Genomic DNA, 72,089 nt, shown 5'->3' on the forward strand with positions numbered 1-72,089 from the left:
TTGGAGAGCTTCTCAGGGAAGAACAACGACTCATTACACAAGCTGTCATGGAGCAGAAAGCTCAAAATTCTATTCTGATACCAGTTGCATACGTTGCTCAAGGGAAGTCTAAAGGAAGCAAAAATATGACTAATGTTCAATGCTATAGTTGCAAAGTATTTGGGCACATTGCCACCCATTATACTGAGAAATTCTGCAATTACGGTAAGAAACCAGGGCATATCATCAAAGATTGTCCCACTCGGCCTCCAAAGAAAGTTAAAACTGCCTACAATGCCTCAGTTGGTTCCTCAGATGCTCCTCGTCCTAGTCAGCCTTCTCTTACTTCTGAAATGGTCCTGCAGATGATAGTTTCTGCCTTGACTGCTTTAGGCATTTCACGTAACAAATTGACCACTCCTAAACCTTGGTATTTTGATTCTGATGCTTCCAATCACATGACCAACACTGTCTTACCTCTCAATAATGTTCAAGAATATAAAGGAGACCTTCAGATTCATACTGCCGATGGTAATACTTTATATATAATAGATGTTGGTGATATTTAAGAATCTTTGAATAATGTTTTTGTGTCTCCAAAGCTGTCCACTAATCGTATATCTGTCGGGCAATTATTTTACAACCATTGAACTGTTCAATTTTCAAATTCTGGTTGTCTTGTGTAGGATCAAGTGTCCGGGAAGATGATCGCAAAGGGGCATAAAGTGGGACGTCTCTTTCCTTTACTTTTTTCTTCCTCTACAGTGTCAAATTATGTTTAGTGTAATGTTGTTCATTGTGATAGTGAAGTGTGGCATATGCGTTTAGGACACCCTAATTCTCATGTACTTCATGTCTTTCTCAAATCTGGTTTACTTGGGAATAAAAGTTCAAGCTTTAATAATGATATTGTCAACTGTGCATCTTACAAACTTGGTAAAAGCAAAACGCTTCCTTTTCCATTACATACAACTCGCACTATCAAACTTTTTGAACTTGTATACACTGATGTATGGGGTATTGCACCAGTGATCTCTCATGAACATTACAAATATTTTGTTACATTTATCGATGATTTCACTCTCTTTACATGGATATATTTACTTCGATCTAAAAGTGAGGTTTTCTCCATGTTTAAAGTCTTCGTTGATTTAATTGAAGCACAATTTTCTGCCATAGTCAAAGTCTTGCAATCTGATTCAGGTGTTGAGTACATGTCAAATGAATTTCAACATTTTCTTCAATGTCATGGGATCATTTCACAGCGTTCTTGTCCCTTCACGCCACAACAAAATGGTGTGGCTGAAAGGTAGAATCGTCATCTTCTTGATATTGTTCGAACTCTTCTAATTGAGTCTTGTGTTCCTTCTCGTTTTTGGTATGAAGCTCTTTCTACTGCTGTTTATTTGATCAATAGATTACCATCTCCCAATTTGAATAATGATTCTCCCTACTTTCTCTTGTATAGGCATGCACCCGATTATTCCAATCTTCGTAGTTTTGGATGTGTTTGCTTTGTTCACCTTCCTGCACATGAGAGAAATAAATTTGCTGCTCAATCTATCAAGTGTGCTTTCTTAGGATATGCTGGAACTCAAAAAAGGTTCCTTTGCTATGATCTTCATGCCCAACGAATTCGTGTCTCTAGGAATGTAATATTTTTTTTGAAAATCAGCCTTTTTTTAGCACACCACAGGCTTTAGAGTCTCCCTCTCTATCTTTTTTGCCTCAATTTCTTGAGTTGGCAACAACAGTACAATGATTTTAACCTGGTTATGTTTATCGTCAGCGTAATTCTGCTGTATATGATCATCTTGCAGGTCCCACTGAATTTCTTCCCAATCTTCCTGCGACATCTGATCCTGTTCCACCCATTTCCAATGATCCAGCGCCCCTACGAAGAAGCTCTAGACCTCACAAACCTCCTGATTGGTATGGTTTTTCAACCCCTGTTTCTATGACTACTACTTTGTCATTTATTTCTATTCCCACTTGTTATAGACATGCTATAGAACATGAGTGTTGGCAGCAAGCAATGGAAGCAGAACTTATAACACTTGAGGAAAATCATAGTTGGGATATTTTTTCTTGTCCTCCAAATGTTAAGGCCATTGGTACTATACTGTGAAACTCAAGTCTGATGGCTCCTTAGATAGATACAAAGCTCAATTGGTTGCTCTTGGCAATAAATAGGAATATGGTCTCAGCCATGACAAAACATTTGCACCAGTTGCTAAGATGACCACTGTGAGAACCATTCTCGCTATTGCATCTTCTAAATTTTGGCCTTTACATCAGCTGGATGTAAAAAAAATGCATTCTTTCATGGAGACCTTAAAGAAGAGATTTACATAAAAATTCCATCCGGTATGTAAATAACAGCTCCTCATGAAGTTTGCAAGCTTAGAAGTTCTTTGTACGGGTTGAAGCAGACCCCTAGAGCTTGGTTTGAGAAGTTTCGCAGCACTCTTCTCCACTTCTCTTTCACACAAAGTCAATATGATTCATCTCTCTTCTTTCATCAGACAACCACAAGTATGGTCTTTCTCTTTGTCTATGTTGATGATATTATCATCACTGGTAATGACAATGGACTGATCACTAAGCTTCAAAATATGTTGCATAGTAATTTTCAAATGAAAGATCTTGGGCATCTCACATATTTTCTAGGCCTAGAATTTCACTCTCATTCTCATGATTTGTTCTTAAATCAGCATAAATATATCCAAGATCTCATTGAGTTAGATGATTTAAAGGATGCTACTGTTGTTGATACACCAATGGAGGTGAATGTGAAATACCAAAAATATGAAGGCGAGCTTTTATCTGATCTTTTTTATATAGGCAACTTGTTGGTAGTCTTATCTACCTAACCATTACAAGGCCTGATATCTCCTATGATGTCCATATTGTTAGCAAATTTATGCAATCGCCTCGACATCTTCATATGGTTGTAGTTCGTCGCATTATTCGATACTTAATTGGGTCACCTGCTCGTGCGTTGATTTTTTCTGCCCAATCAGTTGTTCATTTGACTGCATACAGTGATGCATATTGGGCTGGATGCCCGGATACTAGGAAGTCTACCATAGGCTGGTGCATTTTTCTTGGAGATGCCTTGATTTATTGGAAGTGCAAGAAGCAAGATTGTGTTTCTAAATCTTCCACGGAGGCTGAGTATAGGGCCATGTTTGCAGTTTGTTCTGAAATTGTGTGGTTACGTGGTCTTCTTTTTGAACTTGGATTTACTCAAACTGCTCTTACTCCACTTCATGGTGTTAATACCAGTGCCATTCAAATAGCTGCGAATCCAGTCTACCACGAACGCACAAAGCACATAGAGGTGGACTGTCATTATATCAGGTAGGCCTCCACACATGGTGTTATCACTCTTCCTCATCTCACTACTGATCTTCAAATAGCTGATGTCTTTACAAAAGCTTTGACGCGCCAACGACACAAGTTTCTCAGTGGCAAATTGATGCTGATAGACTTACCCGCATCAATTTGAGAGGGGATGTAAATATATTCTTTCCTTATTTGATCCCTTGAATATATCTTTAAGATTTCCATTATATTATTGTATATATTCTTGCTGTAATTATGCTATATTTATTCTAATAATAGGGCTAGGATCAAGGGATTTGATTATGTTTGATGTCTATATATTGTAATCCTTTTTGTAAATAAAGGGAACAGTTTTTTCCAGAAAACTCTCGCTTAAATTTGTCATTTACATCGTTCGATCGTGAGAAGGCTAGAATCGCATTTCCGAAGTCCGGATTTCCATACCAACAAAGAAAAGACAAGTCTTATTCAATTTTTGAACCACTATCCAAGAAATATTATGTATTTTGATATTGATGTGTGTATCCTAATGTATATGTAGTGACCCGTCCTGGATCACCTACTAATCAAAAACTTAAGCATGCAATTAAACTTAGACATAAAATAATCAGAGTGAACGCAGAAACTTAAACCAAAGACTAACCCAACAGAATAGAATCGGAAAACAATTGGAAACCCAAAGTAAAATATTGGGATAAGTTTTGGTATTTGACAAAACATGAAGAAATATTTGCAAGCAATCGAGATGCAAGCAGTCCAATCAAAAATTATATTGATACAGTTTAAGACTAATTCACATATCTAGTCCAAATATCAAGAATCCTGAGGAAACGAATTATCCAAGACATATTTCAAATTAATGACCGTTGCAAGATCTAGACACTTTTATTGAAGAACGAGCAACATCATTAAAATTCTCATAAAGACTTATTGAAGATTTAGAGGCAAAAGAGACATGTATTTATGACAAAGATGAACGTTGCAAATATGCATATATAAATGCATGTGAAAGCTTCAGAAAAGAATAGAGTTAGTCGTTTAACAACCACTGTTTTCATATAAGAAGTTTTTCAAGAGAACTGCTCACAAAAGTTGCATAGGAGCAGTCCAAATCGACCTTAACAAGTGGTATCAGAGCGGGTTTCTTTTTGTATCTGAACAAGTTCATATGGATGCTTTTGGAGAAATTGCTAAGAGTTTCTGGAATACTATCATGGATAATTGCTCAATCAAAACCATGGAAGCATATTCAACTGCTGAGAATATGTGGCAAAAATTTATTAAGCATGTCAAGAGTGAAAATACTGAAGAGGCCGAGATTTTTTCTGCAAAAGATGTTGAAGAATTATGTTGTTCATCAAGTTCAAATTAAGGGGTAGATAGTTGTTTCATGGCTCATGAAGATCAGCCTTCTACAAGAAAACAAGTGATTACTCCTTCATCTACAAGTGAACAGGTAACCTACTGATTTTACTCAAAAATAATTAGCTAATGCATTGCATGATATGGCTAATGAATATCAAATATTATGTTTAGCATTTGAAGAAATTATGGAAAATCAATTTGAACTATCAAACAAAGTTGAGTTAGAGGCAAAAAATTTTAAACTCCGAACCATAGATCGGTAGTTCCGAACGGTTTTCGGCAGCTAAGTTGTCCAATCAAAGACACATGGTTGGTGGAGAACAATCGAAAGCATGATCAGAAGCTCTGAAGGGAGATCGGAAGCTCCGATCACGAGTTCGTTAGTTCCGATTGTCGCCTATATATAGAGGGCCGAGAGCTCATTTTCAAATGCTCATTCCTCTCTTTTCTCTCTCGTCCCTAGGTGTTTCTATTGGGCTTTTAGGCCATTTAAGAGTCGCTTCGAAGTCCGAACGATAGCGAGGTGCTACCAGGATCTTAGTGGAGTTGTGCCTATGTTTTGAGGTCATCATCATCAAAGGGCTAATGAAGAATGTAGGTATATTTCTAGACTTTGAAAAGCTTTTGTGAGTAGCTATTAGTCTAGTTGACTTTTAGAACACTATAAGTGATATAGTGATTATATGCTTATAGGCTTGGACTCGAGTACCCGGGTGGCTAGGTTGCTTGAGTTACATGTTTTGAGGTACGGACGTACTATCCGAGATATCTTAGTTGAGTATGCATATTCTATGTTTGCATGTTTTATGTGGCATTACTGATATGTGCATTGATTATGTCATGGATATTATGTTGCATGCATTATCTTGTTGGGCCTTTTGACCATTGATATTACCTGTAAATGGGTCGCTCAGCTCGATGATATTTTGTGGATGGATGTCATGGTTTTTGATCCTGATAGTCCACGGTTTATGGTATGGGAGTGCCTCCTGATGCAAAGGCTCAGCGTACTACATACCATAATGCCTTTGACTAAGCAGTATTCTATTAATGATAGGTTCCCGGTACCTTTCACTTGCATTATGCATTCATAGCATGCGTATACTCATACATCTGTACTGAGCGTTTTTAGCTCACGTACGTCCGTGTATTTTTATTGGACATTCCATTCGACGGGGCAGTTGCAGGTTTCCCAAGTTAGGGAACCAGTTTGTAGTTGGTGACCAGGGAGTTATGGACTCAATTGGTGCCAGCAGAGTTAGTTAAGATTGACCTTCTTATTTTTGGATTTTTTGATTGGGTTGTACATTTATTGAGGTTGCAGTTATTTATCGGTTGTATTCTGCTGGGTTAGTATTCGATTTAAGTTTCCGCATTTTTCCCTTATTAATTGTTATTTAAGTTTTAATTGCATACTTAAGACTCTGTTAGTATGTTCAGGGGCGGAGCCACCCTAGGGGCTAAGGAGGGCTCCAGCCCCACCTAAAATAAAAAATATATATTTTTTATTATTTATAATATATGTGTAGCCCCACACCCATCCTTATATTTCCTCTTTCCTTCTCCCGTATTCCCTGAGAAAAGTGTTCTGGAAAAAAAAATTCTCAAACACTCCTATATCTTTAATCAATTGATACATCATATTTGGTTGCCAAAATTTATAATCGATCACATAGTTGGAAAGCTCTCATTGCAAGTTATCTTCTGACACTACTTTTGTGAAAAATTATTTTCTGCCTTAACACGAGATTTAAAAGAGGTGACCCAGATTTTGGTTTGATTGTTTTATTTTGGTTCTTCAATTAAAAGAATTTATTGTTTTTAGATTATTTGATAGTAATTAATAAATTAAATCTCTTGAAAAAAAAATTTAGACGGAACTCGGAAGTTAGCCGATAGAACAGAAGGGTTGGGTTGGGGATGAAATATTTGTTGTTTTATCTTGTTTTTTTTTCTTTTGTTATGAATTTGTATATATTCGTATAAATTAAATGAAATATTTTTTATCTTGTTTTTTTTTTTTGTTTTAAAATTAAGGTAGTTTTTTGGTGGAATCTCTTTATTAGGATTTTTTAAATGCTCAGTTAAATGTTTTTTCTAAGATTTGTTTGTGCTAATTGAATATTGTATAATCATGTATTAAATTAATTCTCATTGTTTACTTTTTTTGTTATTTTAATAGATTATAAAGGAACTCAAATAAAGAAAATAAAAACTATCGATTTATTTTTTAAACCAAAAGAGCAGACATCGACAAATCAGGAGCATTCTCCATCCAGTATTGTCATCTCAAATCCCAGTGATCAACAACCGAACAAATCTCCTAGAATTGATATTGATGTGAGTACTCTTGAACCTGATCCGGCATTACGCACTCCGATATGGAAATATCCTGTTAATCAAATGGATGAAATCAGACGAGCTTATATCAAGATGGGGTCATATCAACCTTTTAAGAATGAGTATCCATCGACCAAATTTGGAAGTCTAAATCAACGGTTCCAAAGTCATTGGTTTAAGAAATTTACTTGGTTAGAGTATTCTCCTTTGAAAGATGCAGCATTTTGTTTTCCGTGTTTCTTGTTTGAACATAAAAAACCTCGCAATTCTACGTTTACGATAGATGGATTCAAATATTGAAAGAGAGTTAATGATGGGGATAGATGCATATTTTTGATGCATATAGGATGCAATACTTCACCACATAACAAGTCTGCGGAATATATTAATAATTTGATGAATATACCTTGTCATATTGACAAAGTGATAAATGCACAATCTTCATAAGAAAAGTAGAAGAACAGATTGCGTCTTACAGCAACTATTGAAAGCATTCGATGGCTCACTTTGCAAGTATGTGCACTTAGAGGACATGACGAATCTCGAGCTTCTAAAAATTGTGAAAATTTTATCGAGATGATAAAATTTATGGGAAAAATGAATGAGATTATTGGAGAGATCGTCTTGGAGAAAGCTCCAAAGAATGCAAAGTATACTTCACCAGATATTCAGAAAGATATTTTGAATATTATTTCCAACCAAGTGAGAACCAAGATTCGTAAAGAAATCGGGGATGCAAAATTCTGCATTTTAGTTGATGAAGCAAGAGATGCATCTAACAAGGAGCAGATGGCAATTGTATTAAGATTTGTAGATAGTGATGGATTTTTAAGAGAGCGATTCTTTCCCATTGTACATGTAACAGATACAACTGCTACAATACTTAAGAAAGAAATATCTGATGCTCTTGGTCGTTATGACTTGCATATCCACTACATGCGAGGACAGGGATATGATGGAACTAGAAATATGCGCGGTTCTTGGAATGGATTACAAGCTCTTTTCTTGAGAGATTGTTCATGTGCATATTATGTACATTGTTTCGCTCATCGGCTCTAACTAGCATTAACTGCAGCTGCTGAAAAAGAGGTATCCATTTGGTTATTCTTTTCAAAATTGAATTCCATTTGTAATCTCATCAATGCATCTCCTAAACGCCACGCCGAGTTACATTCTGCTCAAAGAATTGAAGTTGCGCATATGGTAGCTACTGGTGAATGTGATAATGGTAGAGGATGTAATCAAATTGGAAATTTATTACGGCCTGGAAAGACTCGTTGGAGTTCTAATTTTGACTCACTTTGTATCATGATTGATATGTATAGATCTGTCACTACTGTGTTAGAAAACATGGTGAATGATGGGGCTTCTAATTCTATCTGTGGTGAAGCTAGTTGTATTTTTATTGCGATGAAGTCTTTTGATTTCGTATTCATATTACACTTGATGCAGAAGATAATGGGGCAAACAAATCTGCTTTGTCGATCATTGAGAGAAATCTCTGTATATTTTAAGTGCAATGGATTGTGTTTCAACTACTAAAACTTTACTGCATAGTTTGAGAGAAGAAGGATTTGTTATCCTACTTAGTTATGTGAAATAAGTTTGTGTCAATCATGATATTGAGATACCACACATGGAAGCTCGTAATAAATCTGGTACGGGTCGTTCTTGTCAACAAAAAGATTCAATCACAGTTCAGCACCACTATCAATTTGATGTATTTACAACTGCAATAGATTTTCAAGTTGAGAGCTTAATAATAGATTCAATGATGGGACAGTTGAACTTCTTAAACTTAATTGTGCTTTGGAACCTAAAGAAAACTTTAAGTTTCTTAATTTTGATCATGTTTATCGACTTGCTGAGAAATTCTACTCCCTTGATTTCGATGCACAAGATTTGCATCACTTGAGATTGCAATTGGATCACTATACACTTGATGTTGTTGGCCATGAAAGATTTCAGAATTTATCATCTATTTCTGAATTGTGTCGAAGATTGGTTGAGACAAATAAGTCAGAAACCTAAAATTTGATTGACAGTTTATTTTTTCATGTGTTATACTTTATATTTGCATCATAAATACATTGTTTACTTATATATTAATCTAATATGTTTATTTAATTGATAGGTTGATTCGTCTTATTTTAACTCTCCCAGTTTCTACCGCAAAAACAGAACGAGCATTTTCAGCCATGAAGCTTGTTAAAACAGCTCTTCGAAATAAGATGGAAGCAGAGCTACATTGAACGGGATTTGGTCGAAAAAATTGATAACGATTTAATCATTTTTGAGTTTGATTCTAAGAAGAATCGAAGATCGCAACTCTAGTAGTGTTTTAGCTCTGTGTTTTTTAAGGTATTAAATATTAAATACTTTTGTTGCATGTTTTCATGAAGTTAATATTTACATATTTTTTAATTAATTATTTATTTTGTCAATACATTCCAGTACGGGGCGGAGCCAGCCCCAGGTATTTTTGAATCCTGGATCCGCCCCTGAGTATGTTATTTCGAGACGGATCACTACATGAGTAGTACTCGTCAAGTGAGATCTATCGAAATGTGTTCAATAAAAATGTGATATTAGAAAAGAGAGGATAGTTTTATTCAAGTCTTGTTTGATTGTAACGTTCTTTGGGTTTAGTGGATTCGCTTGATATTTGGGTGTGTCCCATGGATGTAAGTCTATTGAATCGAACCATGGTAATTCTAGTATCTTTGTGTTCTTTATTTTACTATTCAGGCACGTAATAAACAACATAAAGAACAGGTCACCAACATTGCAAAATAACACGCTTTCACTTGACATCAGGAATGTTTTGTTTTATTTGCAGGAATATACTTGGACGAGAAGGTGATTTGATAAGTTCAAGTTATTGCACTTCTATTGCATGTGTTTGACTTTATTAGATTTTGTTATTTATTGAGCGTTACTATGTGTTTTGTTGTCATTTTTGTCGTTTGCATGGAATTTTATAAAATAATAATAATAATTTTTTAGGCATAAAATGTAATGAAAATAGACTGAAAGATAGGAGGAAAAGAGTGAAAGACAAAAATTTAAAGAGAAAAAGAAATCAGAACCAATGGTGCTCCCGTGCCAAATTCCGCGGCCCCCGACGCTTAGACAGGCGTCCCCGTGTCAATCAAACATCGCGAAAAACATAAAATCAAGTTGAGGAGCACCCGTGCCCATCGGAGTCCATATTTTTGCACTAAATCATCTTAAAATTTTGGTATCTTTGTGTTCTTTAACAATTAATATAAAGAACAAGTCACCGAAAAACGTAAAATCACGTTGAGGAGCACCCGTGCCCGTCGGCTATTACATATATAAATATGTGAGTTTATTTGTAAATTTATATGACTAATTTTTTTCATTAATACTACATAATTAATTTTTTTTCAATTATTTATGTGACTCTTCAACTAATTAAGTAATTTATTTAAAAAATTATATCATGCATTATTTCAAATAAAAAATTAAAATTTTATCCATATACTATTTATTATTTGATTTTTTTCTTATTTGATATGCACTCTTTCTCATAAAAAATTAAAATTTTGTGCATCTACTATTTATTATTTAATTTTTTAATTATTTGATTTAATTTTTCTATTATATATATCTAATATCTAATCTAATACTTTATTCTATTATATATATATATATATGTATGTATGTGTTGAGAATTAAATTTTGGTGTTTATAAGAGATAAACTGATGAGATAAACTGATGATGTGTTTTCTGCTAAACTGATTGGATTCAGTCTGGTAGTGAGACGTCAAATTGGCACGAGCTAAACTGTAGTGAGCTAAATTGAAGATAAATTATATGTCTAAACTATCTCAAAAATATTTTATGAGTAAAATCGCCTAAACAAGTCTTCAGGAAAAAGAGCGATTTTATTAAGAAAAACGTTAAACTGAAAAGCACGATTTTAAGCTAGCTAAACTGAATCCTTCGAAGATCAACTAAACTGAAGATACTAAGTTGGGTCATCAACTGTTAACGCAAAGACTTTATCAAGGTAGTAAACTGGTCTTTCGAACGCCTCACACTACATCAATCTATCATCAGTTTACCATCGCGATTTGAATTGGATAAGGTTTTCCGTACTCTGACACCCTCTGCAACGTAGTACCGCGATCCAAAATAATGTCAACCTCAGAGTATGTCGGTGAAAGAGACGAAGCAACGGGTAAATTTCAAATTCTATCAGAGACATTTTAAATTAATGACCGTTGAAATCCGAAGCCTATAAATAGGCATCTTGATCAGATGAAGAATAACTTTTGGCCAAACTCTTGCTTCTGTGAATATTTCAACATTCAAGCCTTCAAGTCTGTGAAGTGTTTTGATCAAGAAACTCGAAGCACAACACTTCAATTGTTACTCTGATCATTCAAGGATAATTTTTGTGCAAGATTAAATTTGTAGCATTTGTATCTTATCGGTGTAGGAATGAAATTGAGTTGTAACTATGAGTTCTGAGATAGGTTGTCGTGTATAAGTCTTAGTCTTGGATCGAGCTTTTGCAAATTGCTTGTCACAGTCAAAGTCTTCTAGTGATATCCTTCTGAGAAGGAAAAAAAGTTACTTATGAGTGATTGAAATCTTTGAACATCCATAAACATCTCACTGTGTTTTCCATCAGTTTACATACATACTATCAATCTTGCATACACATTTACATCAAGTGTTTAGAATATGCATATTGACATATTTTCGCACATATATTGTTTGTCAACCTGCATTAGACACCAAGATAAATCTAGAATTCAATGACCAAACCGATTGAATTCGTTATCAATTCATCGAAACAATTTTTAGAGTATATTCACCACTTGCTCCCCCCCCCCCCCCACACCAACACACACACACACACACACACTAAACTGATCCTAACATTATGTATATATTATATTTATTTATTTTATTTTATAACTATAAATATATGAGTTTGATTTGTGAGATTATAATTTTACCCTCTTATTTATTTGTGGTTCATAAAGTTGTTTATGTCATTTTTTTGCACCAACTTAATAGTGTCATTTTTTCCTAAAACACATATTGCATTTTTTATCTTTAAAATATGTGTTTTATTGCACATTTATTTAATTCTTATTATTTGAGAAATTTTATTTCCCATAAAATTAACATTCATCAATATTAATTTACAGAAGAATCATTGTGATGTAAAATTAATTATTTATATTATGTAACTCTAAAAAATAGAGAAAGATTTTAAATGGTTAAGATTTTAGCACAAACATGAGTGATATTGAATTTAATAACAATTTTAGGGTTTTTATTTTAACATTAATATGATCATTTTTTAATTCAGAAACTTTTTCGAAACATGGAGCTTGAGTTGTTGTGTATTTTAAAATATTTGAGTTGCACCGTCACCACCATCTATAGCTATTGGTAAGCGTCATACATTCGGTCCTACATTATTTTTATTGTTTTTCTTTATGATTAGTATTTGGATGGAAAAAAATACTCATTTACTAATATACCGCTATTAACTACATCTTGAAACTTGTTCTATAATTTTTTGAATACAGTAAATGAGGATAAAATAGGAAGTTTGTACAAAATTTGTTTCCCAGTGATTTTTTCTTATTCCGTGTGAAAAAAAGTAGGTCTATATAATTGAGACGAATGAAGTATATATCTTTTTTCACTTGAAGAGAGTTGTCTTTATATCAAAATCACGCAAAAATATCGATTAAAGAGTTTCACATATGGATAGATGAATATATATGATTTATTGTCATGCACATAGTTTTTTTATCTATTGTGTTTTTCTCTATTTAGATTGATAAATACTTCTAAAAATAGTATTATTAAACGAATTTAAACATTATCTAAATTTCGTAATCATGTTTTCAACGGTTAGTCATCCACGTGCAGCACACGTGCACTTTTCTTTTTTTTTTTTGAAACCCAAACCAGAAATCAATATTATTAATAATGATTGGGGTTATTACAAAGCTGATTCAAATAAGATGAAATGAAATTCGGAGGCTCTCTCCAAGTCATAGGACTAGCATAGGAACAAGAGGCTTTTTCTAAAACATGAACACACTCGTTCGCTTGTCGCCGAGCAAAACTAATTGAGAAATCGTGCTCATTACTGATTATATCTTTGCATTGTTGCACGATCAAGATTCTGATACGCCAACATGCGCTGATTTGATTGTGTCCACAACTCCCTTCGCATCTAGTTCAAAACGTACCTTCTTCCAACCCAAACTTCAAACTCATGATAGCTCTTTAAGAAGACCCATTGCTTTTCCTTCCTTTACGTCAACGACTCCATTTATAATGCGAGTTCTCAGGGGCGGATCCAGAAAATTTGTTATGGGGGGCAACCAAGAGAAGAACCAAAATTATCACAAATATATATATAAAAATCATCATGTAACATAAGTTAAAATATAATATTTAAATTTAAACAATATATTTAAATTTCAAACTTAAATTACAATTGACCTCTACGATTTGACATTTTTTGAAAATAATTCATAATAAATTCATTCGACAAGCTACGAAATATATCTTTTTCAATATAAGTAATTAAACTATCATTCAAATATTCATCTCTCATTCGATTACGAAGGCGATTCTTAATAATCTTCATAGCAGAAAATTCTCTCTCGACTGTAGTGGTTGCGACTGGTAAAATCAGAGCCTAAGTCACAAGCTAGTATACTTGTGGATATGCCACATCTCTTCTTGTTTGAACCCTCTTTCTAGAAATATCACCAAGACCTTGTAATTCATAAGCTTCAATATTCACACGCATATCCATCACAAAATTCTCAAGTTGATCCGGAAGTGACAAAAGCTGAATGGGTGAAAATATTTTGGGTAGAATTGAGCCAATTTAACCAGTCGTTGTTTGTCAAAAGCAGCAAATGAATTTGATGGATTTAGGCATGCCACACAAAGCAACAATTCTATATTTACCTCATTGAATCTGAAATTCAGCTCTTGCAATTGCATATCAATAATTGTGTTAAACAATTCAACTTGATAATGATGTAAGTTTGTCACTTTTTTAGCTTTTCGTCGTGATCTTATCTCACCAACATATAAATCATTCATATCCAAAGTGTCGACATGAAACTTCTCACAAAAATTGAAAACTTGTTCAAGTAATGTATTCCATCCATCATCCCGCATTCCTTGAATTCTTTTCTTACATATACCAACTAATAACATGGCTTGCCCAATATCTTGGTTTTTTATTTATAGTGCTAGGGACAAATAATTTGTTATTCCTAATATTGAATTCATCAAGTGTAAATTAAACACAAACTCAAATGATTACATATCTTTTACCAAACGCAATGCTTCGGCTCTTTGATCTGAATGCGATCCATCTTCCACAATCTCATCAAGAACATCAATTGCAGACCCAAACATTTGAATCAAACTAAGCATAGTATTATATTGTGATCCCAAACATGTATCACTTGGCCGAACGAGTGTGCTCTCTTGATTCAAACCTCGACCCTTGGTGATTTCTTCATTTTCCAAGGCTTGTATGATTTTAGCAGCCTTTTTATCTCGCGAAGCATCATGGCATTTACAGGGGCCTCCAACCACATTAACAATATTACAAAGCACGTGAAAAAGTGAGGCGATATTAATATGATTCTTTGTCACGGCTACAAGAGCAAGTTGGAGTTGATGAGCAAAACAATGAACATAATACACACATTCATTTTCCTTTAAGATAAGAGTTTTTAGTCCATTAATTTCACCTTGAATATTACTTGCCCCATCATATCCTTGTCCACTTATCCTAGATACGCTTAATCCATGTGCAGATAATAAATCTAGAAGGGCACATTTAAGTGCTTGAGCAGTTGTGCTAGCGACATGCTTAAAGCCCAAAAGACGTTCAACAACACATCCTTTGCTATCTACAAATCTCAAAACAACGGCAAGTTGCTCCTTTACTGAAACATCACGAGACTCATCCAGTAAAAGGGATAAAAAAATATATAACCAAGATCTTTCAATATCACATTGGTTGTTTCCAATGCACAAGCTCTAACAATATCTTTTTGAATGTTGTGACAAATTAACTTATCATTACCAGGAGCATTATCAAATGAAACTGTAGTAACCCAGATTCCATTTTAAGATAATAATATGTTAAACATGATTTAGGATTGGTAATTAACCAATTCCAGTGTTTAATCGGACTTCAAAATCAAGAATTAAATTTTCATTTTCTGAGCCAGTTCGGACGGTCCGAAGAGGACTTCGGACGGCCCGAGCTCAGCACACCGGGGGCTCCGAAGGTGAGCTTATTGACTTCGGAGTTAACGCAAGTTCGGACGATCCGAAGTAGGATTGGACGACCTGAACTTCACCTGTGCCAAGTAGGCAGGATTACTCAGCCATGGTTGTTGACAAGTGTCGAATTTAGGACACTTCGGACGACCCGAAGTGGTGATCGGATGGTCCGAACTCGACGTGTCTCGCATGCAGGTAGTGAGTTGGATCGGACGATCCGAACCCCAGTTTGGAGGGCCCGAACTCGACCAGAAATTTTCATATAAATAGGATTTGTTCGATTTTAGTTTGATTTACAAATTTCCGATTTTCCTTCTCCAGTTATATAGTGTGAATTATACACTTGAGGGCTCTATCGGTTATAATCGAGGTTCTGGAATAACCAAGGTGTGGTTATAGTCATCCGGGACCAGCGACTCCAAAGGGCTATCTACGGACGAAGGTATGGTCTGGGAATCTATTTAAGTTTTGGGAGTACTTATTAGCTTAGTTAAGGCTTATAGAACTTATGTATTGATACGGTGAACTTTTGAATATAGGCCTGGAACCTAGGATCTACTATAATTGAACTAGCTTAGAAGTATGTACACATTGACTGAGATTGCCAACGAGTATACATGTTTATATGTTGCATTTATTTGGCATTATTATATGGCATGATATATGATTTACCGTTTTCCATATTCACATGTCATGTGCATATACACGTTGAGCCTATACCTTGTTATACCTGATTATAGAGTCGCTCAGCTCTATACTCGATAGTCTGTCACTGAAAGTACCGCGACGGCGGGGACATGTATGTCTGACTACTCTGGTATACTAGACGAGTGTGGTTGCACCCAGAGGTTGATCCGTGCGGTGGCAGCACTCATGTGGCACCGGTACTGAGCATGACTTTTCAGATGACCTTTTACCAGTCATCATGTTGCATGCATTATATACATATGTTTACTCATGTTTATGTACTGGGCGTTAACGCTCACGTCCTAGTTGTTATCTTGGACACCCTATTCCATGGGGTAGGTCGCAGGATGGACAGAGCTGGTAGTTCAAGGCATGACTAGGGAGCAGGAGCCTTGAGGAGTTTATTATACAGCAGGATTCGATATAGCTGTATAATGTTTACTTTTAAGTTTTTCGATATGGTTGTATCACTACAGTATTAAGCCTGGATATATTTTACTAAGCTGATATGTAATTTATGGATTATGTTTCCGCACGTTTTACTCTGTTAAGTATTTTGCTGTATTAAGTTTAATGCATGCTATTAGTTGCCAGTTAGTAGGTGATTCCTTGCAGGGTCACTACATTTTTAGTATCAGAGCATGCATAGATTTTGGGAATTAGTACTTGGGATTTAGTTTAGTCTTGATTAATTCTTGCGCATTTGGGATTTTAATGTGCAATTCTTTTCAGGATATGACTGACGAGAGTCACGATAGTGTTGGCCAGGGAGGTGGTCATCATCGTCATCATCGCCATCATGATGATCGATATCGTTCTTATGAGGGTAGAAGTCGTTACTCTATCAATAAGTTCATGCAAGTAGGACCGAAACCCTTGTTGGGAGGTGAGAATCCTGAACAGGCAAGAGGTTGGATATCTAAACTCGAGAGTGCGTTTCGAGCTTTTGATTGCACTGAGGAGCAGAAACTGGAAGTTCTAGAATTCGTTCTAGAGGATCGAGCACGCTTATGGTGGGATGCCAAAGCTACTCAAGCACGTACTGAGAGATGACGGATGACTTGGGGGGATTTTTGTCAGCAGTTTCAGAAACTGTATTTTCCTCCAGCAGTTCGAAAGGCACGATCTATGGAGTTGCTGACTCTGAGGCAAGGATCAATGTCTATTGATCAATATCAGCAACGATTTCTTGATCTGCTACCTTTTAGTCCTCATATCAATGACAGTGATGCGTCCAAGTATGATATCTTTCTGCAAGTCCTGAATCAAGATATCTACTCACAAGTTGTCGTATGTGATAATCCGACATCTTATGAGACTTTGGTGAACCGTTGCCGTCAAGTGGAGAACAGCAATAGGCGGGCACTGTTGATGTTGCCAGGACAGCCTAGTGGATCTCTTGGGCCTAGGGCTCAATCTGTTGTGCAATCTGGACCTATGTCTTCTTCTACTCTACTACTTCGTCTGGTTCTCGTGGTTCACGAGGTAATTTCCTCTTTGGGAAGAAGAAGAAGAAGAAGAAGAAGAAGAAGAATAAGAAGGAGGAGGAGGAGGAATTTTGCAGCCACTATGGTGGGAAGCATCCTGCAGCTTCGTGTCGGAAAGCTACTGGTTCTTGTTATATTTGTGGTGAGCAGGGACATCTGCGGAGAAATTGTCCTCAGCGCATGGGTTCTGCTGGTGGATCGGGATCACAGGTTGGATCTCAGGCTTTTACTTTTCCACGTCAGCAGACAGCACCACAGAGTTCTTCTAGTTACCGTCCACAAACTCAAGGGCAGGTATTTGCTCTGTCTCAGGAGCAGGCTACTAAGGGAAGCGATCGCATGTTGGCAGGTACCTTTTTGTTATGTGGTATTCCTGCACTTGTTTTAATTGATACTGGAGCATCACATTTCTTTATTTCTAGTCGCTTTGTTAAGAGACATAGATTACCTTATGTATCATTAGATATGGATTTATTTTTATCTACTCCGCTAGAGCAGGAGGTAGTAACTAAGCGTCTAGTGATGGGTTGCCTTCTAGAGTTTGAGGGTAATGTGTTATCGGCTAATTTGATGATATTAGCAATGGCAGATTTTGATTGTATTTTGGGAATAGATATGCTGACTTTGTATCATGCTACTGTGGATTTTTATCAACGTCTGGTACAGTTTCATCAGGATGAGGGTGATAGATGGTACTTTTATGGTGAGGGTGTGCGACCTCCAATGCCACTTGTATCAGCTCTGAAGGCATGTCATGTCTTGGAGTCAGGTGGGGAGGGCTATCTCATTTATGCAGTTGATATGTCCACGAGTAGTTTGAGTATTGATCAGCTACCGATTGTCAGCGAGTTTCCTGACGTATTCCCTGATGAGATTCTTGGTTTTCCTCCGGTTCGAGAGGTTGAATTTGGTATTGATCTAGTACCAGGAACGATGCCTATATCCCGAGCACCTTATCGTCTAGCACCGTCAGAGATGAGGGAATTGAAACAGCAGTTTCAGGATCTGCTTGATAAGGGATATATTCGTCTGAGTATTTCTCCGTGGGGAGCACCTGTTTTATTTGTCAAGAAGAAGGATGGATCGATGCGATTATGTATTGACTACAGGCAGTTGAATTGTGTCACCATCAAGAATAAGTATCCTTTACCACGGATTGATGATCTTTTCGATCAATTACAGGGTACTTCTGTTTATTCGAAGATAGATCTGAGATCTGGATACCACCAGATGCGGGTACGAGACTCAGATATTTCTATGACTGCTTTCAGGACCAGATACGGCCATTATGAATTTATGGTGGTGCCATTCGGTTTGACGAATGCACCGGTAGTCTTTATGAATCTGATGAATCAGGTATTTCGAGAATATCTGGATAGATTTGTCATCATCTTAATTGATGATATTCTTGTCTATTCTCATGACAAGAATGAGCATGCACAACATCTGAGAATTGTTTTGCAGACGTTACGAGATAAGCAATTGTATGCGAAATTGAGCATGTGTGAATTCTGGCTTGATCGGGTAGTGTTTCTTGGTCATGTGATTTCTAGTGAAGGAATATCTGTTGATCCAAGTAAGATAGAGACAGTGCTGAACTGGTCTCGTCCGACGATGGTTGCTGAGACTCGAAGTTTCTTGGGTCTAGCGGGTTATTACCGTCGGTTCATCGAGAATTTTGCACAGTTGGCCAGGCCTTTGACACGGCTTACATGGAAAGATGTTTCCTTCATATGGTCCTCGGATTGTGAGGAGTCATTTCACGAGTTGCGTAGACGTCTTACTACTGCACCTGTGTTAGCTCTACCTTCTGGATCAGGAGGTTATGTTGTCTATACTGATGCCTCTGGTCAGGGGTTAGGATGTGTTCTTACACAGCATGGACATGTTATTGCCTATGCTTCTCAACAGTTGAAGACGCATGAGAATAATTATCTAGTACATGATCTCGAGTTAGCCGCCATTGTATTTGCACTCAAGATTTGGAGGCATTATCTTTATGGTGAGATATTTGAGATATTCACGGCTCACAAGAGTTTGAATTATTTATCCACTCAGGCGGAGTTGAATATGCGACAGATGCTGGATGGATCTTTTGAAGGATTATGATTGTGAAATCAAATATCATCCAGGTTTTGCTAATCTTACTGCTGATGCATGCCTTCAGTCGGCAGGTGAGACTTTCTGCACTTCAGACTAGTGAAATATCTCATTTGGTTCAAGAGTGTTGTTCATTGAGTTTTACACTCAAGCACAAGAAATGAAGAAATGGAATTCATTTGTATACTATATTATCTGAGCCAGCATTGTATTCTCGGATCAGAGATGCTCAGATATCTGATGTTAAGACTCAGCGTTTGGCACGTTTAGCCAATGGGGGTAATACATCTGGATTCCATTTTCAGGCAGATGGTTTATTGTGCTTATCAAATCGAGTGGTTGTACCTGATGTTACGGAGATCAGGAATGATATTCTATCTCAAGCTCACAGGAGTCAATTGTCTGTTCATCCTGGAAGCATGAAAATATAAAGGACTTGCGAACCAGATTCTGGTGGAAAGGGATAAAGCGGAGTGTATATCAGTTTGTTTCAAAATGTTTGGTTTGTCAATAGGTCAAGGCTGAACACCGACGACCAGGTGGATTACTGCAGAATCTTGAGACTCTCGAATGGAAGTGGGAGCATGTGACTATGGATTTTGTCACCCATTTGCCTATGACTTCACGTCAGTGTGATGCTATCTGGGTTTTGTTGACCGTTTGACGAAATCAGCACACTTTATTCCTTACAACCGAGAGTATTCTTATGATCGCATGGCACGCTTATATATCCAGGAGATAGTGCGATTACATGGGATTCCAGTGAGCATAGTTAGTGATAGAGATCCACGATTTACCTCACGTTTCTAGGGTAGTTTTCAGCAGGCGTTGGGTACCACTCTGAGTTTGAGCACTGCATATCATCAGGAGACTGACGGGCAGTCAGAGCGAACTATTCGTATGCTGGAGGATATGCTACGTTCTTCTGTCATGGATTTTAGCTTATCTTGGCAGGATCAGTTACCTTTGATCGAATTTGCCTACAATAACAGTTATCATCGTAGTATTGATATGGCACATTTCGAGGCATTGTATGGTCGACGGTTTCGTACTCCGTTATTCTGGGATGAAGTCGGGGAACGACAAGTCGAGGGTCCTGAATTGGTGCAGCAGATTGTAGACAATGTAGATTTGATCAAGCAGAGGATCAAAGTCGCTCAAGATCGACAAGCCAGTTACGCTAATATTCACCGCAGGCCACTTCAGTTTGAGCCTGGTGAATATATGTTCCTACGAGTGTCACCTTTTAGGAAGGTGATGAGGTTCGGTGTGAAAGGCAAGTTATCACCTCGTTTCATTGGGCATTTCCAGATACTGGAGAAAATTGGAGATGTTGCATATCGTTTGGCGTTACCGCCATCTCTTTCCAGTATACATAATATTTTTCATGTGTCGTTACTTCGACAGTACATAGCTGATGAATCCATATTATCCAGCATACTGATATTCAGCTAGAACCAAATCTGTCTTTTGTTGAACGACCACTCCGTATCCTAGACAGGAAGGAGAAAATTCTTCGGAACAAGACTATACCACTTGTGATGGTACAGTGGCAGCGCCGAGGTGTTGAAGAAGCAACTTGGGAAACCGAGAGCTATATGCGGGCTGAATATCCTGAGTTGTTTGCTTTGTACTTTTGATTACCATGTAAAGATGTAATTACAGTTGTTGTAATAAAACATAGTTTGATTTTTCATATTGTTATCTTGATTTGTCTTTAGATTTTATTTCGCAGACGAAATATCTAAAGGTGGGGAGAATGTAGTAACCCAGATTCTATTTTAAGATAATAATATGTTAAACATGATTTAGGATTAGTAATTAACCAATTTCGGGGTTTAATCGGACTTCAGAATCAAGAATTAGATTTTCATTTTCTGAGCCAGTTCGGATGGTCCAAAGAGGAATTCGGACAGCCCGAACTCAGCACACCGGGGGCTCCGAAGGTGAGCTTATTAACTTCGAAGTTAAGGCAATTTTGGACGATCCGAAGTAGGATCGGACGGCCCGAACTTCACCTTTGCCAAGTAGGCAGGATTACTCAGCCATGGTTTTTGACAAGTGTCGAATTTAGGACACTTTGAACGACCCGAAGTGGTGATCGGACGGTCCGAACTCGACGTGTCTCGCATGCAGGCAGTGAGTTGGATCGAACGATCCGAACCCCAGTTCGGAGGGCCCGAACTCGACCAGAAATTTTCCTATAAATAGGACTCGTTCGATTTCAATTTGAATTACAAATTTCCGAGTTTCCTTCTCCAGTTATATAGTTTGAGTTATACACTTGAGGGCCCTATCGGTTATAATCGAGGTTCTGGAATAACCAAGGTGTGGTTATAGTCATCCGGGACCAGCGACTCCAAAGGGCTATCTATGGACGAAAGTATGGTCCTGGAATCTATTTAAGTTTTGGGAGTACTTATTAGCTTAGTTAAGGCTTATAGAACTTATGTAGTGATACGGTGAACTTTTGAATATAGGCTTGGAACCTAGGATCTACTATACTTGAACTAGCTTAGAGGTACGTACACATTGACTGAGATTGCCAGCGAGTATACATGTTTATATGTTTCATTTATTTGGCATTATTATATGGCATGATATATGATTTACCGTTTTCCATATTCATATATCATGTGCATATACACGTTGAGCCTATACCTTGTTATACCTGATTATAGAGCCGCTCAACTCTATACTCGATAGTCTATCACTGAGAGTACCGCGACGGTGGGGACATGTATGCCTGACTACTCTGGTGTACTAGACGAGTGTGGTTGCACCCAGAGGTTGATCCATGCGGTGGCAGCACTCATGTGGCGCCGGTAGTGAGCATGACTTTTCAGATGACCTTTTACCAGTTATCATGTTGCATGCATTATATACATATGTTTACTCATGTTTATGTACTGGGCGTTAGCGCTCACGTCCTAGTTGTTATCTTGGACACCCTATTCCACGGGGTAGGTCGCAGGATGGACGGAGCTGGTAGTTCAAGGCAGGACTAGGGAGCAGGAGCCTTGAGGAGTTTATATTACAGCAGGATTCGATATAGTTATATAATGTTTACTTTTAAGTTTTTCGATATGGTTGTATCACTACAGTATTAAGCCTGGATATATTTTACTAAGCTGATATGTAATTTATGGATTATGTTTCCGCACGTTTTACTCTGTTAAGTATTTTGTTGTATTAAGTTTAATGCATGCTATTAGTTGTCAGTTAGTAGGTGATTCTTTGCAGGGTCACTACATAAACTCTTCTCACTTATTCGTTATGATGTGCAAGAAATTTTAGAAGCTCGAGAAAGTTTCTTTGATTGATTGAATTTTGAGATTCATCATGCCCACGAAAAGGAAGTCCTTGTGCAAAAATCCATCTAATGCAATCAATTACTGCTTTTAACCAAATACTATAATTTAGTATGTTTTGTTCAGATGATCTAGCTAAACTAGTTTCAATATGCTGCTCTTGATTTAGTAAATCCTGGCATTTACTCAAAGTTTTTTATGAGCACTGTTATGTCCTCCCTCATGTTTATGAAGTTTATCTTTATTTTTCCAATTTCTGAAACCTTTACTGACAAAAGTATCATCACCACCTCCTTGGTGACCCAAATCGTTCTTGAGAATATAACAATAAAGACGGAATGTTGCATCCTTTTCTATGCTATATTCCAACCATTTAAATTTATCAAACCAAGCACGATTAAATCTTCTCAAAGTTCCTTGGATTAATGATTGTGGAAATTCATGTTCTCGAGGTTGGAAAGCACCATCTAAATAGTATTTTCTCCTAACTTTTTCACGAATATTTGGATCAAAATCAATAATCTTGAGTCTCTTTCTTTTGAGCATCCATCTTCTTCCCCCTTTCTTTTTATTTATCTTAGCATATCTACCAAAATAACTATAAACAAATCCAATTAATTTTTTTAAAGATATTTTTTATGATTATTATTAAAAATATATTAAAAATAAATCAGAGTGCATATTATACATTGATAAACTATAATAAAACAACATAAGTTATAACTTATAAGTACATAACAGAAGTAAGTGATAAACCAAATTCCTAAGTACTTTCAATAATCAAAATTAATTTTACCAATGGCTATCAAACAAAAGCAAATCGACAATTGAATAACCAATACCATTAAATATTAGAATTTTATAAATTAAACATAAAACAAGTCAATCAACATAAAAGAAAAATTGATAAAAGAGACAAATCTAAAAAAAATAAAAGAAAACGAGAATAATGGAGAACGTACCTGTAGGCTGTAGGCTAGAGAGGAGATTGAATGGACGATCACAATTCACAAAATAAAAGCAATTATAAGAGTTAAAAAAACCTATTTGTTTTTAAGCATAAAACATTATAATTGGGCCATAATTTTTTTTTACAAAATATGGACACAAAATTTTACCGGCCCAATTTGCATACATGCGGTAATGAATCTGACTCTGCCTTTCATTAGGATTTGTTCCTAATTTAATTTTATTAAATATTATTTTTTTTAATTCTAAGGGTATTTTGGTAATTTTATATCACAAATTTAAGGGTGCAGTTAATGGAGCCGCCACTGAGTTCTGCAGTTTACCACTCGTCCTTCTTCATCCCTCAGTATGCATCATCCAATCCCAATCTGTTGTGCCTCATCGAAAAAGGCCGCATTCACATTGCATTTGAAGAATGACCGTGCTGGTTTATGCCACAATTTGCATGTGTCCTCCATATTTTCATGTGTGTTTATCTCATGTATAATCTGTTTGGCTCCCATCCAATCACATAAATACTCATGTGCCAGCTTATTTGTTTGGATCGAATTGATGTTGTTGTTCCACACTTTTTCATTTCTTTGTCGCCAAATACTCCACAAGAGCATGCAAAACTTAGCTCTCGCACGTGCACTTTTGTAGTGACCCTACCCGGATCCACTATCTAATCAGAGTTAATTAGCGCATGCAATAATATATTAAAAGCGTAAGGAGCGGATAATTTAAAACACAACAAATCCAATCGGCAGAATACAACCGACGTTAACATAAGTGTATAAATATCATTATACAACCAAATCGAAGGTTCAGGGTAAACAAATCCCTACCCTCTAAAACCTCATACTCTCGGATCCTCAATCCTGCTGAGAGCCGTCTGGACCGTCCAGCCTCAAACCTGCCATGTCACAAGGTACACCACAATACCCAAACACAGGGGCGTGAGCGACAACGCTCAATACATAAGCAATGATATATGTACAAATATGCGCACGCAGATGATTTAAAATCTCAGGTAAAACACTTGCTCATGGCGCCAGAAATATATAGTACCGGCTAGAGAGCGACTCCGTGGGGTACACGTATATCCTATATCAGGGCTGAGCCAACCCCATCCTGACCCGAATCCAAAACAGGATACAAGTCCCTTATGAAAACTGTCATACCTGACTCGAGTCCAACATGAGATCACTGTTCCCTATGGAGACTGTCAATGACTCACATCTCTCAGGATGCAGTCATACATAAAATCATGCATGTGCTAAGGCGGTAAAACATGCTAAAACATGATAAAACATATATCACATACTCATGCAACATACATGCAAATATATCATGCCGGCTATCTCGGTCAGTACTTACGTACCTCTAACACTGCTGGTCAAAAACCTAGCTCCGCTGGTTTATACTCCAAGCCTACTAATCCAGTCTACTACTACTACAATGCAATTACTCATGCATCAATAATTAAGCTCTAAAAGCCTTAACCTATAGCATACTCCTAATTTTTTTTGGAAGCCAAAGCTATACATGCGTCCGTCGTTAGTCCTTTGTTGTCGCTTGCCTCAAAACTAGGTCACAGCTCCGCTACAAAGCCGGGATCGCTATGCTACTTCCGGATTCCCCATAGGACGCCTAGATCTCCCTAGATCTGAGTTAGAAGGCCTAGGAATCGAGAGAGAAGAGAGGAGAGAGGTGCAAGAAATGAGCTCTCGGACCCTCTATTTATAGACACGAAACGGAACGTCCGTTCCCCATCGTTGCATCCGTTCTGCCTGACGAACATTGTGTTCGTTCCTCTTTGTTGCTTCTGATGTCCCATCAAGTGCGTAAGCAATGACGTCATCTTGCTGACGTCACGGATGACATCAACTGCCAGAACGTTGCTTTTGTTCCATGAATGTTGCTTCCGTTCCTGGTCACCCTTCGGGCCTTTTCCGATCATTCTGAATCCATTTCTGAAGTTCGTTAATCCAATCGAAACTTCCTTAATCATGTATTAATAAATCAAAACATGATTATACGATTAATATACTCATTAATCGTTAATTATGGATAAAGTTTCTCCCCCACTTAAGAAATTTTGTCCTCGAAATTTAAGTCTAGAGGAAAAACATGAATAGTCAACTAAATGTTCTTTATTACAATTGTCCAAGTATAAATTCGATACAAAGAAGTAAAAAATCTCAAAATAACTCGGGGTGCCCAGCTCGCATCCGGCTCTCTAACTCCCAAGTAGCTTTCTTTGTACCTCTACGCTACCACTGTACCATCACCAATGGTATACGCCAGTTACGAAGTACCTTGTCCTTCCTGTCTAGAATCCGTAAGGGCCTCTCCACATATGACAGATCCTGATCTAATTGCACCTCGGTCGGATGCAAAATATGCGACTCATCCATCACGTACTGTCTCAGCAAAGACACGTGGAACACATCATGAATCCCCGAAAGATCTGGTGGCAATGCTAGACGATAAGCCACGTCCCCATCCTTCTCGAGAATCTTGAAAGGGCCAATAAATCTCGGTGTCAGCTTACCCTTGCGACCGAACCTCATCACCTTTCGGAAAGGTGACACGCGCAAGAATACATGCTCTCCTACCTCGAAGTGTAACGGTATCCGGTGAGCATTCGCGTAACTAGCCTGTCGATCCTGGGCCGCCTTAATCCTGCGTCGGATCAACTCCACTGTATCATTCATCTGCTGAATCATCTGAGGACCCTCAACCTGACTCTCGCCAACCTCGTCCCAAAACAGAGGTGTACGACAACGTCGTCCATAAAGAGCCTCAAATGGTGACATGCCAATACTGCGATGGTAACTATTGTTGTAAGCGAACTCCACCAATGGTAAATGATCATGCCACGCTGGACCAAAATCCATCTCTGCTGCGCGAAGCATATCCTCCAAAGTGCGAATAGTATGCTCGGACTTTCCATCCGTCTCTGGATGATAAGCCGTACTCAAGTTCAAAGTAGTACCAAGGGCTTGCTGGAAACTACCCCAAAATATCGAGGTGAATCTCGGATCCCTATCACTGACAATGCTCAACAGAATACCATGCAATCGAACGATCTCTCGCACATAAAATTGTTTCATCCTATCAAAGGTATAATCGCGGTTATAGGGAAGAAAATGGGCTGACTTCGATAATCGGTCCACGACCACCCAAATAGCATCACAATTCCTGGAAGACATGGGCAAGTGGGTGACAAAATTCATCGTCACATGCTCCCACTTCGACTCAGGAATCTCTAAGCTGTGAAGTAACCCTTCGGGTCGTCTAAACTCTGCCTTGACCTGCTGACACACAAGGCATCGGGATACAAACTGATAAACGTTGCGCTTCATCCCTTTCCACCAAAATCGTGTGCGAAGATCCTTATACATCTTCATGCTGCCTGGATGTACAGAAAATCGACTGCGGTGAGCTTGTGATAAGATCTCTTCCCTCAAAGCAGAATCCTCGGGTACCACTACTCGACCAGAAAGACACAACACACCGTCTCCTTGCATATGGAAACCAGAAGTATTTCCACCCTCAGCCAAACGGGTTAACTTCTGAGTCCTCAGATCAGAATTCTGAGCTTCTCGGATTCGTCGATACAAGGCTGGCTCTGCAAGCACAGAAGAAACGCGAATCCCTTGATGTTCTTTCTTATGACGGAATGTGAATCCCAAAGAACAACACTCATCCACTGCCTTCGAAACCGAACTGGTACGAAGGGAACTCACATAGACTTTGCAACTAAGTGCATCAGCAACGGGGTTTGATGAACCTGGATGGTACTTGATCTCACAATCATAATCCTTCAACAGATCCATCCAACGATGCTGCCGCATGTTCAACTCAGCCTGAGTGAACAGATACTTCAAACTCTTATGATCGTTAAAGATCTCAAATCTTTCTCCGTACAAATAGTGACGTCATATCTTCAGAGCAAAGACAATGGCTACAAGCTCTAGATCATGTACGGGATAGTTCTCCTCGTGCGTTTTCAACTGTCTGGAAGCATACGCAATCACGTGGCCATTCTGAGTCAACACGCACCCCAAACCCTAGAGAGAAGCATCAGTGTAGATTACAAACCCACCTGATCCAGAAGGCAAAGCAAGAAATGGAGCTGTCGTCAAACGACGTCTCAACTCACAAAAACTATCCTCACAAGCATCAGACCACATGAAAGAAGCATCTTTCTTCGTCAGCTGTGTCAAAGGCCTAGCTATTTGAGAGAAATTCTCCACAAAACACCGGTAGTATCCTGCCAAACCAAGGAAACTACGAATCTCAGAAGCTGTAGTCGGACGCGACCAATTCAGAATAGCCTCTGTCTTGCTAGGGTCAACAGATGCATCCTCTTGAGAAATGACATGACCAAGGAATACAACTCGGTCGATCCAGAAGTCACACTTGCTCAACTTCGGATACAACTATCTCTCCCTCAAGACCTGGAGTACAGTGTAGAGATGGTAGGCATGCTCATCCATGCTTCGAGAATAAACCAAGATATCATCGATAAACACCACCACGAACTTATCCAAAAAGTCGCGGAACATCCTGTTCATCAGATCCATAAAGACATCTGGAGCATTCGTCAAACCAAACGGCATCACTAGAAACTCATAGTGTCCATACCGTGTACGAAATGATGTCTTAGGAACATCCTCCTGCCAAACTCGCAACTGATGATACCCAGACCGAAGATCAATCTTCGAATAGACAGAAGTACCCTGCAACTGATCAAAGAGATCATCTATCCGCGGAAGAGGATACTTATTCTTCACTGTCACTTGATTCAACTGACGGTAATCAATACAAAACCGCATCGAACCATCCTTCTTCTTGACAAATAGCACTGGTGCTCCCCATGGCGAAACACTGGGTTGAATGTAGCCCTTATCAAGAAGATCTTGAAATTGCTTCTGCAGCTCTTTCATCTCTGATGGTGCTAAATGATAAGGAGCCCTGGAAATCGGTGCAGTCCCTGGCAGTAACTCAATGCCAAACTTGATCTCCCTCACTGGAGGCAAACCTGGAATCTCCTCCGGAAACACATCTGGAAAATCACGAACCACTGGTATCGCCTGGATATCTGGTTTCCCTAAGGATGCGTCAATGGCGTAGATAAGGTAGTCTTCCCCGCCAGACTCTAAAGCATGCCAGGCTTTCAGAGCAGAAACCAGTGGAATTGGGGGTCGCGCTCCCTCACCATAGAAATACCAAGACTCATCATCCTCTGGTCGGAACTGAACAAATCTCTGATATCAATCCACTATCGCGCGGTAGGTAGTCAGGATATCTATCCCAATGATGCAATCAAAATCCTCCATAGCTAGAACCATCAGGTTAGCACTAAGCTGATGCCCCTCGAAATCCAAAACACAACCCACAATTAGACGCTTGGCTAAAATCTCCCTACCCATAGGAATAAAAACTACTAGCAAGACGTCTAAAGGAATGAATGGCAACTTATACTTCTTAGCAAAACGTGCTGAGACGAAAGAATGCGATGCACCAGTATCAATCAAAACATACGCAGGAAAAACACATAAACTACAGGTACCTGCAATTATCCGATCACTGTCAGCCTCTGCCTGTTCCTGGTTAAGCTCAAAGACCTGACCTTGGGCATGTGGCCGCAAATAAGAATGACCTCGAAAAGGAGTCTGAGCAGGCTGCCACTGAGACTACTGCGGCTGCTGATGCTGCTGCGAATACTGCTGCTGAAAAGGTGGCTGCTAGAACAGAGGTGGCTGAACAGATGCCTGAGAACCTCCTGAACCACTCGCTGCCCCAATCAGCATCGGACAATCCCTCTTCATGTGACCCTCCTGACCACACTGAAAACATGCACTGGTCGATCGACCACACTGTCCTGGAGGATGCCTGCGTCTGCACTGATTACATCGGTTCGGTCTCTGTCCACCAAAACGATGCACTCCACCGGATCCAGATGAAGAAGAAGCACCTCCTGTCTTCTTGAAAGACTGGCCCTTCGGACCCAAAGGGCTAGAACTCGCTGGTCTGGAAGAAGAAGAGAAGAGTTCCCTGTTCCTCCAGATACTATCCTTCGCCTGGCGACAACGGTCCACCAAGCCCTCGTAGGTCATATCACTGCCCACAGCAACCATCCAATGAATCTCAAGGTTCAGACCCTGAAGAAAATGGTCGTACTTCGTTATAGAACTATCAGCAATGTGAGGACAATAAGGTAGCAGATCAAAGAATTTCTGCTGGTACTCCTCGATCGTCATCGTACCCTGTCGCAGACTCAGTAACTCACTGGTTTTCGCCTGTCGTAGAGCTGAAGGAAAATACAGTCTCTGATAAGCTGTACGGAACTCACCCCACGTAGCTACTCCTCTCGCTGCTATGAATGGTGCGAAAGTAGATCTACACCACTTCCTTACTCGTCCCTCAAGAATGAAGGCAAGAATCTCCATCCTATCCTCGTCTGTGCAACGAAACTCCTGAAAACACTGTTCCATTCTCTCGAGCCAATCCTCCGCCTCCTCAGGCATCTCACCACCTGCCAAGGGATTCGGGCTAACCTCCTTAAATATGCGCATGCTCACTCATTTGCGCTCCTCATTCTGACCTCGATGACGTCTACGATCATTCGGATCGCCCCATCGACTGCCGCCTCCGCTATCGTGGCTCTCATCGTAATCTGTCATCTGTTGCATAAGAACAGATAATTACTTAATCCAATTTACGTAATTCCCAGTGCAATGCGCTCTGATACCAAAAAGTCTAGTGACCCTACCCGGATCCATTATCTAATCAGAGTTAATTACCGCATGCAATAATATATTAAAAGCGTAAGGAGCGGATAATTTAAAATACAACAAATCCAATCGACAGAATACAACCGACGATAACATAAGTGTATAAATACCATTATTCAACCAAATCGAAGGTTCAGGGTAAACAAATCCCTACCCTCTAAAACCTCACACTCTCGGATCCTCAATCCTGCTGAGAGCCACCTGGACCGTCCAGCCTCAAACCTGCCCCGCCACAAGGTACACCACAATACCCAAACACAGGGGCGTGAGCGACAACGCTCAATACATAAGCAATGATATATGTACAAATATGCGCACGCAGATGATTTAAAATCCCAGGTAAAACACTTGCTCATGGCGCCAGGAATATACAGTACCGGCTAGAGAGCGACTCCGCGGGGTACTCGTATATCCTATATCAGGGCTGAGCCAACCCCATCCTGACCCGAATTCAAAACAGGATACAAGACCCATATGGAAACTGTCATACCTGACTCGAGTCCAACATGAGATCACTGTTCCCTATGGAGACTGTCAATGACTCACATCTCTCATAATGCAATCATACGTAAAATCGTGTATGTGCTAAGGTGGTAAAACATGCTAAAACATGATAAAACATATAGCACATACTCATGCAACATACATGCAAATATATCATGCCGGCTATCTCGGTCAGTACTTACGTACCTCTAACACTGCTGGTCTAGACTTCAAGCCTACTAGTCCAGTCTACTGCTACTACAATGCAATTACTCATGCATCAATAATTAAGCTCTAAAAGTCTTAACTAAGCTATAGCATACTCCTAAATATTTTTAGGAAGCCAAAGCTATACATGCGTCCGTCGTTAGTCCTTTGTTGTCGCTTGCCTCAAAACTAGGTCACAGCTCCGCTACAATGCCGGGATCGCTATGCTACTTCCGGATTCTCCATAGGACGCCTGGATCTCCCTAGATCTGAGTTAGAAGGCCTGGGAATCGAGAGAGAAGAGAGGAGAGAGGTGCAAGAAATGAGCTCTCGGACCCTCTATTTATAGACACGGAACGGAACGTCCGTTCCCCATCGTTGTGTCCGTTCCTCTTCGTTGCTTCCGATGTTCCATCAAGTGCGTAAGCAATGACGTCATCTTGCTGACATCACGGATGACATCAACTGCCAGAACGTTGCTTCCGTTCCATGAACGTTTCTTCCGTTGTTGGTCACCCTTCGGGCCTTTTCCGATCATTCTGAATCCATTTCTGAAGTCCGTTAATCCAACCCAAACTTTTTTAATCATGTATTAATAAATCAAAACATGATTATACGATTAATATACTCATTAATCGTTAATTATGGATACGGATCACTACAACTTTCCTAGTATCTTAAAAAGTGTGAGTTTAATTGTGTAATGTCCACTTTGTCCTTATTTCAATATTAAAGAAGTGAGAGTTTAATTGTGTCATGCTCATTTTTTTTCTTGTGTCAATATTAAATTAAAGAAGGTGAATTGTCTTCCTCTTAATTGTCTTCCTCTTAATTTATTGTCCTGTTAGATAATTTTTATCCTTCAAATATTTTTGCCTCTCACTGTTCAATTAAATTTTGTTGTCATGTTCTCTTTGACTGAGATTGCCAGCGAGTATACATGTTTATATGTTGCATTTATTTGGCATTATTATATGGCATGATATATGATTTACCGTTTTCCATATTCATATGTCATGTGCATATACACGTTGAGCCTATATCTTGTTATACCTGATTATAGAGCCGCTCAACTCTATACTCGATAGTCTATCACTGAGAGTACCGCGACGGTGGGGACATGTATGTCTGACTACTCTGGTGTACTAGACGAGTGTGGTTGCACCCAGAGGTTGATCCATGCGGTGGCAGCACTCATGTGGCGCCGGTAGTGAGCATGACTTTTCAGATGACCTTTTACCAGTTATCATGTTGCATGCATTATATACATATGTTTACTCATGTTTATGTACTGGGCGTTAGCGCTCACGTCCTAGTTGTTATCTTGGACATCCTATTCCACGGGGTAGGTCGCAGGATGGACGGAGCTGGTAGTTCAAGGCAGGACTAGGGAGCAGGAGCCTTGAGGAGTTTATTATACAGCAGGATTCGATATAGTTGTATAATGTTTACTTTTAAGTTTTTCGATATGGTTGTATCACTACAGTATTAAGCCTGGATATATTTTACTAAGCTGATATGTAATTTATGGATTATGTTTCCGCACGTTTTACTCTGTTAAGTATTTTGTTGTATTAAGTTTAATGCATGCTATTAGTTGTCAGTTAGTAGGTGATTCTTTGCAGGGTCATTACATAAACTCTTCTCACTTATTCGTTATGATGTGCAAGAAATTTTAGAAGCTCGAGAAAGTTTCTTTGATTGATTGAATTTTGAGATTCATCATGCCCACGAAAAGGAAGTCCTTTGTTGTCGCTTGCCTCAAAACTAGGCCACAGCTCCGCTACAATGCCGGGATCGCTATGCTACTTCCGGATTCTCCATAGGACGCCTGGATCTCCCTAGATCTGAGTTAGAAGGCCTGGGAATCGAGAGAGAAGAGAGGAGAGAGGTGCAAGAAATGAGCTCTCGGACCCTCTATTTATAGACACGGAACGGAACGTCCGTTCCCCATCGTTGCGTCTGTTCCTCTTCGTTGCTTCCGATGTTCCATCAAGTGCGTAAGCAATGACGTCATCATGCTGACGTCACGGATGACATCAACTGCCAGAACGTTGCTTCCGTTCCATGAACGTTTCTTCCGTTGTTGGTCACCCTTCGGGCCTTTTCCGATCATTCTGAATCCATTTCTGAAGTCCGTTAATCCAACCCAAACTTTCTTAATCATGTATTAATAAATCAAAACATGATTATACGATTAATATACTCATTAATCGTTAATTATGGATACGGGTTACTACAACTTTCCTAGTATCTTAAAAAGTGTGAGTTTAATTGTGTAATGTCCACTTTGTTGAAATAATTAAAGAAGTGAGAGTTTAATTGTGTCATGCTCATTTTGTTCTTGTGTCAATATTAAATTAAAGAAGGTGAATTGTCTTCCTCTTAATTGTCTTCCTCTTAATTTATTGTCCTGTTAGATAATTTTTATCCTTCAAATATTTTTGCCTCTCACTGTTCAATTAAATTTTGTTGTCATGTTCTCTTTGATTTATTGTGAAAACATAAAATAAAACTATGTTTTTTTAAGTTCACAGTGTAAATATTTTTGTGTATCGTTCAAATTCTCTTTATGTTTAATTTATTGTCTTAAATTGATGTTTGTATCCACATTAATTGTGATTTTTTATGTATCCACTAAATTTTTTTCATTCTATTTTCACTAGATTAAAAAATTTATTTATTTGATTTTCACCGAATTTAATGGAGATAGAATGAAAATTAAAAATATAGTTGTCATCATTTGAAACCTAATTGGATAAAAAAAAATAGTTTATAACATAAAAATAATTAAAATATATAATGGTAACAATGTTATCAATATTCTATTTAATAATATTTAGATAACTATATTGTTTTTTTATTAAAATAAAAATATAATAATATTAATTAAAATAATTAGTTATGTAAAAGAACTTATCGATAATATTAATAACGTTATAAATAATTTTATTAATTAATACAAAAAATAAATTAACTTTACCGAAATATCTAATAGTTATAGTTTTATTAAAAATGGTGAGATGAATTGTGTATTGTCGAAATTGTCTTTATCTTCAATTTATTATCTTAAATTGATGTTTGTATCAACATTAATTGTGAGTTTTTACGTATATCCACTATTTTTTTTCATTCTATTTCCACAAAATTTAAAAATATATTTATTCGATTTTCACCGTTTTTAATGGAGATAGAATGAAATTAAAAATTTAGTTGTCATCTGAAACTTAATTGATAAAAAATAGTTGATAGCATAAAAATAATTAAAATAATGGTAACAATGTTATCAATATTTTATTGAAAAAAATAATTTCATCTACAAGACACATTATTATTGAAATTTAATATTTACAATGTAAGATATCGAATTTTTATTTAGTCATATTTAGTTAACTATATTATTTTTTTATCAAAATAAAAATACAATAAGATTAATTAAAATAAATAGTATTTAAAATAACTTACTTATGATATTAATTACGTTATAAATAACTTTATTAAATAATACAAAAAATAAATTAAATTTACCGAAATATAAAAAAAACCATATAAAATTTACTAACAAAGTTTAGAAAATTATATTCAACAAAATATGGTGCAATAGATTTTTTGCAATATTCATATGAAAATTCATAAAAAAAAAATATGTATATGTAAAATTAGTTTATATCTTCATGTCAAAAATATATTTAAAAAAAACTATTTACAATTGTGTAAATATAAATTTTGAATAAAAATATGGTTTTTTTAAGATCTGAATAAAAATATGTTAGTTTACATAATAATTGAAAATACTAAAAAAAAAATCAATTTTATTCAAAGAGTTAACAAAAAAATTTAGATTGTATTTATTCAAAAATTTAACGTCTTTCAATTTTATGAGCCAACAAAATTTTATGATTTTCGTAATAATTTTATTAAAAAACTGATAATTTTAATTTGGTTTTGATTTAAAACTATTGTACAAAATTAATGACTTAAGAAAGTATTTGTAGCTTGTATTACAAAATAACACACTTTCACATAACTTTAACAAATTATAAAACCAAAACAGAAAACACAACTTAATTAGAACTAAACCCAGTATTTTCCTTATTTATCTTGCAAAGTTCCAAAAAAGTCCACATGTTTTTCAGAAACAACTTCATGTGTAATTCAGTCTAAATATTATATATATATATATATATATATATATATATATATATATATATATATTTGCAAATTTGAATGGTCAAAAAATATTCTCCCGGACCTCGAGGAGACAGTAGAGTTCTTGCCTCTACCAAGGTGCAAGTTTACGCCATGTTCATTACATACGCTCTGTTATACTCGTGCGCCATCATAAGATTTCATAATATATATATGAAACAAACGAAAAACAACAAATTAGGCCAATGGAACAAAATTTAGGGTGCTTGCCCCGATAAGTGTCGGCCACCTTCTAAAGCTAAAAGGCACACAAAATCCTCATTTCATGCCCTATTTAACCATACATGCAATATTCAACTATTTTTGTCACAAAATTAGTTACCTAGAATTAAATATATATATATATATGTATAGCAGAACAAAAACCCGTGTTTTATGGGACAAATGGAACTTGCTTGTTATGAATAGGTCGTCTTCTTCTAACCCAAGGATAATCCATAGTAAAATATTCTGATTCCTTGGACATTTCTCTCCATTCATCTTTTCCTTTTGCATGCATCGCATTCTCTTGTGGCCTCAGATTGTTATAACCTAAATAAATGTCACGCATGATATATATCATATTATAATTAGAATTTTCATTTCAAATATATATTGTTATAACGCAAAACAAAACAGCCAAGAGCAATATGGATCTTCAACCATATATATCGATTCTGCAGGCACGAACCCTTTGGAAAAGTTTCCAACAACCAAGATAGGATATACACGAAAGGCCGAGAAATTGCGGATTTGATGAAAAAGAACCTTTAACTTCTTCCTTACCTGATGAAGCTTCATGATCAATATTCTTCAAGTTGTTGTATGGGACAGCATTTTCGACAGCAAGTCGTTTAACCGGTACCGCCGTCTCAGTTTCGGCCTCTTCACTGAGTTTTAGTTTCCTTGGCAGTGAAGAAGCTGTAGTACTGTACTTGGCTTCATTTTGGTGAAGAACATGTGCTTGGTCGGAGGCGCAGTGTACAAACATGAAACAAAATGCAGCCAAAAGGCTCAACAAATGCATAGCTTCCTACGATAGGAAATGGCTTAGACGAAAGCTTTAATTACAATGTTATACAAGGAAAGAAGAAATGGAAGTAGTGGTATTTTTAGCTAGCGAGAGAGAGGACATACACAAAACACAAAATTCAGTGTCCCGAGACCAGTACACTAATAACCCTTATTTTTATACTCACTTTTTGGGAAACCTCAAAACGTTGAATTGACTTTGGTGTGCGATATAGGGAATTGATGCTTGCTCGTATTTTTTTAATACCTACACCTTAATTATATTGTTCACGTTTTCTTTTTTGTTTGTCTCAAATATATAGTCATATATCATATTTAGTAATATTTTTTTACACTTCTTTACTAATATACCTCTATTAACTACACCTTGAAAATTGTGCAATCATTTTTTAATACATTAAATAGGGATAAAATAGAAAGTTTATATAAAATTTACTTTCCCAATAAATTTTTTTTAATTCGTGTGGAAAATAAAACAAGACAACATATATGGAACGGAAAAAATATCTTATTCTAATGATAAATTTTATATCTTCGAGAAAATTTTCATTTTGAATCGAGGGAAAGTAACTTTTTTTTTGTTTTGGTGTTTGTATAATAACTTATAGATTTTTGTTATTTTGGTCCATCGACCAGCAGAATGTTAATTTTCGTCCGAAAATGATTATTAGGACGTGGTTGTAGCTGACATGGTGAAAAAAATTGTGGATTTTTAGCTTAGTGGAGGAAGATTGTCATTGTCTATATATAAAACTTCATGTACTTTAGGTAACCAATGTGGGACAACTTAACACATTAACATAAACTTTATAAGCTCTATTCATTCCATCAGAAAAAGTCAATGATTGCGACACGAAAATATGTTTTAGTCAACATCTAATTAGTATTTTTTGGTAAAAATTAAATATTCCAGTGGTAGATGAACTAAAATAGCCGAAATTCAAAAGTTAATGTAGCAAGACCAAAAATTAAAATGTTGATCCACCAAAACAATTTATAGTATACCAAAAAAATATATTTTTCCTTGAATTTATTTATCTTTTATTCAAGAGGATCGATGTTGATTCTAGCAAGAGTATCACGATTCACGAGCCACTAGGTTTGTTAGAAAACCAATTTATCCTGTCTACGACTTTACTACATATTCTTCGTGTAATTTATGACATTGCCCTACGGATGGTTACCGGAAGGGTAATCGAATGGACTATATTTCTTTGCAGATCAATTGAATTGATATGTAATCAATTGATATGTAAATATGATCCGGTCAATTGATGCTGACAAATGGATAGTATCCGTCTGACAGCATCGATCGATCAATTACTATCAGGAAGGTGAACTGTGTTCGTATATAGAATTATTTGCACCAACCACCCTTGTGAAATATTAAAAATGCATATTTCTCCCTGTATAATTTTAATAAGCATCCTCAACCCTGACCTTTTAAAAAATTAGCACACTCACCCCTTTAGATGAGTGATTGTTGCGCACGCGCCCCTCATGCGACTGGGCAAAGATTTTGATATTTTTTTTGCACCAAATACCCCTGTAAAATATTAAAAATGCATATTTGACCCCTATGAAAATAATTTTTAAATATATTCAACTCATAATACACAATTTTTATTAAAATCTAATTATAAAATATTTAGCAAAAATTTTTCGTTTTATTAATTTAATTTTTAATTTATTATTATTATAAAATTGTTTTTTTAAAAAATATTATTATTTTATCTTGTTATCATTATTTTATTAAACTTTTTTCTTGTTTTCAACTTTTCCATTAAAAATGCATTCATAAACAAGATTTAAATACCTAAAAGTACCAAAATATTAAATCAAAATAATAAGTGAAAGATAAGTACCAAATATTTTTAATTTTATTTATTTTTTTTAATTTTAAATTTATAATATTAAATTAATTTATTTTTAAAAAAACTATTACTTTATCTCGTTATCATTATTTTATCAAATCATTTCGTATTTTCAACTTCTCCATTAAACATGATTCATAAATAAGGATTTAAATATCTAAAAATACCAAAATATTGAACCAAATGATAAGTTAATGAATGTTACTTTTTCGATTTAGAATTATATAATCATGTTATTTTTTTTATTATTTATTACAAATTATGCAATGCATCTTCTCGAAAAATTTAAATTTTGGTTCAATAATATAGTTCTAAATCGAAAAAACAATATGTTTGAACTTATCAGTTTAGTTCAATATTTTGGTACTTGAAAGTTGAAATTATTTAAATACTTGTTTATGAATGCATATTTAATGGAAAATTTGGAAATATGAAGTGACTTTAATAAAATAATGATAATAGGATAAAGTAATAATATTTTTTAGATGATAATTAATTAATTATAATACATTTAAAATAAAAAATAAAAATTTAATAAAACAAAAAAATGTTTTTTAAATATTTATACTTGGATTTTATTAAAAATTGTGTATTATGAGTTAAATAGATTTAAAAATTATTTTCACAGGGGTCAAATATGCATTTTTAATATTTCACAGGGGTATTTGATGCAAAAAAAATATCAAAATATTTGTCCAGTCGCATGAGAGGCGCGTGCGCAACAATCACTCATTTGAAGGGGCGAGTGTGCTAATTTTTTAAAAGGTTAGGGTTGAAGATGCCTATTAAAATTTCATAGGAAAAAAGTGTACATTTTCAATATTTCACATGGGTGATTGGTGCAAATAAGTCTTCCTATATATGTAATTTCTAGTCAAAGGATGCACGTCCAAATTCACGTGAGAATTTTGTTTTTCAAACATAATTTATGCCTAGGGGTTGAAGCAAACACGTTACGTACATGAGCAATACATGTTATTTTATATAAATCTACACTATGTAATATATTATAAATATTTTAATCTTTCTTGTTAAATTTAACCATACAAACTCAAAGTAAATCCCGTCAAAATTTTCTATTTGTGTCTTTTCAGGTAATTTCTAGCATTTCTTATTTTCCATTTTAAAAAAAACATGAAGAAAGTAATATCGAAATCATGAAAAAGGATTCACGACTCTTCTTTATTAATATAGATAATAATAATTTAAAAAATTGCAGGTGGGATAATGATATTACATTTATATGTACAACTAGCTAAACTTATCAATCAAGGGGGGGACATAAAACGTAGGATAGGTAGGACAGTTTATAGGTGTACTTTCGGTTCAATTTAATTTGAATTTAAATGTATGAAAACATTCTTCTAACACCATTTTATAAATTAATTTTATAAAACGAGATTTTCTTTATTCGATCAAAAAAATATATAACTTTTTATTTTAAAAGCATTACTTTCACTCTATATATAAATCGTATAAATCTATTTCTTAGATAAATTCTGCAAAGACCATCGTAACGGATACAATAAAGTCATCGCACAGGAAACTTACCCATAAATATAAATACCTATTATTATTATTATATATTAATTAATTATTCAGAATTTTAATTCCTGATCAGTACACATTATTTCAAAAGGATTGCACCAAACCTGCATATGCTTGGAGACTTTACAAATCAATACCACCAAAAGACACCAATTATGCTTCATTACATTTCCAAACCAAAGAACCAAAAATAATCTTTTTTATGCTACACAAAATTTACAAGCTTTCTCCTGGAAATTGACATCAAACAATGTGATAACAGGGAAAAAAAATTGACATAAGCAACACCTCCAAGCTCACAAGTTCAGATCACATGATGAATTCAAGAAATTTCAAGCAAACCGAGCCCAAGAAATATCGACATGCATAATTACAATGCTCGTATCTTCGAATTTTAAAGATACCCGTCATATAACTGCACCCTAATGGTTCCTAAGATGAAAAGAAGACCTTTAGAATCTACAGCAAAGAAGGCCTGACCTCCAACCTTTGTGTTTCCGAAAATGTCTCCTATCGGCTTTCGCCATTCTTACAGGACTGCTATTCCATTCAGATTGTAATCTGCAGATGAAACAAATAAACCAATATGAACAAAAATGTCAAGAAGGGAGGAACTGCAGAGACATTGAGAAGAATTTTACATTGGGAAGGCAAATGATCGGCCACTGGCAGCACTGCCATCAGATCGAAGGGAGAGGCTCCCGGAATTTGCTATTGGCCCTGAAAAAGTAATAAGACCCGCAGCAGTGAAGCTTGATTCTCCCTCGTCATGTCGAAGTTGGCTGACGACTGAAACCTCATCGGAATTCTTACGCCCATGCTTGATAGACTGTTGCTCTATACCTTGGCCATCATGAGTCATTTCGTTTTTCACATCCTTGTCGTTGACGTGCTGAACTAGGGTAGCTTCGGAGGACCTATCAGAGTCCTCATTCTTAACATCAACGGCTTGTTCTTGAGCATCTCCAGTGGTGTTGTCCTTAATGTTAGCGCATTGAGCTGACGAACTATCTGATATATTGTCAGCGGTTCCATCTCTATGAGCGTGCACTTTCCCTGATTCAACAAACTGTTCCTCTAAGTTTTCTGTTCGTTCATTTGTAATGTTCGAGACCATTTGTTCAGGGGAATTGAAATCCAAGGTAATGCTGTCGTGCGACACGGGGTTGGGTTCGATATCTTCCTTTGCTCCAGCTTCTGATTCTACTTCTACAGCCGATTCTGGAATCTTAGAAACTTCTTCTCCAGAAAAAATCTGCAAGTAAATTGCATGAGCATGTCAGCATTGTCGTTAGGTAAAATCGAGTGAGATTCAAGTCCGAAACTGAATGCAGCATGCTATGGTAAAATACTACCCGAGTAAAATTACAAATAATTGCTATCAAATTGTCTAAAACCACGATTCAAAAACAACTTTGTCTAAAACCAAGATTCAGATTTCAGAGCTGTATATCAGACAATTAATACGTAAATGCAGAACCAGTGCAAAATTAGTAACACATACTTCATCATGCTGTTCCACAGCTTTATTTCCCTCATCATCCAAAGATTTCAGAAAAGAACGAAGGAAACTCCTTGTACCAAACTCTTGAATGGGAAGCTTGCTATCTACATAAGATTCCTCTTTCGAATTATCGCAACCACAGTTTGTTTCACCTACCTGCATTGAGTCCTCCATTTCACAATTTGTAGCACTGTCATTGGCAGACAAGTTTCCTGAGGGCAATTTTGACCTGCATTGAGCGAGTAATTCATCATAGCTCACTCCAATGTTTCCACATTCAGTCGCACCAATGTTTCTGGTATTTCCTAAAGATGCTGCCTCTAATCCATTTGATATAACAAACACATTGTTGATGTCTCCCTCTGCGCCAGGTTGATCATCTTTACAACTTTCGATCAAAATTTTGTCCTTTGTAGGCATCCCTTCGTCAATGCATATGTCCTTCACAACGTGAAAATTAATCTCTTTGTCACGGACAGTCAACTCAGGTGATTCACATTCCAAGACGTTTTTGTCAGTACAAAAATCCGGATCTTTCTCCAACAGGTCTGAAGTAGTCATTTGTGGCGAGCTGAAATCGCTCGATTCACTTTTCTTATCAACATTGGAAAATTCAAGAGCCGGGCTGCTCTGCAACTTTTCTTCGTCTTCTGCTAAAGAAGACTTTCTAGGAGAATCTAACCTTCCAAGTTCACGATTGTTTACATGATCATCGACAATATTTATGTCCCAATGCTTGCCTCCACCACGTACCTCAAACCCCATATGATCATTTGTCCTTTTGGAACCATTTACTTGGCATACTACATTACCTTCAAAGGGCAGGGGATCTGCTTCCTTCCCAAAACTTTTAGAATCATAAATTGTTGCGTTCTGATTTTCCTTCGTGTTCATGTTTTGCTCTTCTGCATCGAGGACACTGTCATTGAAATTCAATGGTTTAGAAAAATCTCAGAAACAAAGAGGGTGCAAAACAAAGGCTTAAAATCTGCCAGGCATTTCAATTCTTGCCCATTCAGAAGTTTGGAAAGTCATAAAAGTACTCATGTAGTTAGAAAATTTGTCGCATGAAAAACTAACTAATCGAGATTTAAATTTTAAAAAACGGGCTCATACCAAGTTTCATGCTTCATTTCACTTGGCATCGTTTCGAAAACTCTCAGCAGCTGTGAAGCAAGTATCCACTAGGCAGGCACATAAAACTCAAAACAATCTGCCAGTCAGAATGTTGGCAAAGTTAGAGCGGATGAAAACAACAGAATGTCATAACAGATAACGTAATGACAATATGTCATTGGTGATTAAACATAAAGGAAAAACGATTTGCCGCAAACAAATGCAAGCCACGGAGAGGGAACAACACATAGAACAGAGCCAATCTCAGATTACAACGAAAGGGTTTTTTTTTATTATTATTTAAAAAAACGAAGGAGAACTCATGATTCCATCAGTTTAGAATCTTGGCCGGACCCGAGTGAGTAAAATCAATAGATATAGTAAAATAAGCACATACATAACAAAGACCTCATGATTCCATCAGTTTAGAATCTTGGCTACGAGTGGTAACTTTGAATATGAATATATAAATACGGAAAACATAACTTCCGAACTGATTTCTTTAACTTTCCTCGAGTGGAACAGTAAAAGTCATAGTTTTAAAAAAAGTTATATATTTTTAAAATGTAACTGGATATCCAGAAAAATAAAAGATAAAGAAAGACTAAGAAATTATCTTTTTTTCTCTTTTTAACTTGCTTGAACAAAACACGTATTACTATTTGGAATTGGAATCTTCCCTTCGTCTAAAGTAGAAGAAGAGGACAAGAAAAAGTCACCCCATTCTTCAAACATCCCAGCAGCTAAAAGAATACATATACTCACATTTTATTAAAAGTCAAAACCCCAATCCCCACATCATTTGTCCTCTACCTCCCAGATCTAAGCTACACCCTAATTTTATATAACTTTTTTAATCTTTTAACCATTCCATAATCTCACTTACAATTATCCGCCCAAATCCTTAATGCCTGACAGATTTCATTTTTATCAAATCCCCGAAAATTTTAAAATGCAAAAACGCGCACCGCCCCATCCAAAACCCCCCAAAAAAAAAAAAGAAAACCCAGAAAATCAAATTCAGAAGCAAAACCCACAAATTTTCCCCACGTAAGAGAATTATTAAAAAAAAAAAAAAAAAGCCCAAAATGGAAGTAGCTAAATTACCCGCTCGATCAACATTAAAAAAACCCACGTTTTCACAAATTTCTGAAAAAGAAGCTCCGACGTTTCAGAAGTTGATCAGCTCAAAAAAAAAATTCCCCAAATTTAAAAAAATAAAAAAAAATAAGAATATCAGTTGGAAATTTTATCAGAAACGAGCGACTACTAGAGGAAGATCTAAACATGAAGAATCAACAACAAACCTTAGCTGCGAAACATCAGCCGCATAAACGACACAGCATCACGCCGTTTGATTGTTAGATACAGATGGATACACTCTTCCTCTACAGAGAGAGAGATAGATTCCTAGAGAGAGAGAAAGGGAGAGGAGATTAATGAAATGGGATTTGCGCTGTATAATACATATAATTTAGTGTGCGTAGACAGCGATCAAGTGATGATAGTCAACACCTTCCTTCGTTTCTCTCTCTCTAGGTGTAGATACAGAATTCTGTATGTATAGTGGGGGTAATAAATATAAATAAGTAAATAAATTGGGTGTCGGTTTTCATACTAAATGTTATGTTACCCCTAGCCTAGCTATCACATTAATAGTACGTTATTTGGTCGTTTCTTTTATCTCTGACCGTTCATGCTCCACTTCAAACTGTTTTTAAGATATTATTACTATTACTATTACTATTACTGTAATTTTAATTTTAAATCTCATTATTTCAATTTTCAGTATTAATATTATCGATATTAATATTACTCATATTTTATATGGACATTAGATATACGATTAAAATTAGGGTAAATTGACTTTAAATCTTTAAACCTAAACTAAAGTTTGTATTCAATCTTTGTAAAAAAAAAAATTGTTTACACTCATTGATCCACGAGAATGTGTTTCTACACTCCTACATGTCTTTTCTCGAGCGAACTTCAATACCACAAAACATTAAAAATATAATATTGATATATGATATTTGAGCATTAATTGGTTTAGATATGGTACAAAGATAAGATTTTAAATATAAATCTGAACATGTTTATTAATATCAACAATTGCAACATATATTTAAGTACTCAAAAATCATATATATATACCAGATTTAACACATTTGTTACTCAGATATCATATATTAGTATCATATTTCTAATGTTTTGTATCGATTTTCATTCAGATAAGACAAATGTGTCATTAATATCGATATTTGCTTACATGTTGAGTACTGATCAAAATAATACATTAGTACCAAATTTGAAACAGTTTATATGTAAATATCATGTATTTGTATCATATTTTTAATGTTTTATACCAACTTTCATTCGAGAAAAACACGTGTGGGCTCAGGAGTGCATAAATTTTTTTTTGTGAATCAAAAAGTGTAAACACATTTTTTTCTAATAGAGATTGAACACAAACTTTAATTTAGGTTCATGGATTAAACTCAATTTACACTTAAAATATTAATCTAAAGATCGCATCTCATTGATGGGGATTGAGATTTATGTGTAAATGGCATGGACCATACATTTTCTTTTCAAGAAAGTGCCTCTCTGAGGCAAAATGTTTGTAGTTCATATTGTTTTCACACACAAATACTCTTGTGAAACGGTTACATGAGTCAATTTTTTTGAGATAGATTTTTTGCTTGAGTCACACATGAAAAATTATTATTTTTTATGTCAAAATTAAGTACAAATTTTAATTGTAAATATGAATAGAGTTTACTCATTTCATGATAAAAATTGTGGGACTGTCTCACAAGATACTTGTCCTTATTTTTTTATATCCAAATGTGATCTTGTTTGTTACATTGATGTTTTTTGTTTGATTATTGAATATATTTACCTCTTGGAATTAGAATTATTTTTCATCAATTTTTTTGTGAAATCGTCTCATGAGTTAATTCTATGAGATGAACCGCCTAAACTCGATCCATAAAATTTAATACTAATTTTTTGTGTAAATTTTTTTTATTTTTCATTGTATATATGCATGGATGTAATCATCTTGAATGTTTGGTTTTGACTTGTTTATAATCGAATCGAGCTCGAATTTTATTTAACGAATATATTCATAGTTCACGAGCTTATTCGAGTTTTTATTGAGTCTAATGAACTTAATAAATATAATTTATACATTTAATATTCATTAATTTTATTAAAAAATAAATTTTATATTTAGAAAAAATATATAATATTTTTATTAAAATTTGTAATTTTATTCTAGTAAATAGATTTTTATATATTCATCATAAGTAAAACTGTGAAATCTATAAATTAAATATCAAAACTATTATTTTCCATCTAAGAATTTACTCACAACCTACTAATTAACCAACTTGTTCACGAGCTAACGAACCAAATATCGTAAAGTTTGAGCTTGACTCATTTATCTTAATGAGTTTCATTAAACGATCTCAAACGATATTTATCGAATCGAGCTTCGAATATCTCACGAGTGACTTGCTTTATTTACATCCCTAATATAAGGACCGGATTGACATATCACATGGATATAGATCTATGAGACTGTTTCACTAAAGACATGCATACTCACTATTCTTTATAAGTAAAAAAATCAGTTATATATATATATATTTTTTTTTAAAAAAAAGCAGATACATATTTAGTATTGAAAATGAAAACAATAAATATTGATAACCTTTATAAGTAAAACTAATAAATAAATGTCATCTAAACAAATACTTTTATAAACTATAATTTATAAATTATATCAGTAGGATATAAAAGATGAATTAATTTGTTAAATAATTAAATCTAAAAAATTCAACCAAGAAGTGAGTCAACTGTTGAAAAAATTCCCAGCAATTTCGTGGGCGTATTTCCGTACGCGTTTTTCGAGACAATATATGTTTTGTACAGTAGTTGATCAATTGCATTGCATGGACATCCAAACAAATATATTATTGTGGGAAAGGTCTGACTCTGGAATTGGTTGTCATAAATTTTTTTTTAAATTTAACAGAATTCATTTTTTTTAAGGTGGCAGAAAAAAAAATTTGAAGTCAAAGCTACGCTGAAATTCCATTTGTTATTTAATGATTATTTTTTTTAAGAAGCTTCAGATTTTGTAGTATTATTATTATTATTATTATTATTATTATTATTATTATTATTATTATTATTATTATTATTATCAGCATTATATCACGATTAAATGCTATGGCATATCCCACACGATCTCCGAGTATTTTAAATCACATTTCAAATGATCTCTTTTAAAAAAATTACATTTCAAATATAAGTGAGAAAAATTTAACAATTTGTTGTTTAACGTTGAGATTCTCCATGCCAATACTTCTTATCACAAGATTAAAGTGTTCGTTTTGCGTTGCTTATATCTACATTTACCGACATCTTCTATTGGTTTTCTATATTGAGCTCGGCTTCCGAGGGTATATGTGTAAATTGCACTAGCTTCATTTGCAAGCAATTTGTACAATTTTCGTTTTCCAACTTACCTTAGTTAGCGCTCGCAGCATCTTACTTATGAGACATCAAGTGAAGATATGCACTTAGTTCTCGGGACATTTAAGTGGGTGGAATAAGAGAGTGTTTGACCAGAGATTAGGGATTTGATTTTCATTAAAAACACTTTCTTGAACTAGCATGTCGCACAAAACTTGTCTTGTACGGTTTATTGGTTAGAGCGTAATTTGCAAGTTATTGCGTTAGTTCAGGAGTGTACCCAGTGCACACCGAATGATAGCGGCTATGAGTTCTCACATGTTAAAAAAAGTGAAGAGAGATACACTTCCTATAGCATATGCTTATTTTGAACAAAATGAGTAAAAAGTTCCAAACTGTTATTATTAAATGCTAGCTAGAAAATGAGTTGAAACGTTAATATCTTATAAAAATAAAATAGCAGATGTTAAATGAATGATAAAAAACATGATAAATAAAGATTGGTAATTTGTGTTGAAAATAGTATTGTGTTTGATTTGATTTTTAGGAATAAGATTAAGTAATTGTTTAAAATTTTTTGCCAAAAATACCATTTATATTTTATTGGATGAGTGATTTTTAGGTTGGAGGGAAAGGGTAATTATGAAATTTATGTGTAAGATAAAAACAAGGATAAATAATACTAGGGTGAGGGAAGGGTACAGTTAACCTACTATAAAAACAACTTTATCCTTTCTAGGTTAGATTAACTTGTTTTAATAAAAATCATACCAAACAATGGATTAAATAAAAAATCACACACAAACCTACCTAATCCCTTGTACCAAACACTGCGTAAGGATAAAGTTATGTGTACATAAAGTCTTACATATAGGGTTACACGCTTTATTAAATTTGGAAAATATCTCTAAATTCTTTTAAATTCTTTCTTCCTACAATTATTTTTCTATCTCAAAAAAACTTTTAATGAAAATATTGTTTTTTATTTTATTATTTATTGTGCAGTTTTAGGCTTTCAAAATTGAAACCGATCCGAGTTGACCAGAAAATATCGGATTAGATTTTCATCATGTAATAATTATTTTTTAAAACTTTGATTTTTAAAAATAATTTTTTATTTTTCTGTAGTAATTATATTTTAAATTTTGTACAATTAAACTTTAACATTTATAAACTTTGTTATCATGTATTTAAATCAAAATATATTGATTATTATTATGTGTATTCAATTATTTTGTTTAAAAAATAAAAATCATTTTTTATTAAAAATAATTATTTCATAATTAATTTTTTCGGGTCAAATTTTGGGTCCAACCGGATCTGACCCGAACTCAAAAAACTCAAACTAATCCAATATTTTTCTGGTCAGCTCGGGTCGCGTTAAATTTGACATCCTTAGAACTGTATAATAAATAATAAAATAAAAAATATTATTTTTATTAAAAGTTTTTTTGAGCAAGACTAACAATTGTAGGTTGAAAAAAAGAATTTTTAAAAAAGTTTTAGGATATTTTCCGAATTTAATAGTTCGTGTAACCCTTTATGTAACAGTTTATATGTACACATAGCATTACCCATATTATAATTCTAATATTTTAAACCAACTAGCAATCTAAATATTATTTGTCCATTGTTTGCATAGCAAGACAATTATTGATCCTAAACACTTGTGATCTTGATAATATTGAATTTTCGAGTCATAGGTTCCTAATGCAATTTTACAATTAGTATAGGATCTAAACTAGGATAACATGCACTTAAATTCCTTTAAGAAAATAATTAAGGCCTTTTATTCCTGATCCCATTTAAATGGCGTTTTCAAATTTATATTCATGGTCAAATTATATATTAATTAATACATTTATTCCAACACAATCGGTTACCTTCTCAAGAAAAAATAAACATCAATGAAAGCGAAACTCCTTTGTAAATATTGAAATGCAGTTTTTTTTTCTTAAGAAACCGAGTATAATAATATAAGCTTATGTTTTTACACGTACTTAAAAAATAGTTTTATTGTTTTATGATAAAAAAAAAATAAATTTAAAGTATGTGATTTGACAAGATTTTTGTATAAGATTTTTGAAAAATATTTTTTAAAAAAATTCTTCAATTGTAGTTCTTAGAGAATAAGTATAGTTCTTAGAGAACAATAGAGATATATATGTTTTTTAATGTTTTTAAAATTTAAACTTATGATAGAGAACGAAACATGCTATCTTTTAATAACAAAATTCTTTTTATAAAATAGTTGTTTCAACAAATATTATTCTTAAAATAACTTCAAAAAATTCTATAAAAAAAGCTTAATAAATTTTTTTATAAAATAATTAAAATTAATTGTCCAAACGGAGATTTAAGTTACTTGCAAATAGATTATTTATTTTCAAACAAACTACGTTTCATTTAATTTTTAAGGCTAGTTAGACGAAAATAAATTGATCCCATATTTATTTCTTACGTTGAATAGAAAATCGAAAATAAATTTGTTCTTGGATAAAAAAAAATAGAATATTTAAAAATATTTTTCAAGCGATTAGTTGGGTAAATATATATTTTTTTAATGGAACTTATTTATTTAGTTTCATAACGGTCAAGTGGTGTCCTCCAGGACATGCAAGTTGCTTGTCATGACTCAATAAGTAAATATTATTTATATTTATTTATATTATTTATATTTGTATCGGTAAGGTTGAGTCATTTGATGGGATCCAGCTTTAATAATTAATAAATAAGTAAAACTACAAAATCATCATTTTATTTTTACGTCATCGAAAATAAAATAGAATGTTAAATTTTTTATTTCTATTCTAGTTTTCCTATAAAATATATTTTATATTTTTTCAAGGAAAATTAGATTTTATAATTTTTTCAAATCTTATAATAATTATTATTATTTTAAGAAGAATACAGCTTGATTATCACATATTATCTCATTATATTATTAGTAGAGATACTCTAATTAACTAACTTATAATTAATTGATGAAACTTGATTTGAAATTATCATTATATATTCTAAATTAAGTTTCAATAAAACCAAAATTATTAGGAAAATTATTCATTTTATATGACATCCTTTTTTTAAGTCATTTGATGTTTTGTTATTTATCAAAATGACGCTAACTTTGTGACCTTTGATTTTTTTATTTACAAAAATGAAGCTCACTTTAATAAAATTGATAATATCTATTGTTTTGTGAATATATGTTCAGAAAAACGCTATATTTTTTTGTATTTTTTAAATTTTAAATTCTACAATTTATTATTATTTTTTGTTTTGTTAGAAAAACATATTATACGAACACGCAACGCGTGCAACGAAATAATAGTATTTATTAATTACAACACAAGATTTAAGTAAAGATAAAAATAATTATTTACAAAATAACGATTTCACTTCCTTCGAATATTTTTAAAATTTTAGAAAATTAATGAAACGAACTAATCAATTTGAAGATTTTTCAAATATAATAAGTTTTATTGTATTATTTGATGTAAAAACAATCTATGATGCTATTATTATTATATGAAAATCATGGAAAAAAAATGCAATGGGAATGTTTGATGATTTTCAAAGATTGAGTTGTACAGCTAATACTAGCTATATACTAATTCTTTTTTTTTTAGAGCAGCTATATACTAAATTCTTTTTTTTAGAGCAGCTATATACTAATTCGAATAATTACAAAGAAAATAAAAAATTCGATGTACCACAAATGAAAAATGATATTTTAAATTCGATTAAATCCATAATAAATAATATAAATAAGCTCTATTATAATTAAAATTAATCCATTCGCAACAATTTTAGAAGTGCAAAAAACTTTTTTAAGATCGTTGTATGAGTCAATTATGTGTAGTGGATCTTTGACCCCACCAAATTAAATAAAAACTATATAAAATTATTACTTTGTAGTTTGTACTATAAATATGAATCGAGTTATAAATCTCACGAATATAGATACGTAATAACGTCTCATAAGAGAGACGTTCTTTCGAGGGATGGTTTCACAATTCAAATTGTTAGTTGTCTCACATTAGCTGGATAAAAGTCCTTAGGAGTTTAATATATAGACTTGAACAATCCTCCCTTTTGAGCTAGCTTTGGAGTTGATTTAGTTCAAGTCCATAATCTTAACATGGTATCAGAATCAAGACCTACTGTTATGTGTTGGACTGCCCATTGTTGGACCATCCGTTGGGGTTGATTTAGGCACAAGTTCATAATCTTAACATAGTATCAGAATCGATGCTTACTGTTATGTTTTGGATTGCTCATAGTTGGACCACTCGTTGTGGTTGAGTTATGTTCAAGTTCAAAATCTTAACATGATATTAGAGTCAAAGTCCACTATTATGTATTGGCATGTCCATAGTACTGGCTTATCCGTTAATGTCTTTTCGTTCCGATTGTTCATTCATGGGCGCGAGGGGGTGTTAGGCCGCCCGACTCCATAATTTTAACATGATATCAGAGCCAAAGTTCACCGTGATGTATTGGATTATCCATCGTTGGGTCATCCATTAATGTCTCCACGTTCTAGTTGTTCATTCCTAAACGTGAGAGGAGTGTGTTAGGCCCAAATTCATAATCTTAACATGGTATCAGAACCAAGACTCAATGTGATGTATTGGACTACTCATAGACCACTCGTTAATGTCTCCATGTTTTAGTTGTTCATTTCGGAGCGTGAGAAATTTGTTAGTTGTCTCATTAGTTGGATAAATTCATTGAGAGTTCAATATATAGAATTGAACAATCCTCTACTCATGAGCTATCTTTAGGGTTGAAAATAACTATTTTGATGTACACACTATAACAAGTGCAATGTATCACATTTGAGTTTTATGATGTCGCTTGAACCATGGCATGCATATATTTATAATTTTTTGTGTAGTGATCCGAGTTTCGTTTTACATGTTTGAAATGACAAAATATATTTAAAATATCAAAATGTGATTAAGAGATCATTATTAAGTTGTAAAAATAAGTGGAAAACTCAGCTCCTGAATGTCCGAAAATGATAGGGGTGTTCCGAGAGCCCGAATAGTTCAGAATGAGCCGAACCAGTTCTGGTTAATAGGTGATCCGAGTCGGGTCACTACATTTTGGTTGTTTGAATAATTTTTTAATATAAGATTCACGGGTTTCTACAATAATTATTTATTTTTATATAAATATATAATGATCAAATGATGTAAAAATTCTAAAATCTCGATGACCATAAAGATATATTTAATAATTTTTTAAAATTTTTAAAATCTAATAATATAAATAGTTAAAAATAAAGTACAAATTTACTAAAATTTCAAAAAGGAATTGTAATTTGATAGAGATATTTCTTTTGATTCAAAAAACTCACATTAACTTAGAAGTTGGTTGCTCTAGGTTTTAATATTCGTGGATTATAAGCTCAATTTAATTATTGACTCATTTCGCCAACAAAATATAATACCCGTTAGACTTAAAAAAAAAAATACATATAAATAGAGGAGCACGTGACTATCCCATGTACATTTTCATTTTTTTCCCCTTAAACTTTCTAGCTTTCAAAGAATATCTTTAAATTATTTTCTCATCTGAGCATCGGAATGTCTACGTTGTATATGACAGGTAATCTCCGACGTCTCTGACATCTTTTTGTGACAAATGTGATAGCTCACGAAGTTTGTTGTTAACTAACTACTTGGACCCATCTACGAGCCATTCGTATCTTCCTTCTCCATTTTACAGACTCATTTACGAATGATTCTATCTTTCTAATCTGAGCTACGAATGCGTAGACTTGTTTACGAGTCAGTCAGAACTTCCTATTCCGATTTACAGCTATGCATGATGATTTACGAATCATCCCGATATCATTACTTCAATCCATAACTATGCGAACTTATTGTAGTAACCCAAAATCCGTTTTACTAGATTAAGTGGGTAAAAATATTTAAAACAAATAAAACATGATTAAGGAGTTTTAATATGAAAAAATCGCTTTCAAAAAAAAATATGAAAAAACCAAGTGAAAAAATGACTCCGAGATGTCCGAAAATTGTCAGTAGGACAAAAGTTGTCCGGGTAGTTTGGAAGCACCAAACCTGGACCCAAGAGATCTAGTTCGAATGGTCCAAACGAGTTTGGATGAGGATGTACACTTCGGATTCACAGGGAGAGTTCGGAATCTGCGAACTCAATTAGGCCATACACACTAGCTAGTGAGGTGTCAATAGTGGTCGGACACATTAGTTTGGAAGGTTTGAAGTTCAGTTCAGAAGGTCCAAACTCAGCTGGTCAGCAAGGTGTCAAGATGCCATTGACACGTGGGAATCATGCGAGTTCGGAAGGTCCGAACTCTGGATCGGAGCTTCCGAGCATGGTCAATAAATAGGGGCAACTCATAATTCAGTGTGTGTTTTAGGTGTTCGGTTTTATAAATTTAGTGTATATTCTTTATAGTGACCCTTACCCGGATCATTTACTAAACAGAACTTAGGCATGCAATTAACTTAATTAAACAGAAATCAGAATTCAACTGCGGAAACCATAACATTTATACAATCCCAAGAAAAAGAATCTGTAAATATCCAAAATAATATACAACCAAATCGAATAGCTGTATAAACCCAAAGCAACAGAATAAAAACCTAAACGAAGCTCCAGCTGATCAACCACTGTCTAGCCCCTCTTGGATCCACCCGCCTCGTCCAATCGCAAACCTACCCCATGGAATAGGGTGTCCAGAAACACAGAGTACGAGACATGAGCATAAAACGCTCAGCACGAAAGTATGAGTATACATGCATGCAAAGTGAACTCCCTATAAACTCGAGGTCAAGGATCAGATAACAGAGACAGACCGAGCCCTGGTATGTCGCACGCTGTGCCGTCGCTTCAGGAGGTGGCTCCCATACCAAAATACCAGTGGATATGCCGGACCCAAATCAATGGAAGTCCAACCACTAACAGGATAGGGTAAAACCCTACTATAGATCTCTCGAACGAGATAGCTCAATATGCAAATGTATGCAGCATAAATCAATGACATATAAATCATGCAGTCAGGATATCTCGAACAGTACTTTCGTACCTCAAATACTAGGCAAGTGCTATCATTCCTAGGTCCACGCCTATAATCCGCGCTACACTGTCAAATGATTCTACTATCATTAAAGCGCTCTAAAAGCCTTAACTAAGCTAAAGTATACTCCTAAATATTTTTAGGAAGCAAAAGCTATACCTTCGTCCGTTGTTAGCCTTTTGCTGTCGAATGCCTTAACACTAGGCCACAGCTTCGCTACAACGCCTGGACTGCTATGCCACTTCCGGATTTTCAACGGGACGCCTAGAATGCCCTAGATCTAAGCTGGAAGACTGAAGAAACGAGAGAGAAGAGGTGATCGGTGTGCTCAAAACTGAATCTCGGCCTTCCTATTTATAGACGAAGTTCGGGCCGTCAGAACTATGCTTCGGAGCGTCCGAACACGATCGGATCGTCCGATCCTGAATTCGGGTCATCCGAACCCGATAATACGTCATTGCTTACGTCAGCACAATGACGTCATCCATAAAGACTGTCGGCAGCACGATCGGAGCGTCCGAACCACTCTTCGGACCGTCCAAACTCGGACTTTGGACCGTCCGAACTCACAAACGGAGCCTCCGAACTCAACTTAAGTAAATACGATTAGTTCCTTAATCTCTTCATTTGGTTACGGGCCACTACATTCTCTCCCACTTAAGATATTTCATCCTCGAAATCAAATCTTAAGTACTGAATGTAAAATAACATGAAGAAACATTTGTTATTCAACTAAATGATTACAGAGTTTACAACTGATTACAACTCAAAATGAAATCAAAACAACTCAGGATGTTCTTTACGCATCCTGCTTTTGAGCACCCAAGTAGCTTCCTCAACGCCTCTACGCTGCCATTGAACTAAAACCAGAGGAATGACTTTGTTCCGCAAGACCTTATCCTTGTGATCCAGGATACGAATAGGTCTCTCAACATAGGTCAAATCCTTATCCACTTGAAATTCAGACCACTGTAGAACATGAGACGGATCTGCCACATACCGTCGCAACAGAGATACTTGGAACACGTTGTGAACACTGGACAGATACGGTGGCAAAGCCAAATGATAAGCCAAATCGCCAATGTTCTCCAAGATCTCAAATGAACCGATAAATCTGGGAGACAACTTGCCCTTAAGGCCAAATCTGAGAATCCTGCGGAAAGGTGACACCCTCAGAAACACTTTCTCCCCGACATCAAACTGCAAAGGCCTATGCTTAGTGTTAGCATAGCTGGCCTGACGATCCTGTGCAGTCTTAATCCGTTTCTTGATGTGATCAACAATATCTACTACCTGCTGGATAAACTCTGGTCCCTCATCCTGTCTCTCCCCCACTTCTTCCCAGAAGAGTGGAGTACGACAATGTCGCCCATACAACGCCTCAAAAGGTGCCATCCCAATGCTAGTATGATAGCTGTTGTTGTACGCGAACTCGATCAATGACAAATGATCCTGCCAGGCTGAACCAAAATCCATAACGCACGCTCGAAGCATATCCTCCAAAGTAAGGATAGTGCGCTCTGACTGACCATCTGTCTCCGGATGATAGGCAGTACTCAAACTGAGAGTAGTACCCATCGCACGCTGAACACTCCCCCAGAACCTAGAAGTGAACATGGGGTCTCGATTGCTGACAATGCTCACAGGCACTCCATGAAGTCGAACGATCTCCTGAACATACAACCGTGCCATGCGATCCACAGAGTATTATCGACTGTAGGCAATGAAATGCGCTGACTTGGTGAGTCAGTCCACCACAACCCAGATAGCATCACAATTTCTCGAGGACATCGGCAAATGGGTCACAAAATCCATCGTGATAAACTCCCATTTCCACTCAGGAATAGGCAGACTATGAAGCAAACCTTCAGGTCATCAGTGTTCTGCCTTGACTTGTTGACACACCAAATATCTCGAAACATACTGATACACGCTGCGTTTCATCCCCTTACACCAAAACCGAGTTCATAGATCCTTGTACATCTTGTTGCTTCCCGGATGAATACTCAACTTGGTGAGATGTGCCTGAGACAAGATCTCCTCTCGCAACTCTTCATCATGCGGAATCACAAGTCTACCAGACAAACACAGAAAACCATCTGATTGATAGTGAAATCCAGATGAGCTACCCTCGTTAGCTAGACGAGCCAAACGTTGGGTCTTTGAGTCAGACATCTGAGCATCTCGAATCCGCGAATACAAAGCTGGCTCAGATAATATCGCAAACATCTGGATACTCTGCATACCTTTCTTATGCTTGAAGGTATACCCCGAAGTACAACAGTCACTGATCGCACTAGACATCGAACAAGTCTGCAGTGCGGATAGTCGCACCTTGCGACTCAAAGCATCAGCAGTGAGATTAGCAGCTCCCGGATGATTCTTAATCTCGCAATCATAGTCCTTAAGCAAATCCATCCAACGTCTCTGCCTCATGTTCAATTCCGCCGGAGTGAACAAATATTTGAGACTCTTGTGGTCGGTGAAGATCTCAAATTTCTCATCATACAGATAATGACGCCAGATCTTCAAAGCGAACACAATGGCTGCCAATTCCAAATCATGAACTGGATAGTTGTCCTCGTGAAGCTTCAGCTGTCTAGAAGCGTATGCAATCACATGCCCATTCTGAGTCAGGACACAACCTAACCCCTGAAGAGAAGCATCGGTGTATACCACATACCCTCCAGATCCTGATGGTAATGCCAACACCGGTGCAGAAGTCAACCGTCGTCGAAGCTCACAAAAATTTTCCTCAGACTCGGAGGACCACTCGAAATCCACACCCTTACGGGTAAGCTGCGTCAACGGTCGAGCTAGCTGAGAAAAGTTCAGAATGAAGCGTCGATAATATCCTGCTAGACCCAGAAAACTACGGATCTTAGCAACCGTCGTTGGACGCGACCAATTCAGCACAGCCTCAATCTTACTCGGATCAACAGAAATCCCTTCCCTGGACATAATATGGCCAAGAAAAACCACTCGATCCATCCAAAACTCACACTTGCTCAGTTTGGAGTACAACTGCTCGTCCCGAAGAGTCTGCAGTACCACTCGCAAGTGAGAAACATGCTCTTCCGCATTACGCGAATACACAAAGATGTCGTCAATGAAGACCACGACAAACTTGTCTAAATACTCCCTAAAGACACGGTTCATCAGATCCATAAATATAGCCGGCGCATTAGTCAATCCAAATGGCATCACTAGAAACTTATAATGCCCATAGCGAGTACGGAATGCAGTCTTGGCTACGTCCTGATCTCGAACTCTCAACTGATGATACCCAGATCTCAAGTCAATCTTGGAGTAAACCGAAGTACCCTGCAGCTGATCAAACAAGTCATCAATGCGAGGCAACAGATGCTTGTTCTTCACAGTAACTCGATTCAGCTGCCGATAGCCAATGCACAACCGCATAGACCCACCCTTCTTTACAAAAAGAACAGAAGCTCCCCAAGGAGATAAACTAGGACGAATGTACCCCTTGTCCAAAAGATCCTGTAACTGATTCTTCAACTCACGCATCTCTGACGGAGCCAGACGATACGGTGCTTGAGAAATAGGCGAAGTACCCGGCATCAACTCTATGCCAAACTCGACTTCCTTAGCAGGAGGAAAACCCAAAATCTCATCTGAAAATACATCTGGAAATTCATCCACAACAGGAATACTCTCTATCCCAATACTCTCAGCGGACAAATCAACTGCATAGATAAGGTAGCTGTAGTGACCCTTACCCGGATCACCTACTAAACAGAACTTAGGCATGCAATTAACTTATTAAACAAATATCAGAATAAACTGCGAAAACATTACAAATACTACAATCCCAAGGCAAGGAATCTGTAAAAATCCAATTAGATTATACAACCAGATCTAAAAGCTGTATCAATCCGATAACAACAGAAATAAAAACCTAAGCGAAGCTCCAGCTGACCAACCACTGCCTAGCTCCTCCTGGAACCACCCGCCTCATCCAATCGCAAACCTGCCCCATGGAATAGGGTGTCCAAAAACACAAAGTAAGAGATGTGAGCATAAAACGCTCAGTACGAGAGTATAAGTATACATGCATGCAAAGTTAACTCCCTATAACTCGAGGTCAAAGATCAGATAACAGAGACAGACCGGACCCAGGTATGTAGCACGCTGTGCCGTCGCTGCAGGAAGTGGCTCCCATACCAATATACCAGTGGATATGCCGGACCCAAATCTATGGAAGTCCATCCACTAACAGGATAGGGTACAACCCTACTAATATACATCTTGAAGGAGATAGCTCAATATGCAGATGAATGCAGCATAAATCAATGACATATAAATCATGCAGTCACATAATACATGCATACTCAGTCAGGATATCTCGAACAGTACTATCGTACCTAACACCGAAGTCTGAACTAAGCTGGAAGAAGACAACCCCTAGCTGCCTTAGGTTCAAGTCCCGACCCGACCTGGTCTCAAGACTGACCCGACATGACCTCTCCCTTCAAGCCCGACCTGAACTGCTCCTGGTGAAGCCCGACCTGAACTGCTCCTGGTCAAGCCCCGAGCTACTCCTTCCCGAACTCCCGAGCTACTCTTTCCCGAGCTCCCGAGCTACTCCTTGGTCTGAGTAGAACTAAGAAGTGAGATGAAATGGTGTAAAATGACCGAACCCTCGACTCCTATTTATAGAGGATGAGCAGGACAGGTGTCAATCGAGTGCATGACACCTAGCAGGACACTAATCGTGTTTTAGCTCCAGCCACGTGTCCATTCCCGACCTGAATACCACGTGTTCTTTCCATGATCGAACACTACCCTGGCCTTGCACATCACTTTCTTGAGTACCCTAAGCCCCAACCCGAGCCAAGCACTAACACATTCCCGAGCCCTAGCTCCAAGCCCGAGCTCTAGCTCAATGCCCGAGCTATTGTTGAACAACCATGACCGACCCGAGCTACTCATGACCGACCCGAGCTACTCATGTCATGTGTTCTTGATCTTAACTTGTGCTCTTGTTAATAAAATATAATTAACCAATTAATCTTATAAATTGGAACTGGGCTACTACATTCTCCCCTACTTAAGATATTTCGTCCTCGAAATAAGATCTTAAGTACTGAATGTAATACAGAAATCAGAAACATTCTTTATTCTAATCAAACGATTACAACTGAATACAACTCGAAAATGAAATCAAAACAACTCAGGATATTCTGTGCGCATCCAGTCTTCGAGTTCCCAAGTAGCTTCCTCAGTGCCTCGACGCTGCCACTGAACTAAAACCAGAGGAATGACTTTATTCCGCAAAACCTTATCCTTATGATCCAGGATACAAATAGGTTTCTCAACATAGGTCAAATCCTTGCTCACCTGAACCTCAGACCGCTGCAGAATATGAGACTCATCCGCCACATACCGTCGCAACAGAGATACGTGAAACACGTCGTGAATACTGGAAAGATGCGGTGGCAAAGCTAGTTGATAAGCCAAATCGTCAATACTCTCCAAGATTTCAAACGGACCGATAAACCTGGGAGACAACTTGCCCTAAAGGCCAAATCTGAGAATTTTTCGAAAAGGTGACACTCTCAGAAACACTTTCTCCCCGATATCGAACTGCAAAGGCCTACGCTTGGTGTTAGCATAGCTGGCCTGACGATCTTGTGCAGTCTTAATCCATTTCTTGATCTGATCAACAATGTCTACCGCCTGCTGGATAAACTCCGGTCCCTCAGCCTGTCTCTCTCCCACTTCTTCCCAGAAGAGTGGAGTACGACAACGTCGCCCGTACAACGCCTCAAAAGGTGTCATCCCAATACTAGTATGATAGCTGTTGTTGTACGCGAACTCAATCAAAGGCAAATGATCTTGCCAGGCTGAACCAAAGTCCATAGTTCACGCTCGAAGCATATCCTCCAAAGTACGGATAGTGCGCTCTTCCTGACCATCTGTCTCCGGGTGATAAGCAGTACTCAAACTGAGAGTAGTACCCATCGCACTCTGAACACTCCCCCAGAACCTAGAAGTAAACCTGGGGTCTTGATCACTGACAATGCTCACAGGCACGCCATGAAGTCGAACGATCTCCTGAATGTACAACCGCGCCATACGATCCACAGAATACTCTCGGCTATAGGCAATGAAATGTGCTGACTTGGTGAGTCGGTCTACCACCACCCAGATAGCATCACAGTTCCTCGAGGTCATTGGCAAATGGGTCACAAAATCCATCGTGATCAACTCTCATTTTCACTCAGGAATAGGCAGACTGTGAAGCAAACCTCCAGGTCGTCGGTGTTCTGCCTTGACCTGCCGACAAACCAAGCATCTCGAAACATACTGATACACATTGCGTTTCATTCCTTTCCACCAAAAACGAGTACGTAGATCCTTGTACATCTTGTTGCTCCCTGGATGAATACTCAACTTAGTGCGATGCGCCTGAGACAAAATATCATCTCGCAACTATTCATCCTCCGGAATCACAAGCCTACCAGACAAACACAGAAAACCATCTGACTGATAGTGAAATCCAGACGTACTACCCTTGTTGGCTAGGCGAGCCAAACGTTGGGTCTTCGAATCAGACATCTGAGCATCTCGAATTCACGAATACAAAGCTGGCTCAGATAAAATTGCAAACATCTTGATACACTGCATACCTTTCTTGTGCTTGAAGGTATACCCTGAAGAACAACAATCCTCGATCGCACTAGATATCGAACAAGTCTGCAGTGCGGAAAGACGCACCTTGCAACTCAAGGCATCAGCAGTGAGATTAGCAGCTTCCGAATGATACTTAATCTCTCAATCATAGTCTTTAAGCAAGTCCATCCAACGTCTCTGCCTCATGTTCAACTCTGTCTGAGTGAACAAATACTTGAGACTCTTGTGGTCTGTGAAGATCTCAAATTTCTCGCCATACAGATAATGACGCCAGATCTTCAAAGCAAACACAATCGCTGCCAACTCCAAATCATGAACCGGATAATTATCCTCGTAAAGCTTCAGCTGTCTAGAAGCGTATGCGATCACATGCCCATTCTGAGATAGGACACAACCTAACCCCTGAAGAGAAGCATCAGTGTACACCACATACCCTCCAGATCTTGACGGCAATGCCAACACCGGCGCAGAAGTCAACCGTCGTCGAAGCTCACAGAAGTTCTCCTCGCACTCGGAGGACCACTCAAAATCCACACCCTTGCGGGTAAGCTGCGTCAAAGGTCGAGCTAACTGAGAGAAATTCAGAATGAAACGAAGATAATACCCTGCTATAGACCCAGAAAACTACAGATCTCAGCAACTGTCATCGGACGTGACCAATTAAGCACAGCCTCAATCTTGCTCGGATCGACAGAAATCCCTTTTCTGGATATGATATGGCCAAGAAAGACCACTCGATCCATCCAAAATTCGCACTTACTCAACTTGGCGTACAACTGCTCGTCCCGAAGAGTCTGCAGTATCACCCGTAAGTGAGAAACATGATCGTCCTCATTACGCGAATACACCAGAATGTCGTCAATGAAGACCACGACAAACTTATCCAAGTACTTCCTGAAGACACGGTTCATCAGATCCATAAATATAGCCGGCGCATTAGTCAAACCAAATGGCATCACTAGAAACTCGTAATGCCCATAGCGAGTACGGAATGCTGTCTTGGCTACGTCCTGATCTCGTACTCTCATCTGATGATACCAAGATCTCAAGTCAATCTTGTAATAGACTGAAGTACCCTGCAACTGATCAAACAAGTCATCTATATGAGGTAAAGGATACTTGTTCTTCACAGTAACTCGGTTCAACTGACGATAGTCAATGCACAGCCGCATCGACCCATCCTTCTTCTTCACGAAGAGAACAGGAGCTCCCCAAGGAGATACACTAGGACAAATGTACCCCTTGTCCAAAAGATCCTGTAGCTGATTCTTCAACTCACGCATCTCTGACGGAGCCAGACGATATGGTGCTCGAGAAATAGGCGAAGTACCTGGCATCAACTCTATGCCAAACTTGACTTCCCTAACAAGAGGTAAACCTGGAATCTCATTTGAAAATACATCTGAAAATTCATTCACGACCGGAATGCTCTCTATCCCTACACTTTCAGCGGACAAATCAACTGCATAGATGAGGTAACCTTCCCCGCCAGACTCTAGAGCTCGACAGGCTCTCAAAGCAGATACCAAAGGCATCGGGGGTCGCGCTCCCTCACTATAGAAAAACCAGCTATCACTCCCCTCCGGATGAAAGCGTACTAATCTCTGATAGCAGTCCACTGAAGCTCGATAGGTAGTCAACATATCTATTCCCATAATGCAATCAAAGTCGTCCATCGCAAGAACAATGAGATTCGCAATCAGAATGTTACCCTCGAATTCTAAAGGACAACCCATCACTAGACGCTTGTTCAAAGCAGACTGACCCGTCGGAGTAGAAACAGAAAGTACTACGTCTAGTGCAATGTAAGGTAACTTATGTCTCTTAACAAAACGTGCAGAAATGAAGGAATGAGATGCATCAGTGTCAATGAGTACAAGAGCATGTAAACCATATAACAGAAATGTACCTGCAATGACCTTCTCATTCTCCTCCACGTCCTGGTCGTGCCTCAAGGCAAACACCTGGCCAAAAGCCCGCGGCCTCAAGTGAGAACTCCCAGTAGGCTGTCCCTGCGACCTCTGCTGAACGGTGGCCTAAGAACCTGATCCAGAACCAGAACCGCCTCCCCCAGATAGTGGACAATCTCTCCGAAGATGACCCACCTCTCCACAAAGGAAACAAGCTCCAGAAATTCTGCGGCACTTGTTTGACGGAGTGCAGGAGGAAAATACAGCTTTCTGATAAGCTGTGCGGAACTCAGCCCAAGTAGCAACCCCTCTCGCCGTGACGAACGGTGCAGAAGTGAACCTCCACCACTTTCGGTCTCGCCCTTCCAGAAGATATCCCAGCGTATCCATCTTCTGCTCCTCAGTGCAACGGAACGTCTGAAAAGTCATCTCCATGCGGTCTAACCAGTTCTCCGCATCCTTCGGAGACTCACCTCCAACCAAGGGCTTAGGACCCATCGGAAGAAATCGGCGTATGCTAAAATGCTGATCATCATGGCGACGATGATGGCGCTCATGACGACGCTCTCGGTCATCGTCTCCCCAGCGTCCACCTACACTGCCATGGCTGCTCTGATCGTCACGATCTGCCATCTACACAAATTACCTCAAGGTTATCTTATGCAAAATCTAAATCCCAAGAAAACTATGCATGCTCTGATACCATAAATGTAGTGACCCTTACCCGGATCACCTACTAAACAGAACTTATGTATGCAATTAACTTAATTAAACAGATATCAGAATAAACTGCTGAAACATTACAAATACTACAATCCCAAGGCAAGGAATCTGTAAAAATCCAATTAGATTATACAACCAGATCGAAAAGCTGTATCAATCTGATAACAACAGAAATAAAAACCTAAGCAAAGCTCCAGCTGACCAACCGCTGCCTAGCCCCTCCTGGAACCACCCGCCTCGTCCAATCGCAAACCTGTCCCATGGAATAGGGTGTCCAGAAACACAAAGTACGAGATGTGAGCATAAAACGCTCAGTACGAGAGTATGAGTATACATGCATGCAAAGTTAACTCCCTATAACTCGAGGTCAAAGATCATATAACAGACACAGACCGGGCCCTGGTATGTAGCACGCTATGCCATCGCTGCAAGAGGTGGCTCCCATACCAATATACCAGTGGATATGCCGGACCCAAATCGATGGAAGTCCATCCACTAACAGGATAGGGTACAACCCTACTAATATACATCTTGAAGGAGATAGCTCAATATGCAGATGAATGCAGCATAAATCAATGACATATAAATCATGCAGTCACATAATAGATGCATACTCAGTCAGGATATCTCGAACAGTACTATCGTATCTAACACCGAAGTCTGAACTAATCTAGAAGAAGACAACCCCTAGCTGCCTTAGGTTCAAGTCCCACCCGACCTGACCTCTCCCTTCAAGCCCGACCTGAACTGCTCCTGGTCAAGCCCGACCTGAACTACTCCTGGTCAAGCCCGACCTACTCCTTCCCGAACTCCCGAGCAACTCTTTCCCGAGCTCCTGAGCTACTCCTTGGTCCAAGTAGAACTAAGAAGTGAGATGAAATGGTGTAAAATGACCGAACCCTCGACTTCTATTTATAGAGGATGAGCCGGGACAGGTGTCAATCGAGTGCATGACACCTAGCAAGACACTAATCATGTTTTAGCTCCAATCATGTGTCCATTCCCGACCTGAATACCATGTGTTCTTTCCATGACCGAACACTACCCTGGCCTTGCACATCACTTTCTTGAGCACCCTAAGCCCCGACCCGAGCCAAGCACTAACACATTCCCGAGCCCTAGCTCCAAGCCCGAGCTCTAGCTAAATGCCCGAGCTCTTGCTCAATTCCCGAGCTATTGTTGAACAACCATGACCGACCCGAGCTACTCATGACTGACCCGAGCTACTCATGTCATGTGTTCTTGATCTTAACTTGTGCTCTTGTTAATAAAATATAATTAACCAATTAATCTTGTAAATTGGAACTGGGCTACTACAGTAGCCTTCCCCGCCAGACTCTAGAGCTCGACAGACTCACAAAGCTGATACCAAAGGCATCTGGGGTCGCGCTCCCTCACCATAGAAAAACCAGCTATCACTCCCATCTGGATGAAAGCGTACTAATATCTGATAGCGGTCCACTGAAGCTCGATAGGTAGTCAGCATGTCTATCCCAAGAATAATTTCGAAATCGTCCATCGCAAGGACCATGAGATTCGCCAACAGAATGTTCCCTTCGAACTCTAAAGGGAAACCCATCACTAAACACTTGGCCAAAGCAGATTGACCCGTCGGAGTAGAAATAGAAACTACTACGTCTAGTGCAATGCATGGTAACTTATGTCTCTTAACAAAACGTGCAGAAATGAAGGAATTGTTGGAAAAACGTGTTCAGATCAATTAAGAATTGATACCCGGTGCAGCGAAAGTTTAAAATTTTTATTTTTCGATATGGAACGATTCCATATTGTGGGTATCAAATCCTAACGATTAAAATTGTTGCAAATAAAAATATAAATTCACAATTAAATATTTTACCTATTCAAGCAAAGGCTTGATTATGAACTCCAACAGAATTTAATCTGCTCTTCTTGTAAATCCCGAAAACCGACGACTATCACGATCAACCTCCGGAATTAAGTCCACGAATAGAAAACAGAAACCCTCTGATTGATTGCACTAGAAATCAATCAGATGTTTATCGAAGAGATTAAACAGATTTGATCTGTCAATTCAGAATGTAATTTTCAGAAAAATCACAGACTGAATTATCTCAAAAAGGAGTAGAGGATTTTCGAAAAATCCCCTTTAAAATATATGTGTGTAATTCGAAAATTACAAGACTGAAAACTTATGATTTTCGAACACTACACATGTATTTATAGATAATTTCTAGACTAGATTAAGTTATAATTGTATTAGGACTCTAACTCCTTAGGGCCCACAATCCATAACTTAAGCCCAACAAGCCAAGCCTGTTATTATAGAAATTAATATAAAATTCATCGTGACTCCGATTGATAAACTGATTTTACCAATGTGCACAGAAACCATTTCTGCATCTTTTAAAGTCAAGATAATTTTTCTGAATCCGAATTCAGTGATTTCCAAAAATGCCCATCCCTATGTCATTTTAGGAAATTTCACTCCCTTTTAGTTAAGAAGTCCAACTTCTCTTTCATTAAATTTAACTCTTTAAATTTAACTATCTCAACGGGATTTAGTAATCCATTACTTGTGTGACCCTCAATGGTTCAGGGATACAGCTAGCCGTGGGCTCACAACTCCTTGTGACTCGGAACAACAATTTCCGACTTGCCCAACGAATCATGGTAAGAGCGTCTAGCAACATCGCCCCATGATTCCCTAGGTATCACTGATAGTGCCTGCAAGAACCAGTAGATTTTGGTTAGCGTACAGTACGGTCCCTTCATCCATATATCCCGATCGAATCAACAACCATTGGTGCATCGAGAGTCGTTCGAGATTCGATAACTATGCATTACATCTTGGAGATCAAATAGTGACATCGCATGTGTTACTAGGAAAACCGAGTAACCTAAAATACATCATGTACTCTGGCCAGAGATTCGTCACACTAATATCTCCTCAGATCGCATAGGATATCCACACTCGTAAGTATGTGGTGAATCCTTGACAACAAAACATCGACTCCTACATGTGTCGTAACTGTACCCAATCCCAACACATGTTGACCCCAATAGAGTCGGTAAACGAGTCAAAGTACAGTACTAGCATATAGAGTCTCAATGATGTTTCAAGTAGTAAGGACTAATGGTGTACAACCAAAACCGCGGACTTTATCCACTCGATAAGTGATAACCGCTTGAAAAGTCCGAAAAGGGTAGTTCGATCATTCATCATATTAATATCCATTTGCATGCTTTGAACATCTCCATGTCCATTACCAATGAAACGTGGTACTTGGCATCACAAATGCTAGTCTCAATCTCGAGTGATCCTTATCCTTATTAACGGACGGCTCAATTGACTAGGAACTGTTTAGAATATACAGTGACTATAAGATGTGTTTCATAATAGTGATCTCTCTTTATTCACTATCTCATCTTACTTACACTATAGTATATTCAAGGTCTTTATCAAAACATCAATAGTATATCACAATATAACAATATGAAGAAAGACAAAGAAAATGCCATTAATGAATGTAAATTATATTAAACAAAGATTATTTATACATAGAGTCACAAAAGCCCTTAGCCACAAGTTGGCTAACCGGGCACCCACTCTTTCAATCTCCCACTTGCCCTAAAGCCATCTAGTCATACTACATAATCCCATTGCTTCGCGATGTTTGTCAAACAATGGTCCTGGCAAGGGCTTAGTAAGTGGATCAGCGATATTGTCTGTAGAGGCCACTCTCTCGACAGTGATGTCTCCTCTTTCCACAATCTCCCGGATGATGTGGTATTTCCTCAGTACGTGTTTGGATCTTTAATGAGACCTTGGTTCCTTTGCCTGAGCAACGACACCAGTGTTGTTGCAGTACACCGGAACTGGACCAACAGCTTCAGGAATTACGCCCAACTCTTGGACGAAATTCCTCATCCAAATGGCCTCTTTAGCAGCAGCTGATGTTTCAATGTATTCTGCCTCAGTGATGGAATCCGCTGTGGTGTCCTGCTTGGAACTCTTTCAAGAGACAGCACCGCCATTGAGCATGAATACAAATCCAGAGGTTGACTTCGAGTCATCCACGTCGCTTTGGAAGCTAGAGTCGGTATAGCCTTCCAATTTCAATTCTCTGCCTTTATAAACCATGAATATATTCTTAGTCCTTCTCAAGTACTTAAGAATATCCTTCACGGCTTTCCAATGCATTTGACCGGGGTTGGCCTGATATCTGCTCGTGACACTCAGAGCAAAGGCTACATCCGGTCTGGTAGATATCATCCCATACATAATACTACCTATGGCTGACGCATATGGTATGTGTGTCATTTTCTCTATCTCTTCGTCAGTCTTGGGACACATAAACTTGGATAGAGAAACTCCATGACACATAGGTAGATGTCCTCTCTTTTGGACTCATCCATAGAAAACCTTTTCAATATGGTGTCGATATAGGTTGCTTGAGTGAGTCCTATTATTCTCTTAGATCTATCTCTATAGATCTGTATCCCTAGAATATAGGAGGCCTCACCCTAATCCTTCATCAAGAATCTACCTGATAACCATATCTTTGTTGACTGCAACATCCCTACGTCATTCCCAATGAGTAGGATGTCATCAACATAAAGCACTAAGAACGTCACCGCATCCTTAACTACTTTCTTGTACACGCACGATTCCTTCGGTTTTTTGATGAAATTAAAGTCCTTTATTGTTTCATCAAATTTCTGGTTCCAACTTCTTGATGCTTGTTTGAGACCATAAATTGATCTCTGAAGCTTGCATACCTTATGCTCGCTTCCCATGGATGTGAATCCCTCGGGCTGCATCATATAGATTTTTTCCTTAATGTTTCCATTAAGAAATGCAGTCTTCACATCCATTTGCCATATCTCATAGTCATACCATGCTTCTATGGCAATAAGGATTCTTATGGACTTGAACATTGAGACTGGTGAAAAGGTTTCATCATAGTCAACTCCTTGTCTTTGAGTATAACCTTTTGCTACCAATCGTGCCTTGTAGGTGAGTACCTTGCCATCAGGCCCAAGTTTTCTCTTGTAGATCCATTTACACCCTATTGGAACAATTCCATCGGGAGGATCTACTAAAGACCAAACTTGGTTTGTATGCATCGAGTCTATTTCCGACTGCATAGCATCAAGCCATAAATTCGAATCCGCATCAGAAATTGCTTCCTTGAAGTTTCTTGGATCACATCCAATGTCGGGTTCACTTTGATCCCCTTCAAGAAGAAGACCATATCGAATAGGAGGTCTAGAAGTCCTCTCGGATCTCCTAGATATAGGCGTGTCCGTTGAAGGTTCTTGAGGTGTGTGGTCGTTATTTTGTATCTCGGGTTCTTCTCGAATTTCTTCGAGTTCCATCATCTTGCCTTTCTTATCTAATAAAAACTCCTTCTCCATGAAGGTGGCATTCCTCGAAACAAACACTTTTGTTTCAGTAGGATGATAGAAATAATATCCGATTGAATTCTTCTGATATCCTACAAAATAACATAAGGTGGATTGACTATTCAACTTATCTCCCACTGTCTGCTTCACGTAAGCAGGACATCCCCAAATCCTTAAGTACGAATACTTAGGAGCTTTGCCATTCTATAACTCGTATGAAGTTTTATTCACTGCTTTGGTGTGAACATTGTTCAACAATAATACCGCCGTTTCAAGTGCATAGCCCCAAAACGAAGGTGGGAGCTCAGTGAAGCTCATCATAGATCGAACCATGTCCAACAAAGTTCGATTGCGATGCTCCGAGACACCATTCAGCTGAGGTGTCATAGGAGGAGTCCACTGAGAGAGAATCTCATTCTCTTTTAGATAGCTCAAAAACTCGGTACTTAAGTATTCTCCACCTCAATCCGATCGAAGTGCTTTAATAATTCTACCTAGTTTGTTTTCTACTTAAGCCTTGAATTCTTTGAACTTTTCAAATGATTCAGACTTATATTTCATTAAATATAAATACACATACCTAGATTAATCATCAGTAAAGGTAATGAAGTAGGTGTGACCAAATTTAGTACCGATACTAAATGGTCCGCAAACATCTGTATGGATCAAATCCAACAGATTTTGACTACGCTCAGGCTTCCCTTTGAAAAGAGATTTAGTCATTTTTCCTTTTTAGGCATGACTCACAAGTAGGTAGAGAGTTAATATCAGACATATCAAACATACCCTCTCCCACTATCTTGTTCATCCTCCTTGAGGAAATATAACCTAGCCTAGCATGCCAAAGGTTTGCCGGGTTTTGACTATCGTTTTTCCTTTTATTTGTTGTTACCGGTTTATCAACATAATCAACTGGAACGTCTTTTAATTTTAAGTTATATAGATCGTTTTAAATTGTTCATTTCAAATCAAACATTCATTCTTGTAAATATTTCAAATCTCATTCGCAAAATTACAAGAAAAACCATCTCTATCAAGCATAGAAACAGAAATAATGTTTTAATGAAATCTTGGCACAAATAAAAACATCTCTCTCAAAATATAGCTTAAAATTGTTTTGCAAAATTAAACAAATGTTTCCCACAGCTTTGGATTCAACTCTGGAACCATTCCCGAGCCTTAACTGGGTCTTACCCATCCTTAGCCTATTACTTCTTGTCATCATCTGCAACTCATTGCAAATGTAAGATCTACATCTGGTATCCAATACCCAAGAAATAGTATTAAGTGAAACATTTATAAAATATATCCTTTGTAGTTCGTAACTACTCGATATACATTCTTTGCAGTTGCGCTTCCAGTAACCGGGTTTCTTGCAGTGATGGCAAACTTATTTAGACTTGTCCATCTTTGCATGTAACATTTGGCCTTGAGATCATGGTCCTACCATTTCTCTAGTTCGGCCAACCTTTCCGAAGTTACATCAGCCGGGGCTGTTTTTCGGAGGAGCCTTTTCTAACACTTAGAAAATTTTTTCCAAACTCAGGATAATCTTAACTTATGGAACCATTCCGTATAGTTTGCGCCAGAAAGTTTGTTTTGTTCTAGAATTGAAACATGTGGATTACGAAGATTCATCATAATGATATACTGAGATGAAACAGACAATAATCAATGATTGCTTAATTAATTTACTAAGACATAAAATATGGCGAAATTTAATTTTATGAATTTCACTCCCACTATTTTAACGATTTCACTACCCTCTAGTGAAAACGAAAAACTTGTTTCCTTAGTGGGAACATGGAGTCCAATTGACAAACTATAGTCCCGAATAATATCAGTCAACCATAATTTTCAAAAGGTAGAGCCCAATTGCTTCCAAAGCAACCCCCATGTTTTTACCTCATGTCCAATAAGGGTCCAATAATATGACGCCGTTTAATGTAACATGTCAAGATGACCCATCAATATTAAGTTGTGATGGACGGTCGTCATGTGGATCCCCAATAATATGAGCCAATCCCATGGGAGTTCCACCCAACTTACAACATGTGTCGATCCAATGTACAGCTTTCCGACGAACGGGCCCCTCCAATAATATGAGCCGGACCGTGCCCGCGGGTAGCATCTCATACATTGATCGTTGATGGAAGGTAGGAATATTTAAACAATATTTAAATTCCCTTTTGTTTATCTTGATATCAATTTTAAATCATATTTAAAATGAGGGATTTTAAATTTTTGAAATTTGTCTCATCATGCAATTTATGTATGCTTGCGGGATTCATATAATTTAGTCTAAACATGCATACATCAATAATATCATATATTATTTAAGGATGATCGATCTCATTATCTATTCGACCCGTGGTTGCCAATCACGAGTCTAAGTCCAATCCTAGGTAATATGCAAGTATGCAATGCAATCCTATTACATTGAGCTTCCATTTACATTTCTTTGGTCTTCATCGTCTGCTGGGCCCACCGTTGTCTTCAAATTTTTATCTCCCACTAAGTCTAACAAATTTACAATAAATTTTGATGACAAGTAGGGGATACATATTTAAGGGGTGGGAACGAGCCATAAACCAAGCCCACTTTTTATTACAAATGACAATTCAAATTGGGCTATAAACCAAGCCCATTAATAAAACCCAACAACAATAAAACCAAATGTAAATAACCTAACATACACCTACAAACTTGGTCATGGCAATCGATCATCCTTTTATCCAATAATTAATTCAATAATTAAATAATTGGATAACATGCAATGACATCATATTTAAAAGATAAAATCAAATTTTATCTTATCCTTTCATAAGATCATATCTTATCATCAATTGTACCAAAATAATTGATTTTATAAAATCTAATTTAACGGATAAAATTTATAAATTTTCCAAAAATTCAAATTTATCCAAAAATCAATTTTAAAAATTTCGGACTCAAACAATTCGATCCGATGCCTCGTGAACCAATCAAAAATAATTTTTGATCGGACCAAAAACTAGAATTTCAAAATTTCAAAATTTTAATTAATTAAAAATGAATTTTAATTTTCCCGGACTGCCCGGGGCATTCCCGGGCAGCCCCCTCCTCCACGTGGGACAGGGCTGCCCACGTGGAGGCGGGCAGCTTCGTCGCTGCCCGTGGGCAGCGATCAAATCGCTGCCCCGGTGCCCTTGTTCCGTCAAAA

General features: G+C 37.0%; 4 protein-coding genes across 4 annotated transcripts; 1 reads left to right on the forward strand and 3 right to left on the reverse strand.

The window, feature by feature from the left end:
* The first annotated feature begins 7,629 nt into the window (after positions 1–7,629).
* LOC140873915 (uncharacterized) lies at positions 7,630–9,284 on the forward strand. Its single transcript, XM_073277199.1, has 4 exons — positions 7,630–8,008; positions 8,108–8,428; positions 8,816–9,050; positions 9,167–9,284. Exons 1-4 carry the CDS (start codon positions 7,630–7,632, stop codon positions 9,282–9,284), a joined length of 1,053 nt encoding a protein of 350 aa, XP_073133300.1.
* A 4,467-nt stretch (positions 9,285–13,751) lies between these two features.
* Positions 13,752–14,233, reverse strand: LOC140873916 (uncharacterized). The gene is made up of 2 exons (XM_073277200.1): positions 14,018–14,233; positions 13,752–13,895 (listed from the first exon to the last, which is right to left on the reverse strand). The coding sequence occupies exons 1-2, from the start codon at positions 14,231–14,233 to the stop codon at positions 13,752–13,754; spliced, it is 360 nt and encodes a 119-aa protein (XP_073133301.1).
* Positions 14,234–14,377: 144 nt separating this feature from the next.
* LOC140873917 (uncharacterized) lies at positions 14,378–30,481 on the reverse strand. The gene is made up of 3 exons (XM_073277201.1): positions 30,172–30,481; positions 15,066–15,176; positions 14,378–15,015 (listed from the first exon to the last, which is right to left on the reverse strand). Exons 1-3 carry the CDS (start codon positions 30,479–30,481, stop codon positions 14,378–14,380), a joined length of 1,059 nt encoding a protein of 352 aa, XP_073133302.1.
* A 9,696-nt stretch (positions 30,482–40,177) lies between these two features.
* On the reverse strand, positions 40,178–44,098 carry LOC140874801 (uncharacterized). The gene is made up of 5 exons (XM_073278215.1): positions 43,960–44,098; positions 42,653–42,749; positions 41,537–42,455; positions 40,674–41,287; positions 40,178–40,593 (listed from the first exon to the last, which is right to left on the reverse strand). The coding sequence occupies exons 2-5, from the start codon at positions 42,679–42,681 to the stop codon at positions 40,485–40,487; spliced, it is 1,671 nt and encodes a 556-aa protein (XP_073134316.1). The 5' UTR covers positions 42,682–42,749; positions 43,960–44,098; the 3' UTR covers positions 40,178–40,484.
* Between the last annotated feature and the right edge of the window lie 27,991 nt (positions 44,099–72,089).

The sequence above is a fragment of the Henckelia pumila genome, chromosome 1, assembly GCF_033568475.1.
Source record: "Henckelia pumila isolate YLH828 chromosome 1, ASM3356847v2, whole genome shotgun sequence".
NCBI lineage: Eukaryota > Viridiplantae > Streptophyta > Magnoliopsida > Lamiales > Gesneriaceae > Henckelia > Henckelia pumila.

What these genes read in the sequence shown, in the direction of transcription:
- LOC140874801 (XM_073278215.1), bottom strand. Translation starts at nt 42,681, where the DNA reads ATGCCAAGTGAAATGAAGCATGAAACTTG. An exon ending in GAAATGAAGCATGAAACTTG is followed by an intron (nt 42,456 to 42,652) that starts GTATGAGCCCGT and finishes TTTCAATGACAG; the next exon opens with TGTCCTCGATGCAGAAGAGC. An exon ending in CGATCATTTGCCTTCCCAAT is followed by an intron (nt 40,594 to 40,673) that starts GTAAAATTCTTC and finishes TTTCATCTGCAG; the next exon opens with ATTACAATCTGAATGGAATA.
- LOC140873915 (XM_073277199.1), top strand. Translation starts at nt 7,630, where the DNA reads ATGAATGAGATTATTGGAGAGATCGTCTTGGAGAAAGCTCCAAAGAAT. An exon ending in TGGAACTAGAAATATGCGCG is followed by an intron (nt 8,009 to 8,107) that starts GTTCTTGGAATG and finishes CATTAACTGCAG; the next exon opens with CTGCTGAAAAAGAGGTATCC. An exon ending in AGATTGGTTGAGACAAATAA is followed by an intron (nt 9,051 to 9,166) that starts GTCAGAAACCTA and finishes TTTAATTGATAG; the next exon opens with GTTGATTCGTCTTATTTTAA.
- LOC140873916 (XM_073277200.1), bottom strand. Translation starts at nt 14,233, where the DNA reads ATGCGGGATGATGGATGGAATACATTACTTGAACAAGTTTTCAATTTT. An exon ending in TGAATTTCAGATTCAATGAG is followed by an intron (nt 13,896 to 14,017) that starts GTAAATATAGAA and finishes TCACCCATTCAG; the next exon opens with CTTTTGTCACTTCCGGATCA.
- LOC140873917 (XM_073277201.1), bottom strand. Translation starts at nt 30,481, where the DNA reads ATGCGCATATTTAAGGAGGTTAGCCCGAATCCCTTGGCAGGTGGTGAG. An exon ending in GTTACTGAGTCTGCGACAGG is followed by an intron (nt 15,177 to 30,171) that starts GTACGATGACGA and finishes GGGTTACTACAG; the next exon opens with TTTCATTTGATAATGCTCCT. An exon ending in TGTGATATTGAAAGATCTTG is followed by an intron (nt 15,016 to 15,065) that starts GTTATATATTTT and finishes GTGATGTTTCAG; the next exon opens with TAAAGGAGCAACTTGCCGTT.